We start from the raw sequence: 69,914 nt of genomic DNA, 5'->3' as shown, positions 1-69,914 counted from the left end.
GGCAGTGAAGATGTGATGAAATCTCTGACTAGCTTTTCAAAGCACTTCATCACGACTGATGTGAGGGCAACAGGGCGGTAGTCATTGAGGCCAGAGGGTCGAGGTTTCTTCGGGACACGGACGATGGTGGCTCGCTTGAAGCTGGGCGGGACGATACCGAGCGTCAGGGAGAGATTGAAGATGTCGGTGAATACCGGGGCTAGCTGGTCTGCGCAGGCTTTGAGGACCCTCCCGCAGATACCGTCTGGTGCCGCCACCTTCCTGGTATTCACCCTTTTAAACACTCTCCTCACGTCACTCTCCGTGATGATGAGAGAGCGCTGTTCTATGGTGCTCTATTTTTGGACTGTGGGAGGAAACCAGGGAATGATGAAGAATCCCACACATGCAAAGGGAGAATGTGGGAACGCTACCGAGATAGGGACTTAAACCCAAGACAACAGCACGGAGAGGCAAACATGCTAAACACCAAATACCATAAACCAGTACTTCACCAAAAGAAATTACAGGGCAACGAATACAGAACACCTTTATAATAATCTTTAAATCATATCTGCCTCTGCATTACTGTTCTCTTTACTAGCACATGGTGACCCATCATGTATTTGATAGTAAAGGCCTTGGAAGGTTGATTATAAACAATACATTTGACATTAATTCAGCAACATACAAATGATCCGTACACTACTCAGTGCAGGGCTTGGAGCACTTGAATGGCTTGTCTTCAGTTTGAAACAGGAATGTCAGAGTCATCATTGGTGCTACTTTGTTACTTTAATAACAGTGTTGCTGCTGATCACTTTCACTGAGAAGTTTCAAGTTTGGTTTATTTGTCACATACATAGTCATACACAGTAAACCAAGCTTGAAACTTCTCAGTGAAAGTGATAAGCAGCAACACTATTGTTAAAGTAACAAGAATTAGCTGTACTGAACTAAAAACCTATTTATGATGACAAACTTTGTATTGATTAAAAAAAAAATAAAGCCCTGGAAAGTTTTTTTTGTTTTGTTTTGTTTTTTTTAAATATCTCAAATTAGTGATGATGAACTGAGTCAAGTCACACAGTAACTGAGTTTCACTCTTTGTAATCAAAGTCAAATAAGTAAAAGAGGAATGCAGCACCTTCACAGCTTGGATCTCCACTAAAATTAAACATCCATTTCTGGTGGTGATAGTATTCTTTTCCATATAGAACTGTACTTTTTTTGCATTTGTACATCCACAGTAAACAAACAAACAAAATGTCGCTTTGTACCTGCCCAGAAGGTGGAGGATATCATGGTAAGGCAATATAGAGACAAAGTACAGAGACCAGTTAGACTATTACACAGTCACCATATTACAGTTCTCTCGCCTCTGGACTGGCTGCCAGTACTTCACCCTGACTTCAGCTACATCCCCTTCAGAGTCTGCAGCTACACAGCGTTTTGAAACAGGTGTGGTCCAGAGTAGGAAGATGACATTTCCTGCAACTGTACAGCCTCTGCTGAAGCACTGTGCTCTTCTCATGACTTTGCACAGTGTTACAGACATCATAGCAACATGACAACCACAACCAGATGTCGTGACCACGGTCTAGTGGCTGATACTGTACATGGCACCATGCAGAATCCAATACTGTAAGTGCACAGGTCTATAATGCATATATGCAACAGGAGTACCTACTAGGCAACAGCTGTAGGTGTAAGGTGCTTAAAAACTGGTAAGTGTAGCAGTAATCCAATGGCCTCACAATCAAAGGATTCAGTGATAGTCAGGAAAAAATGTATATGAGATGATAACAACAATGTTACTGTGTTTAATCATCTAGAAAAGGTTTCTACCTCAAATATGCTTTAATGTTTCCCATAAACCTCATTGTTTCCATCAACGTTGAGGTACGACACTTATTCCATTCGTTTTGCGACTTAAATTATATAGACACATCAATAAAAGCGTTCGCCCCTACAACAGTGCAAACATTTACCAGCAATAAGACATTATTTAGGTATTCTGAAAATTCAGTTTAGCACCTTCCTTATCCTGCCTCCCATAGAAATACCCAAATGTCACAGTGAGAACCCGCCTGATTTGGATTGCGCATGTGCAGAACATCATACTATATTACATTTGTACTGCAATACCCAATTTGAGCTTTGCACGCAAAAGCAAAATAGTTATTGCATTACTTGGTTGATTGCCAGGAAATGCATATCTAACAAACATGGACATTACATAGACGTGATCGTTCAGGACTGAAGTGGTTGTTTGAAAATTATGGCCTGATCTAATCAACAGAAAAACTTTCACTTTATGATCTGTTTATATATAAATGAAGAGTAATTGGCATACAGGCTATTAATACAATAACTACATGTAGACAAACTACATGTATTAATACAATACATGTAGTTTGTCTATGTAAGGTCTTTGAATCGGTCTACGTCATGATTGTAGGTCTATATACGTAATTAGGGCGGTGGTAGTTCAGTGGTTAAGGTACTTGACTTGTAATCGGAAGGTTGCCAGTGTTGGGCCCCTTAACCCGCAACTGCTCAAGTTGTACTCAGGCCTAATGTAAGTCGCTTTGGATAAAAGCATCAGGTAAATGTAATTATTACATCTATAGCCTGTAAGGCCACAGGCTATAGAGAGTGCATTAGAGAGTAACTAGCCACAGCAATTGAACAGACACGGTGTTGGAGTTTCTTCAGTTTAATTTATTGTGCCGAGACATAGTAAGCAACTACTGTGGGCTTTTATCGCCCTCTAGTGTCCAATTATGTAAACTGCCTCCAGGTGCAAACAACCACGCACAATACAACTGGTTTAACAGCCTTGTGTAGTCGCAAATCAGGCAGTCACACATTTCCCCCAGTAGAGGGAGTTATGGTATGACGAAAATATTTCAAAGGCCTCTTAGTGTGACCAAGAAGAGAAATGACTTTAGACCTACAGGAGTCAAAAACAAAATTCAAGATATTGTCATATATTTTTAGAGATAAGAAACAACAGAGGTCAAAAGTTCAGTAATTGGACGTCCATCATAACTCACTGGCTGGTCATATGATCCAGGATTTTATTTTATTTTTTAACACAGTTCACAGGTAGTTGGTACCATCTCTCCAAAAACAAGCAAGACTTACAGATGCTTGTGTGACTGTATGCAGAAGTGTAAATTCAAAATGAATTCTATGAAGTGCACTTGACAAACAGCTAAATATCTCAAATATAGGAAGAGGTCCAAGTTGAAACTTGAGATGATCCCCCCTTTTCTAGATTTATTTCTACTCAATCATTTGTTTTCACAGAGGAAGGCGTGATGCTCCCTTCAATGGATGTTACAAAGGCACTTTCGATATTTTTAAGAAAGTAATATTGGAAATATGTAAATACAGCTTGGATTAGTGCTAAAGGAATGGAATCAAGTACTACAGCACGTTAAGTTGGATTAATGATAAATTAAACTGATGTCTGAATGACAGTAAAGTTGACTGACTTTGACGATACAAGTAGTGCACAGCTGAACGAGATTACATTTCTCCAAACTCCAATGTGCAAATATACATAAAGGTAAATACACGAGACAAGAATATTAGTCAACATAGACAAAACAGACACCTCAAGGGGGCATCTTCAGGGTCTTCATCTACACGCACTGTCATCAAGGGGGCATCTTCAGAGTCTGTAGCTACACACTGAAAGAGGCATGTTTCAGAGCAGGAGGATCACACATTTCCTGAAACCGTAAAACAGCCTCTACTGAAGCACTGTGCTCTTCTCATGACTTTGCACAGTGTTATCAGGCAGCATAGCAACACCACGACAACCACAACAATCCCAATGAGCCAGATGTAGTTTCTGTACACCCAGCTCTCATTTACACCTGAACATTATTATAATAATTATAGTAATTATAAATAGGTCGAGTATAAAATGAAAAAAGTGATTAAAACAAGCTTTTGTCTAGTGACCTCCACTAGACTTCCATGTATTTCAGGAGGTTCTCTGCCATCCCAGGCCCTGCCTTTAAATTAATTATTGATTGTGAAATAAATAAAAAAAACTACAAAATGTTTATAAATAAATGTACAGTTTAAAAATATTCATCTTTTAATGCAATGTTCCTACACTGAGAATGTTTTAAGCAAAACTGTTGGAGTTGTATGATGACCATATAATATCCCTTCATTTCAGCCCGTTGCATAACCACAGATGTGAGATGCTAAGAAGGTCCCACAGAAGCTATCAGGTCCTGCTTTGGGTACCATCCCTACACAAGCCGCATTTTATTTCAACTTGATGCAGTATCTTTGAAATTTCCACATACCAAGTTGAGCTGGAGCTAAGTGAGCTAAAATGAAAGAACAATAAGTTAATCATTTAGAAATATTTACAATTTGTTAGATTTCTTTACATATTCATAAGATTCTGATCAGTATGAAAAATTCAACATAAAACTGCAGGTCATTATATTAAAACGATTTATTAGTATTTTTAAGAAGCAAACAGTAATTGTACATTAAACATTTGGCTTTAAAAATGAGCTCTGGTCTGATTGCTTGGTTTCCAGCGAGGCTCCGCGATGGTCCAAGAAACAAAAGATCATTACATGTCACTAAGTGAAGAATGAACCATGTGTTCAAGTCCTTGAAGTGGCATAAAACCTTAAAGCGCTGTCGTGAAGGTGGTGTCTTCAGAGTCTTCAGCTGCACACTGAAAGGCGTGTTCCTGGGCAGAAGGATCACACGTTCCCGCAACCGTACAACAGCTTCTGCTAAAGCACTGTGCTCCTCTCCTGACTTTTTTTACAGTGTTTTATCAGGCAGCATAGCAACACCACGACAACCACAACAATCCCAAACATCCCCATGAGCCAGATGTAGTCTCTGTACACCCAGCTCTCATTTACACCTGAACAGAGAAACAGATCCCTCAGCATTTTACATTTAAATACTAAACCTCAGACTACACATGCAGCAAAATATTAATGTGTTACAGCAAATTCTATTTATGTGGTTTCACCGTTACCTGGTAGGCATATAAATAAATAAATATGCATATGTGAGGAAAACTAACGATAGGAAAGGTCACATTACTGTTCAGGTAATGAGCTTTAAAAATTATTCACACCATTAGTTGTCTTAATGTATATAGTTCTATATAAAGAACATGTAAAACAGCAGATTATAATAAATACTCACCGTTTACTGGAGGCAAAGTTGTTGTGGTGTTTGTGTTGGTTCCTACAATGACACCAGACATGTTAGCAAACAAATCACATGGATAGAAACATTTCTAACAGAATGAAATAGACACAGACAGAACCACCAAATGGAGCCATAAAGGAGGACGCTTACCTTCAATCTGTAGTTGGAGATTACAGATTTCTAGACCATCACAATTGCAGGTGTAAAAGTCACCCTTGGTGAAATCAGCATCAGTGATAGTGAGCGAGAGATCTCCCTTCAGGTACTGCTCATGAGACATGTGAAATCCCTGCTCTGACTGGCAGGAAGTCTGGTCACACTGAGCCAGAATGTCATGTGGTTTATCGAATAAAGTCCATGAAACCAAAGCACAGTCAGGCTCTTTACATGGGAGAGTAGCATCATGACGCTTCACCTTCACTGTAGCTGACTCAGAAGGAAGAACTAGAAAAGAGGGAACACAGAACTCTGTTAAACAGCACATTATACTTTGTTCAGCTGCTAGAGCTGAACCAGCCTTAAATATGCATCACATTAGTAAGAGAGAAGATCACAGCACACGTTCTGGCTGCATTACATCATTGCTATAGCAAATTCCCAACCAACACACAGCAACCTAACTCACAAACACTTGCATTAGGTAATGCATGGCTTGAATGCCCTATATGTAAGTGAACCAAAACATATTTCTTGTAAAATGTGCTGCATTACATGAAGCATGATTGCTCTGCAGAGCCCACCAAACGAGAGACAGAGAGAGTGGGTGGAGAGAACAAGGAGAAACTGCGTCTCTCCAGCTTTAGATTTGATTAAGAAGGAAAAAAATTCAATTTAGTACCTGCTAGATAGAAATTTAAACCATTACAAGAGACAACTTGCAACCCTGGTTACCCATGCAGTGGTGCCAGCAGAAAATATTTAGTGGGTGGAGCAGATGGGGCCCCTGAACATCTTGTGATGGTACAATAAAAAGGCCTTACAGCACAGAGGAACTTCAGGGCACAAGCTAATGTCACCATTATAGTGTGCAATAAATTACATAATGTTTAATTCCATATCAAATTATAATGTTCACATGAAATCAGCCAAGGAATCATTAATTAATGCATGAAATTGCAATTTGAATGAATCAATCACCAATAAACCAAGAGTGTGGGTTGCTTAAAACAAATATTAAATGAGTAGCTGAAAATAAAGGTTTAACTTATTTGTAAATATCTTCCTCAGACTCCTGGACATATCTTTTTCTTTCATTCAATTCAAACTTCTGTACCTTTGCAAGCTTAACATTAAATACAAATGCGGAGCTTGGACTGTCAGTATATGGGTGAAAATATACCGAGAAAAGAGAGAAAGCCCAAATACAGACTACAGAAGCTGCATAAAGCCTCAATACAGGCTACAGAAAAAGAATACATAGAACTGTACATGTAACCCCAGTAAATACCACAATTTCAGTTTACCTGGTAGATATGATCAATATTATGAATAATATTAATGGCCTTCATCAGTTCTGTCTTTAACGCCGGTACAGGAGAGGAGTGCTAGCGCTACCGCTACTGCTACCGTTGACAAGTTTAGATGAGGAATTCAAATGTGTCAAGGCAAGTTGCAAGATGATTGTTAGGATCAAAGGATGAAGTGATGAAACCAGCAGCACCAGTGACAAAAGCAGGGTGGAAGTGGAATCCACGAACGACAGTGCAGCTCACCAAGAGTTCAGCAGAATTAAGGCAATTCATTGGACAGGTGCAATGTGGGAAGTCGGGTCTTGGATCAGGTGATTAACACATCGCCAGAATGAAAGTGAACGATAGTGAGCTTTATCCCTGAACAGGAAGATGGGCGTCGTACAGCAACAGCATTACAAAGACCAGTGGCTCCGATAGGAAAGCGTGAAGAGGAAAATACCCTGGCAAGAGCTGTGGGCCATGGTTGCAAGTCCAATCATGTTCTTACTTGGAGCAGCTTACAACGCCCTTCCAACTGCACAAAACCTTGGACAGTGGTAGTCCAGGACCAGAAGTGCAAATTATTTTCAGGGGTTGGCACAGTGAAGCATAGTTCATGAGCATGCAAGTTAGCTTGTCACAGGGTTGATATAGATGGAGACACATTCAACTGCTTGTAGTGTTAGCGTGTTTGAGAGTAAACGGCTAGAGGTTAACTCGTTGCCGAGTGGTATTGCTAATAAAGCAATTAAGTTTGTATGAGAAGGAGGGCATGTTGGAGAAGGAGCACTGGCTTTAAATACTGATAGACGGGGTGAAGCACGAGACTGGAAATTGCTTATGGATGTAGGTAGAAAACTACAGATCCCAGAGTGTAGCGTGCTAACTATGCTGAGGCCCGACATGCTGTACTCAGAAAATAAAAGGATAGTTTATTTTATAGAGCTTACAATTCCATTTGAATATGCAGTGGATGAAGCTATTTGAAAGGAAAAAAGGTGAAGTATGCAGATTTGGTGGCTGAGTTGAAAGAACGCAGGTGGCAAGCACATATCAGAGCTGTAGAGATGGGTGTTAGACCAGCAGAGGTGTGTGTAGCAAAGTCTGCCACATCATTTCTTGTGCAGTTCAGCCTAAGAGGATAAGGGTAAGAGGAGCTCAGTGTGTTTGGGGTAATGCCCCAAAAAGGTGGAGTGGCTGAGGTTTTGTGTCATGGTCTAAAGTTGCTAGTGGCATCGTGTTAAGAGGTTCAGCTGGAAGGCCAGACCGCACTGTTGAGCCTCCTGGGAGTGTCATGGTCTTAATTCAACCAATCACAGACGAAGGGAGGTGTCTACCTAATGTTGGGGATTCTGGAGAGAAGAGTGTAAGCAGGTCCCTATGTGAAGCACTAATGATGGTCTATTGGCACAGGACATTCAACGCCCTATACTGCGTGTATATACACTTGCTGTAGGTTATGAACACTAGCTAGCCAATTTACCACCAGAAGTAAATTCTCAACACCTTCAGTTGGGATGGTCAGAAATTTGAGCATGTGGCCACAGATCCCTGGCCAAACTTACCAGCTAAGATCAGTAGCCCAACCAGGAATCTCCTCAGGATGCGGCAGGTGTGCATTTCTGTGACACCTATGAAGAGAAACGCACGCCACTGAGGTTAAATTCAGGTGGTAGAACATCAGTTTAACTACAAGGCTGAATTTGGGCTCTTATTTGCCATCTATTTGAGTTTAGTGAATTAAACTATGTTAAGACATTTCTTTGGTGCATTAAACAATATAGATATGTTTAATTCAGCTGTAGCACATTTCTTTTTCAAGAAACTTTCTCCTAGGTAGTTTCACAAATGGGTTTACGTAACAAGCCTACAGTGTACAGCCAGCCTCGCACATTTACAGACAGCTGCACAGCCGAGGTTTGGCGAATTGTAGACGACATGACCGCAGTCTTATTTTCAAGAGAACAATAAAATACCTGTTAGTGACGGCGTTTTGTTTTTGGCCGCTTCTGGAGTAAAATTTGTTTTAGAGAACTTACTGCATCATGTCTAAAAATGACAATAAACGGAGACGATCTGAACTCAAAGAACCTTTCCTGCCATTTATTGTCATTTCTGTCTGTTACTGAACCTCCTCTATGTGCGTCTATGCGTGCTCCATAAAATAAACTGATTCTGTGAAACAGACTGAACAAGGAGTTAAAAATAAGGAGTTAAGATGAGCTCAAACCCGTTAACGTAGCCAGTCTAGACGATCTTATGTCAAAAGAAAATCTACTTTGTCCTCGTAGAAATCATCTTGATCTTTTCCTGTCTTTACTCTCTCTGAATACGATTAAACATCACCCCACCTTTTGTTCCTGAAGCAGAAACGTTATTTGAGAGTCTCAAAGTTGGCTTAGCACCACCCGTTTCGCAACCGGGCTGATGCAGTTACCGACTCATCGGAGCGTCTCACCAGCGTTAACGGCGTAGTTAGTGTCCTCAGGAAACTAGTTTGCTAACTCGCCATGATTATGTTTGCTTTTGTTTTTTTGCCTCAACGTTCCCCAGCAGGAAACCGGGCTAACAATCACTATGTTGTTAGTCGGGTAGTGGTAGCGCAGTAGTTAAGGTACTTCACTTGTAATTTGAAGGTTGCTGGTTGAAGCGCCCCCAGTGGCAAGATGCCACTGTTGGGTCCCTGAGTAAGACCCTTAACCCTCAATTGCTCAAGTTGTACTCGATCATAATTGTAAGTCGCTTTGGATGAAAGCGTCAGCTAAATGCCATAAATGTAAATGTAGACTAAAGGAATTTCAGCCTGAACTCAAACCAGTAACTAGCTAGCGGGTTATGAGAAGACAAATCTGGACCGAACTTGCCTTTCTCTTGTAGAAATCCGCATGACATTCTCGCGTCTTTAAGTTCTGTGATCACGCTGAAATATTAAATATTATTCTTCACACGGTAGTGCCATGTGTGAGTGGTTACTGTTAAGCAGCCAGGCACACACCCTGATTGGTGGCAGTGCCGTGTGGGTGGTAACTGTTAGAGCCGCCAGGCACACACCCTGATTGGTGACATCACCGGCCCCACTTGTAGAAAATCAGCGCTGCGTAATCCAATAGTCTCAACGTTGAGGTACGACACTTATTCCGTTCGTTTTGCGAGCTAAATTATGTAGACACATCTCAATAAAAGCGTTCGTCCCTACAATAGTGCAAACATTTACCAGCAATAAGACGTTATTTAGGTATTCTGAAAAAGAAAGCTCCACTTTCCTTATCCTGCCTCCCGTGAAAGTACCCAAACGTCACAATGTATATGCAGAACATCAAATGCTCTAAATAGTTGCTTTACTGGGACGACAGCCAGAAAATGCATATCTAACAAACTCAGTGCAGGGCTTGGAGCACTTGAATGGCTTGTGTTCAGTTTGAAACAGGAAAGTCAGTGTTAGCATTTTTCTTTACGTATTTATTTTTGTGCTACTTTGTTACTTTAACAACAGTGTTGCTGCTGATCACTTTTTCACTGAGAATTAGCTGTACTGAACTAAAAACCTATTTATGATGACAAAAGTTGTATTGATTTAAAAAATAAAGCCCTGGCAATTTTTTTTTTACATCTCGAATTAGTGATGATGAACTGAGTCAAGTCACACAGTAACTGAGTTTTTCACAGTATTTGCAACCAAATTCAAATAAGTACAAGAGGATTTCAGCACCTTCACAGCTTGGACCTCCACTAAAATTAAACATCCATTTCTGGTGGTGATAGTATTCTTTTCCATTTTTAAATTGACTTTATTAAGAAAATTCAATTCAATTCAATACAAATACTCCATCACAAAAACCTCACAAACAATATCCACCGGAGGACCCAGACTACCGTCACTCTATACATGAACAATTAACAATACAATTTACATCTGTAAATTAGGTATACATCATCCATTTATATGTCCAAATGAGTCCAGGGAAATTTATTTTTTCCTCTCATATCAATCGTCTTTAACCCTTTTAACTCACACACAATCTGTTTAAACACTGTTTCTGCAGGTATTATACATTGCTCAATAATCATCTTACATCGTGTTTTCCAACACAATTTATCACACAAACAATCATGCAACAAAAGTCCTTCACATTCTCAGTCAGATTCTCATTAAACACTCCATACATAATACTTTTCCTGTTACGACCCCATTTAAACCCAATACCTTCCATTTTCTCCCAAATTTCAATAGTCCTTGTGCACTGCAGTAATAAATGTTCTATCGTTTCATCGGCTATGCAATTATACATCGGACATTCCTTTGTTGTAACAAAACAACTCGATTTGGTAATACATCGTACAGGCAGTCTTCCAACAGATATAAGCCATGCAGTATCTCGAACATTTTCCGAGATACTTTTAGACTGTACATTTTTAACACAGGTTTCACATTCTGTCACCGTCAGACCCTTATAATTGCCTATTTCCCCAAAATCACAGTCTTGTATTGTTTTATATATCATTTTATTTGGGGACTTATTACAATCCATATTAAGTTGCCTATATTTAAACAAAAACATCTCCATATACTAATTTAAAATAAGGAGCATGTTTCCTTGACTTGCCTCTTTTTTTTCCCCACTGATTTACATCTCCTACCCAAATTGCTTTCCGAAATACAGCTTCCCGTTACATTTTTGCAAAAGGCCATTTTTAATTTCCGACCTAACTCAACTCCCTCTAATCCCCCTTTATCTTTTGACTTGTACATAATTTCCCATTTTGTCACTTCTCTGTTATTTTCCCAAATAAAACGAACACACATTTTATTCAGCCTCTTAATATATTTCTCGTCCGGAGGGAAAACCGTAGCCAAAAACAACAATTTCAACAAAACAAAGGGCTTAACCTCCTGTATTCTAGTCTTATAGTTTGACACCCTCCATTTTCCCAATTCTAGTTTAATTTCACACTCCTTTTTCTCCCAATTCCGTTCGCTACATCTACCATTTACTACCATCAAACCCAATATTTTAATTTCATTTTTTATTTCTACATCTATTGGTACAGGTTGCCCATATCCTATCCATACCCCTTCACTTTTACTTTCATTTAATTTCGCTCCAGCCACAACTTCATACATTTCAAATTGCTTCTTAACTATATTAAACTCATTTTGATTCTTGACATAAACCGTCACATCATCTGTGTACGCAGATATTTTCCATCTTTCCATACCTAACATTTGAACGCCTTTTAATTGCTGATCATCTAATGCTTCATTAAAAACATCAGCTAGAAGATCAGCAATTTCACTAACGCACACCTTATAAAATTCAAATTCAGCAGGTAAACCATCAACTCTTGGAGTCTTGCATGTGTTTAATTGCTCTGATAACTTCTTCTTTCCTAATTAATTCTTCCAACTCCTGCAGCTTCTCCCCTTGAATTCTAGGACATTCAGCCAAAAAATTCCTGATTTTTTCTTCATCCACCTGCACTCTTTGATAATCAGCTATACACTTCTGTCTAATGAAAGCCCATTTTTCTCTCTCATCCTCCACCATATGCCCATTGTCATCCTCAATTTTCCTGATACACTTATTCTCCAGTCGTTGTTTGATTTATTTTAAAACATTTTGTGCGTCCTTATCGTAGAAATCATCTTGATCTTTTCCTGTCTTTACTCTCTCTGAATACGATTAAACATCACCCCACCTTTTGTTCCTGAAGCAGAGACGTTATTTGAGAGTCTCAAAGTTGGCTTAGCACCACCCGTTTCGCAACCGGGCTGATGCAGTTACCGACTCATCGGAGCGTCTCACCAGCGTTAACGGCGTAGTTAGTGTCCTCAGGAAACTAGTTTGCTAACTCGCCATGATTATGTTTGCTTTTGTTTTTTTGCCTCAACGTTCCCCAGCAGGAAACCGGGCTAACAATCACTATGTTGTTAGTCGGGTAGTGGTAGCGCAGTAGTTAAGGTACTTCACTTGTAATTTGAAGGTTGCTGGTTGAAGCGCCCCCAGTGGCAAGATGCCACTGTTGGGTCCCTGAGTAAGACCCTTAACCCTCAATTGCTCAAGTTGTACTCGATCATAATTGTAAGTCGCTTTGGATGAAAGCGTCAGCTAAATGCCATAAATGTAAATGTAGACTAAAGGAATTTCAGCCTGAACTCAAACCAGTAACTAGCTAGCGGGTTATGAGAAGACAAATCTGAACCGAACTTGCCTTTCCCTTGTAGAAATCCGCATGCCATTCTCGCGTCTTGAAGTTCTGTGATCACGTTGAAATATTAAATATTATTCTTCAGACGGTAGTGCCGTGTGTGAGTGGTTACTGTTAAAGCACCCAGGCAGTGCCGTGTGGGTGGTAACTGTTAGAGCAGCCAGGCAGTGCCGTGTGTGATTGGTTACTGTTAAGCACCCAGGCAGTGCCGTGTGTGATTGGTTACTGTTAAGCACCCAGGCAGTGCCGTGTGTGATTGGTTACTGTTAAGCACCCAGGCAGTGCCGTGTGGGTGGTAACTGTTAAAGCCGCCAGGCACACACCCTGATTGGTGGCAGTGCCGTGTGGGAGTGGTTACTTTTAGAGCAGCCAGGCCACACCCAGCTTGGTGACATCACCGGCCCCACGTGTAGAAAATCAGCGCTGCGTAATCCAATAGTCTCAACGTTGAGGTACGACACTTATTCCGTTCGTTTTGCGAGCTAAATTATGTAGACACATCTCAATAAAATCGTTCGTCCCTACAATAGTGCAAACATTTACCAGCAGTAAGAGGACATTTAGATATTCTGAAAAAGAAAGCTCCACTTTCCTTATCCCGCCTCCCGTGAAAGTACCCAAACGTCACAATGTATATGCAGAACATCAAATGCTCTAAATAGTTATTGCTTTACTGGGACGACTGCCAAGAAATGCATATCTAACAAACATGGACATTGCATAGACGTGATCCTTCAGGACTTAAGTGGTTGTTTGAAAATTATGGTCTGATCTAGTCAACGGAAAGACTTTCATGTTTTTATATAAATGAAGTGTTCTTGGCGTAAAGCCTATTAATAGAATAACTGAGTATATGTAGTTGGTCAATGTAAGGTCTTCGAATATGTATGATTGGTTACTGTGCCTAGTAGTTCAATCAGTGCAGCAAATGTAGTTCTATTTTCTAGCTGAAAGAGTTATAAAATCAGTGGATTCCTATGGAATGATGGAGGGATGAAAATGGAAGAATAAAGAAATAATGGAATAAAAGTGGGGTATTAGATCAGATTTACTATGTAGATTAATTTTTGTGGTTATAGCATATAAAGCATAGGCATAAGGAAATGTCAGAAGGCAGTGAAAAATTAATTGACGTCAACAGGACGAAAAGCAAGGAATGAAAAAGAACGGATAAAAGAGTGATATCATGACTGAATCATGTCAACTCGGGGAGACTGTAAACCTGCAAATGTATTAAAAGTGCTGTTAAACGTTCTAGACTGCTTCAAACACCACAACTCCACAAAACAGCTACAGAGGCCGATCTACACCTCTGCTTCCACTGAAGTTTGTTTTCATAGTGCAGTGCACTAGAACTTTACCTTGTGCCAAACGTTTCCTCCTCCCACTTTCTCTCCTCCATTCAGTCCCAGATAAATTTGGTATCGATGTTTGATACCCTCGTTGGAACGTCAGCTTTTCTGTGATAGTGGAGAGAGTGTGACTCTTTTCTTCTGTCTGCCTTACTGTCTTAATTACATTTACATTCATGGGGTTTAGCTGACGCTCGTACCTGTGTGACATTCTAGTGTACTTTAGGTACGTTTCACATTTTAAATAACGGAACAAACTCCTTGACTCATCACAATCCAGTATTGCAGTAAGTGTTGCACTAGTAGGCAGCTAATATGCAGCTTACCCGAAGCAACTGTTTACAAGGACATATGCTGTATTTTATATTTAAATGTTAACATTTTAGAAGACTGTCTTACAACTAGTACTGTACCCGTTAACTCGGGAAATTTTAGAACAAGTCACGACTTCATTGACTGTTTTATCATGCTACTAGTTAGCCAGTCGAGCTGATCCACCCTTGACTGTATTAACTAGCTAGCATGCTATTATTCATTTTCCCAGTCGGATGGTTCATATTTGCGTCTGTTTCAAAACAAAATGAGACCAATACAACTTAAAATGATAACTGCATGGAAATTATGTATAAAGTTGTGTACCATATGTGAATTAAAGGTAATGAATACGTGTCTTTGGGAGGGGTGAGGGAGTGGCTACTCAGTTGGTTGCAATCTGAAGCCTCACCACTAGGTGCCGCTAAATCGTACACGCTGGCCCTTTAAAAGCACGTACACTAACAATGCCCTGGAGGTTTAGCATAGCCCAACTTATTACTTAATAATTACCACCTATGCAAGGATCAAACTTAAAATGAACTGCAGAGATTCGCTGATCTTCACATTATTGTTTCTAAGATCTTTTCTTTTATTTGTAGGACGCCTATCTTTCCGGAAGTTGTAAAATTATCCTTCCGGTGAAAGCGGGCAAACATGAATGTACTTAATCTGCGGTGTTTTGGGTTTTAATTCGCTAGTTGCGTTTTTTTCCAAGGTAAGGTTTTAACCATTAGTCGTCTGTTATTTTTAATCAACACTGGAAAGATGTCTGTTGGTGTTAACGTTAAACCAAATTCTATGCAATCTGACAGCTCCCTGGATGCTAAGGTAGCTAAGCTAACAAACTAGCCAGGCATAGGTCACCTAGCAGTTTACCCAGAAACCGATAATTCAGAACAAAACCTTTGTCACTGACATCTCTTCATTAATTAATTAGTCCTGCTTAGTCGGAGTTTGGCGGAGATGTGTTACGTGGATAAATGCGTGTAATTTAGACTATAGGCTGGCTAACTTTACTGTCCTGATCAACCTGTCCTGCTTCCAGAGGTCCCACAGAAGCGACTGTAGCCGATCGGTATTATGTGTCCTCTTTCTCATGTGGTGATTTTGTTGCACTTTATGCTGATATGGTTTGGTTGTTATTTGTGTTTCTGTGCTTGTAGAGCAGGTACTTGCATACACACTCATCGAGCAGTTTCCTCTTAATCTCTTAACCTCTTAAAGGCGTTTACGCACTTGCCAACCGTTATTTAAAGGAAACGTATTGCTCAGTCTTCTAGTTGTAATTATTGGCTTTTTTCGCCAGGTTCCTGCCAGTGCAGTGGTAGTTGAACACCATGGGTCTGTTATCTGACCCAAACCGACGGAAAGCCATAACCAGCCTGCTCACCCGCCTCAACACGCCCATATGGTAAGCGGCCCGTATAGTTTGTAATAAAACTAATCTTCTAAGTACCAAATGAAAGTCTGTTTGAAATTCTGACATCGTGTACTGTCTGGGATAAGGGTGTTTTAGCTTGATTCAGATGCTATGTATCTTGGAACATATGAGAACATTATCAGTGCTGCCTGAGCTGATTTTGAACATGATTTTGGTTCTGCATGGTGACAGTGTGGTGTGCTATCTGGCGGGCATCGCCTGGTTCATGGGCCTGGCCTTTGAACCCTTCACCCTGCGGACGTACATGTCCGAGAACGCCATGGGCTCAACCATGGTGGAGGAGCGCTTCCCCTCAGGAGAGAGGGCCCTGGCCACCGCCAGGGAGTTTGCAGCCCACAAAAAAAAGGTTGGGTAGGTAGATCTGCAGTGCCTTCCTGTTTTGTAGTTATGTATTATGGGTTGAGTTTAGGAGTGAGGGTCTCTCTCTCTCCCTCCGTCCCTCCCTTCCTACAGGGGAATGCCGGTAGACTGGCTAGTGAAGACCATGAGGGCCCAGGGGCTGGAGGTCTTTACCCAGAGCTTCTCTCGCAATCTGCCCTTCCCTGATGAGAGCAAGGAACGATTTGTGAGTGCATTCACACAGCACACACAATGTGCCTTGCCATTAGCTATTTATTTGTAGCTGACTCATTTGTGCATTTTCATTTGTTATTTATACTGTCTGAGGTCATAAATCTACAATTTCACCCAACATTTATAAATTAGTATAATTTACTATTCAGTAGTAATTGGCAGTCAAGCCATATTGTTTTTTAATCTGTGATAAATGAAGGCCCAAAGCACTTCCTGTCCCCTCTCCTGGCAGGTGGTCCGAGGCACTAACGTGTATGGGATTTTGCGTGCCCCCCGAGCCCCACGAACTGAAGCGCTGGTGCTCAGCGCCCCCTGCAGTCCTGGCAACAGCAACAACCAGGCTGTGGGCCTTTTACTAGGCCTGGCGCAGTATTTTAGGAGTAAGATGTTCTCACACACACACTTTATGGTTAGGATTCAGCATTTCCACCTGTTTCACTACATTTGGGTGTCTCTTTGAGATACGCATGTAGATTTGCAATATGATTTGTTAATAAAAATTTGTAAAAAACTTTACTAACCTGCCATTTTAAAATATAAAGATGTGATCTAAAGCCTCTTGGAAAAGCCTAGAGCAAAATTTGTTACAGAATTTATAAAATAACATTTTGGCAAGCAATTTTGTTTATGTAAGAATAGATTTCTTTCTTCTTTAATGTAATATTTTAACTTTAGGTCAGATTTACTGGGCAAAGGACATCATATTCCTGGTGAATGAACATGACCTCATTGGTGTGCAAGCCTGGCTGGAGGGCTACCATCACACCAACATCACAGGTGACTTTCCCTTCTCTTTTAGGGAGGGGCTTTTATTTTATGAACTAGATCTCCAGGTGTTGGAGGATATGTTACTGTGATTGTTTTTTTTTTTTAAACCCAGACCTTATTAATCCACCCCAGGTTATATTTGTGCCTAGTACAGCCTTACTGGAGACCTTTTACAGTAATGTCTTTGTCACTTCTAATCCTTTTTCATTCAAGCCAAATGATCAAGGGAAACTGGAGAATGTTGGCGAGGCCATTTACCAGTGCTATTTTTAAAAAGATCATTTCAAAACATGGAATCACACTGAATGCTAGAAGTTTGAGAGGTTATTATAATTTAACTTCAACCTAGCACGTTCACTCATTGACAGGAGAGAAAATTGTAGAATAACATCCTCCTTGGTTCAAAGTATCCTAGCAACATTTAAAGCTGCTTTGGCAAAAGAAATCTACAAACAAAACTAAGAGTGAAGGTGTGTGAGGGAAATGTGATACGATCAGTCTGTTCAAAGGTTTCTAGCACAGCTCTACCACTCCTCTGTGATTCCCCATGTTCACCCCGATGAATGTCCTTTTTTGGAAAATGGGGAAACGTGCCATTTTGTCACGCGCAGAGTTTAATTGAACCTGTCTTAGCGGCTTCTTTGTCCTGGTTGGTTCAGGGATGGGGTACACTCCCCTGCAGGGGCGGGCCGGCTCCATCCAGGCTGCCTTGTCACTGGAGCTCAACAGTGATGTCGTCACCAGTCTGGATCTGGTCCTGGAAGGTCTCAATGGGCAGCTTCCCAACCTGGACCTGGCCAACCTCTTCCATGCCTTCTGCCAGAAGCTGGGAATACTCTGCACCATTCAGGGAAAGGTAGGAGAAACAAGAAGTTAATGGAAAAGACTGGAAGTCTTATGCACAGAGATGAGGAAAGGGTATTCAAACACAATCACATTTAAGTGTAACATTAACAGAGAAGGCACTGTGTTCATTTCTTAAATCACATTTTGAGCTGGTCATCTCAGATTTTATACATTTTGCATTTTAATTTTGTTTTGTAAATGCAGTGGCTGAACTAAAAGTTTTATAATAATTTTGTCTAGAAATATGGAATGTCCTAGTTCCACAGTCTTTTCAGCTATCTCCAGTACCTACCACCCCCTACCCCCCACGCTCCACCTTAAGCCATTAATCCTCCCTCAGCTCCAGAGGAGCGACTGGGACACCGTGGAGGGCTACACCCACTCCGCCCAGACCATGTTGCTGATGGTGCTGAAGCAGGCGTCCGGCCGTCCCTGGGGCGAGCACGGACTCTTCCTGCGCTACCACATCGAGGCCGCGTCCATCCGTGGCGTCAACAGCTTCCGACAGTACAAGACTGACGCCACCAGCATCGGCAGGTGTGGCTCCTTCCCGCCGTTGCGGCGCCGTGTACGCGACACGACGGTCTAGTGGTGGTAACGGTCCAGTGCGGTGTTATCCTGGTGACGTTTTACTGGTCCGAGTGAGTGGTGGGAAGCCCCTGAAGAAGCAAACCGTCCAGTTGCCTTGATTTGAGTACTGGACAAAAGTAACTTTTGTAAAAGCTCAAAACTGAGACTGTTGGCGCACAACAGAACAACCTCAGACAAGCCCGGTTTTGCTTGTATTATAAAATTTTGCTTCTGTGCAACCTACTGGAATAATAACTGATTTTAACTCCTTATCAGTTTTTAATTTGGTAATTGCATGTTTAAAAATATTTTTTTCACTAATTGAGTTTAATGGCTTGTCTGTGTCTCTGTCGCGCTGTCCCAGGCTGTTTGAGGGAATGGTCCGGAAGCTGAACAATCTTCTAGAGCGTCTTCACCAGTCCTACTTCTTCTACCTCATGCCCTCGCTCACACGCTTCGTCTCCATTGGCTACTACATGCCAGCCTTTGGACTGCTCACCACCATCCTGCTGCTGCGAGTATCCTCGTGCTGACTGCACTGTGTGCCCCAACTTAATACGCCATCTATCTGTGTTCCCCGTTTTAAGTCACTTTCATTATATTATAAATGCTCCAAGTTGGTATCAACTGAGCACCAAATGTTTGTTTCTGTTGTTGAAATAGGTGTTGAAACCAACCTGCTCTAGCAAGTTACAGTTGCTGTTATTGTATTATGTCTTTTGGTTAGCAGTTGGCTGGATTTTGGAATTCTTTGATTTAAACTGAATTGGATGCTTAGTCAACTGTTCCTTCCTGATTTTGGCTAGTGGATTTTGCAGTGGCTGCATTTATAGCAACAGGTGAGAAGTGTTAACGTGTTGGTAGGTGATCGTGGTTAAATCATTAACATTTTTTCCCTCTTAGCAGTAATTGGTCATTATACAAAGACTCAAGACTGCATTTTTTTTTGCACAGCTTAGGAAGAGTTGTATACACTGACAGGGAAAAAACAACTAGGTAAATGCTGAAATCCTGGAGGTGTTATTGAAACCTGTTAGAATCCTTGACGACGCTGCAGGCGTTGGACCTGTGGGTTCATCTGGGCACTCCAACACCAGTAACTGAAGATGGAGTCGGTGAAGGCGAGTCGGTCAGTACCAAGGACACCTGTACAGAAACCACTCGCATTCCATTAGTCATACATTTGCATTTACACTCATGTTTCAACAGTTTAAAAGAAGCAATGTGTGAGAGCTAGAATAGTTTAGGATTTAAATTCTAGTCATTTATTAGATTTTACTGACCAAAATGCACATTAATTAACTGAATGCTGTGAGAATCGTAGCGATACAGCACGGCTGTGATTCTGATTGTAAAATTCCTTATTGGATTTCTGTATTCCGCTTTAACTTGCATTCACATTTATGGCATTTAGCTGATGCTTTTATCCAAAGCGAGTTGCAATTATGACTGAATACAACTTGAGAGTTAAGGGCCTTGCTCAGGGGCCCAACAGTGGCAACTTGGCAGTGGTGGGGCTTGAACCAGCAACCTTCCGATTACAAGTCAAGTACCTTAACGAGTGAGTGTGAGTGAGTCCGCCCGTCCGTCCGTCCGTCCATGTGCAGCAGGACCAGACTTTGTCTCCGTTTCTTCCTCTGTCTCTTCCTCCCCGTGTCCATCCAGCCGTCCAGTCCGGGGCTGCTGTCCGTGTTGACGCCCGTGGTCATCAGCCACTTGACAGGTGTGGCTCTGTACACGCTGCCCGTCCTGTCTCAGGAGATGGCAGTGGAGCACTTCCCCGTGTCTGAGACGGAGGCCGTGGTCCTCACCGCCATAGCCATCTACACTGCAGGCCTGGCCCTGCCCCACAACACACACAGGTACCGTACACGCTTACGCTCACTTCTTTACGTACGCTGTTCTCACTGCCCCTAGCCCGCAGTACCAGTGCCCCTAGTCTTACCATGTAGACGCTTGTTCATATACAAGCTCATGTTCCCCAAAAACTGGACACTGATCCATGTCGCTGCACTTCTTCCATCCACTGTAAATGCGTAGCGCTCATATACCGTAAGCGTTAGAATAAGCCTTGTGCTTTCTCCTTTTCCTCCTGTTCCCCGTGCTCCGCTCTGCAGGCTGATCTCCGGCGAGGGGACTGAGCAGGGATGGAGGGTTCTGAAGCTTGTGGCCCTGCTGTATCTGGCTGTGCTGCTTGGCTGCACGGCTCTCATCAACTTCTCCCTGGGCTTCATCCTCGCCGTCACGCTGGTGCCCGCCGCAGCCTGCGTCACGCCACACGTGCCCAAGTAAACGCACACACACACACGCGCGCACACACACGCTCACTCACACCCTCACACTCACGCACACACACCCTCACACTCACGCACACACACCCTCACACTCACGCACACACACCCTCACACTCACGCACACACACCCTCACACTCACGCACACTCACACCCTCACACACTCACTCACACACACACACACACACACACACACACACACTCACAATACTACGTTAAAACCATCAGCGTTTGATTAGCGGTGGTGATTTATCATCTTGGGTTGGAGTGGCTTGCATTACACCAGCTGCAGTAACAGTGTTCATGGTGACACCTGGGTTAAGGTCATTCAGAAGAAACACTTAATCTCCAGCTATGATCCTAGATCCTATGACCTTAGAGTTTCTCAGTTCCTGTTTTCCCTTCTCTTGCATACCTGACTCAGCTCTTTAGCTAATTATTAAGTGCTTGGTGAGTTGACTGAGCTGTTGGAGTAAAGGAAAACCAATAGCGTGTCCATCTTTTATTGCCATAACTTAAGCCTAACCGGTAGTTTAATTCAGTGAATGCAGTTATATTTAATAAATGATGACTGTGTTGAGCTTGCTTTGGGATGCGGCCCTCAGTGCTGGGGGCCCGCACGTGTCTGACGTGTCTTTGGTTTTCCGTGTCTCAGGGCTTTGAGCGCCGTGGCGATGGTGCTTCTCAGTCCGGGCTGCACCATCCTCTACTGCGTCTTCCTCTTCCAGGAGCTTCAGGAAGTTCCGGTCTCGCTGGCGGAGGGGTGGATGCTCTTCTTGTCCGTCATATCTCAGGGCATCCTGGACCACGCGCTCTATGGTTCGCTGGTCTACCCGCTCTTGGCTCTGCTGGTGTACCCTTGCTGGTTGCTGTTCTGGAACATTCTGTTCTGGAAGTAAAAAGGGTTTTAAGTTTGCAAATAGACTGATCCTGGATCAGCTCCAGAACAGCCCTCTTTCCCAACAAGTTCACAACCAGCCTTAAATGGTTTTGGGGTGGGGGGATGGAAGGGGCCTAATACAAGTCTAAAGAGGGACCGATCAGGAACGCAAGGCTTTGGAAGCAATAGCAGCTCCGCGAGGATGAAGTGACAGAAGAGGGACTAAAGGAGGCCGTGCTTCCACCTCTTGGGTTGTTTGTTTGTTTTTATCTTTTCGTATTCCTTTCAGCCAAAGAAGACTAATGCGTTGACTTATATTTACACTGGAAAGTAACTTGAACATGATTTTTGAATAGTTTATGTATGACACGTTTGGTGCGTCAAATCACACAAATGAGTTCCGATACTGAGATTATACTGGTCAAGGGGCAAGTGTGGAGGGTGGTATGTTGGCAGGACTCGGGGGTGGCTAGTAGCTAATATTGCAAACTTTTCTCATATTGACGTGAGTGTTCATAAGAACTTGACAAATGACAACTGAATAAGGAAGAACGTAAAGTTGGTTTTGGTATTCGTTTGGTATTCAAATTAAATGGATAAAACGTATTAAAGTAATCATTTATTATTATTATTATTATTATTATTATTATTATTATTATTATTATTATTGAGTTTTGTGAAGGAATGTTTTTAAAGATGAGTGTTGTCCAAACCTCTCTGAATCTGCTGTACTAATTTTATTGGTTTCATCTTTGTCGTGTTAGCCTCCTACCACTTCCTTTGTACACTAATAAATTATACAAAAGAATGCGCTCTTCTCCTGGAATATCTATTGGACTTCTGAAGAGAGATTTTTATCACTTTAAATTGCAAATGGGCATAACTTCTTTTTTTTATAAACCCTTTTGAAAATGATCATGGTAACATATGTAGGCGCTATAGACGTGAGCACTGCCAATCATCTGCTACCATTTCAAACTGTCCCAAAAACTGAAAGCTCCAAAAATAGTTCGCTTAATTACATCTAACATAAATGGTTTTTAAGTAAAACTAGAATTATTGCAGAATTATTGACTGAGCCAGTCCGATCAACACGGTCCACGTTACTGCTGCCTCAGTTTCAGAGGGAAGTAATATCGGATGAACCCACTTCCTGTTTTGATTTTTTTTCCCCCCCCTGTCGTGTACGTTCCTGCGCTGAGAATGTCGGCGGTGCTGTGTCTCTACTCCTAGCTCGTCTTCTCATATCACGATTTTGAGGACCTGCCGAAGTCTACTAAGCAGTCAGCGACGCCATGGCGCTGAGTTCGGGGGGCTGGGCTCAGGCTTGTCCGGCTGCGTCCGTGCCGGGGGTGGAGAAGGCGCCGCAGTCCGCCTGCAGCACCGTGCTGATGTCGGTGCGAGTCTCCGTGGCTCACTCGGGACTGCGGCCGCTCTGCTTCCCCGGAGCCGGCGACGACAGCCTTCGCCTCCAGCTCAGCATGGATCCCAACCGGGTCGGGGAGTTTCGCTTGACCCTGAGGGCCGTCACCAGCGGCCGCATTGTGGTACGATACTGCTTATTTTTAAAGAGCTCGGGTGTAGAGTGTTGATGGACCTCATCAGACTCTTATAACTCCATGTGCTGAATGATGAGCGTTTTACAGCTGACTGTCGCCACGCCTTAAAATAATGTCATTAAGCAAACAGGTGGCCTCCAAATGAGGGAGAAAAACGCTATGGAGTTAGTTTGCTAGTTGTCTGTGTCGCCTTTTCTCTCTGTCCTCCAATCCCACACTCACGTGTTTCTGTACCCTTATGTGTCTTCCATATCTGTCGACAAGGCACTGAGATTTCCGATATATCTTAGGAGCTGCGTTTTTAATGAGGTTTGTTTAATTAAGATGTCGTTAATGTGTTTGTGTCAAGAGCTCCCAGCTGCTGCTTCATCTTCTGAATCACTTATGGAAACTATTGTTCCTTATTACCATGGCAGTGATCACCAAGTAATTACAGATTATGTGTAGTACGCGTATATATGTGCGTGCATGACACCAGTGGAAACCTTGACTTATCTAAATATAACTCTTCCTGGACACCTCCATGACACCTACAAGAGAATTTGAGCTCTAGAGTTTTATATTAATACATGTGAAAGAGAAATTAATAACAAATTTAAAAAAATCTGCTAAAAGCACTAGAGTGCTCTGCCCTTAATGTAAACAAAAGCAGGGGCATTGTTAAGCCAGCTGATGAGGCTTGAGCTGCTGCTGCTTGGATAAAAGACCTTTACAAAAAGGAAGCAATCAAGCAGCTTTCTGACACTAGTTTTCATAGGCAAACGCACACCAATTGGAAGCAGCAGCCAACTTGCGCTTGCCTGCATATTAAAGACTCCTCACACTTTCCACAAATACTTGAATGCCTGAAAGAACAAATGCTACCTGCCAGCTCCTCGCTTTTCTTCAGTGGACATTAAAGGTTTGCACACAGTCATCCGTTTGAGAGCTTTTCTTAATACATGAGAAATCCTCCCACAGATTCTCTTAAGACTGTTTGAAATTAAGTGTTAACTCTGAACTGCTTCACCTCTAACTCCCAATACTACTCATAAAATAGAGGAGTTAGTATGGGTACTGAAATGGGACCTTCCTATACAAACCTCTTTGTTGGATTTGTTGAGAAGCATTTGAGCAATATACTGGACCTGTAACTTATAGTTTCTGAAATACATTGATGGCATTTTTGGTATTGCTACATGCACGTTAGAAGACCTCCAAGTGTTCATTTGTTCATTCTCCATGTTCCAGCCGGCTCTTGAATATACATGGAGTGTAGCACATGAAGATGGATGTTGCAGTGAAGTTTGTTCATTCTTGTGTGAATGCAACCATCTGTTATAAACGTACAGGCTCTCATTCCTATTTGCAGTACAATTCTTCACATCCCAAGGCCTGTAAAAACTTCATCCCTTATTCACAGCGACTTTGACTTGAGCGCATTTGCAGTGAGAATGCAGACTTCCACCAGAGAATCATGGAAATATGTGAATATATTCAACACTGTAGGTTTCCTGAGCAAGTCGTAGGTGAAGCCTTTGGTTGCGTTGTACCTGTTCAGAAAGTAGATGCACTGACCTATACAGTCTGCTGTAAGACTACAAGAATTGCCTCTGTGCTGACTTACCATCCTACAAATAAAACAGCTGATATTAAACACTTCAGAATCCTTCAGGACAATGCAGAGACCACACCCCTTTTTAAGGATCCTCCACTCGTCTCCTGCAGACGAGACAAAGACATCAAAGACTTGCTTGTCAAGAGTGAGATAAATGACCATTCAGATAATGGCTGTGGTGCTGTAGCCTGCAACTGCTGTAGATGCGCTACATGTAAATATATCAACACAGCCACTAACTTAACTGGCACAAAAGGATCAGTTGTCATCCCCCATTCCTCCTCACGCATCGCTGTGGGAGTTGACTACTGTAGTACTTGTAAGAGGTGTATTCAGCTGTACATCAAAGAAACCAAGAGAAGGCTTGTTGAACGCCTTCGGACCATCAGAATGGCAAATGGTTTCCAGTAGCAAGGCATTTTATTACTAATGGACACTGCATTCATGGCACATCTGTCTGCCAGTTGTTGCTATGGCAGCAATAGAATTAGGAAACTCAAATAAAAAGAACTGATCTACACTCTTGGAACTTAAGAACCCCATGGACTGAATGTTAGGATGTTAACATCGACTGTGTGTGTGTGTGTGTGTGTGTGTGTGTGTGTGTGTGTGTATATATATATGAGAGAGAGAGAGAGTATTAGTTATGAAGTGGCCAAAGTAATTATTTATTTAGTTAAATGAAAATGCTAATTGTAAATATGTGCACTTAGTAAAATTGCATTTAACGATGACAGTATATAAACGCTAAAGTGCTCTTCAAGTGTCTTTCTTTGTCAGTCTCTAGCGGAGTTCGACCTGCGCAACGTGAGGTACGAGATCCGCTCGTCTCGCTGCCACGAGCTGTGTGTCGTCAAGCCCCCGCACGACACATTTCGCTTCACCTTTCGCAGCGAGCAGGAGGCGCAGGAGTGGGCCACCGTCATGATGTCATCGCTCAGGGAAGCCCACAGAGGTCCGTGCCCTGTGCTCTGTTTTGTGCTTGAGCTCACCCCCTTTCAGAAGTAATCGTTGTGGAACCCTGTTACTGCTAAATTGTGTGTGTCGGAGGAGGGTAAACGCTACACTGGTCACTGTCTCTGTGCTCCGCCAGTGTACTCCAACTGGTACTTTGTATACATCACAACACTTAATAGTTTTCAGTGACTGGCAGCTCACTAACTGCATTAAGAACAGTTAGCAAATCCCTAAATGATGTGTTCTCCTGGTTCCCTGTGCATGTGCAGCCCTCACTTTCAAACTCTCTCTGTTTTTCAGTGGCTGGTATTAGCCCTCATCCTCCCACCGATGCATTACCCAGTCCGAAGCCCACAGAGCAAAACGTAGCCTTGTCTTTATCAGCCAAAGGTGAGTGACGTTTGCAGTAAATCCTGTGGGGAACCCCGAGGAAACCGCATGATCGCTGTGTACTCAGCCAGTCGGGCTCTGTGGTTGATCAGTGATTTATTATTTTTTTTAGTAATTTGCTTGCACCAGTCCAACATGTACCTTTTCCAGTAGGACCATTAAGGCCAGTTAGGGGAAGGGGAGATAGTTTGCAAAACTTGCCAGATATTTTATACTAATTTATCAAAGTAAATGTTTGTACTTTTTTCCATTAAAGTAGTGCTCATATTACATTAAGTCCGATTGTTTTGCTGTTGTTGCGTCTTCCAATGTTGTACTGGTTCTCTAGAGGAGCTGTGTGCAGAGCTGGCTAGAGCCATACAGGCTGGAGATACCCACGCTGCAGTGCAGCACGCCACAGCACTCGCTCACCACCAGATGGCGCTGACGATTCAGCCAGCTCTAAAGAACACTGAAGATGGGGAGATCAGGTGAATGAGTCTTCCATATACGTAGCTCTTCTCAGAATACCTTCTGGAGTAATTTTACAAAAGACAGACCATTTTAAATTTAAAGCCGTGTCGATAATTTGTCTCTCGTAATTGCAGCTTAGCGGTTGCAGTCGAAGATGCCACTTCATCTTGTTGTGTCACAGTAAAAGTTGTTCCCCTTATGACTGTGGCTTCACTAAAGCAGCAGGTGGGTGGAGGTGTAAAGGTCGCATACATGTCTGTGCCGTGTGTACGTGGCAAAGAGCGTATTAACACATTTTAGCTGAAGTCACGCCCTGCTGCGGTCACATGACCTGTTAAAGGTTGCTTGGCTCACGTGTTCTCCTCCCTGTTCCAGATGTTTGGGGAGTATGGCTTCCACCCACGGGTGCAGCGCTGGGTCATAGGTCAGTGCTTGTGCTCGGACCAGCGCTCACTGACATCGTACGGCGTGTGCCGGGACGGTGACACGGCCTTCCTATACCTGCTTTCAGCACGCCACGCCCACCTTAGCAGGCAGCAGTGTCAGCAGGACCAGGAGAGCGCTCTGCTCGCGCCGGCGCCCAAACCCGGGCCCACACCGGTGGCTTCCGCCGGTGGCCCGGCTGGTCACGACCGGAGGGGCTACAGCACCCTACCACCCAGACTGCACCACTGCAGCACAGGTGTGCGGTCTCGCTCTCACACCCTGCATAGCTCCAGACGAATCTGTAAGGTCACGTCCTGCTGACGTCCTGTTCGGGCTTTTGCTTCTCTGATTGAGGTTTTTGATGGTAATGTTGACTGGGTTTGTCGGTCTTTACGGTGATTTTTCTCTTATTAAATTGTCTGCCGTGTTGTCTTGCGCAGAAGGCGAATGTCGTATCGCGTGCAGGGAGGTTCGTGAATGCATCATTCGTTGTGTTTTGTGCTGAACAGGGAGCAGTGGGAGTGGAGCAGAGAAACACAACATTAGCGATATCATAAGCTTGGAGATGCTTCAGCTTGGCGGCCCCAGCATGACACCAAGTACCACGCAGGTACCGTGTAGATACACACTTACCACACCAAGTACCACGCAGGTACCGTGTAGATACACACTTACCACACCAAGTACCACGCGGGTACCGTGTAGATACACGCTTACCACACCAAGTACCACGCGGGTAACGTGTAGATACACGCTTACCACACCAAGTACCACGCGGGTACCGTGTAGATACACGCTTACCACACCAAGTACCACGCGGGTACCGTGTAGATACACGCTTACCACACCAAGTACCACGCGGGTACCGTGTAGATGCACGCTTACCACACCAAGTACCACGCGGGTACCGTGTAGATACACGCTTACCACACCAAGTACCACGCGGGTACCGTGTAGATACACGCTTACCACACCAAGTACCACGCGGGTACCGTGTAGATACACGCTTACCACACCAAGTACCACGCGGGTACCGTGTAGATACACGCTTACCACACCAAGTACCACGCGGGTACCGTGTAGATACACGCTTACCACACCAAGTACCACGCGGGTACCGTGTAGATACACGCTTACCACACCAAGTACCACGCGGGTACCGTGTAGATACACGCTTACCACACCAAGTACCACGCGGGTACCGTGTAGATACACGCTTACCACACCAAGTACCACGCGGGTACCGTGTAGATACACGCTTACCACACCAAGTACGAGTACCATGTAGATACACTACATGGTGTTTCTGTTCGAATCGTAAACATGACACACCTGAGATCGGCTGATCAAGGCCTTCGGTAGCTGGAGTATTGGAGCCAGGTGCGGTAGAACTAACCCGTGGGGTGGTAGGTCTCGCGATAGAGCTGCACACCCCCCCACAACCATGGACCGAATTCTAAGCAGTATTTCTTGTTTCCTAGCTTGGATGGTCGTGCCCTTCCTGTACTTTCATCAACAAATCCACGCGGCCAGGCTGTGAAATCTGCAGCACCGAGAGGCCCAACCCACCAGAGCTGGGTACGTCTCAGCAGGCCACTCTTCTGTCATAGGACTCCCCAGCATCACACCGTGAGCCGAGCACACCGTACGTATATCCGAACTGTTTCAAGAGAAAAGGAAGCCAGCATGAACAAAGGAAACGAGCATACGACAAAGCCCACACGAGAGTGCGTCCGTGCGCTCACACCCGCCCGGCCGAGAGGCTGGAGTCGACGTGCTGAGCAAACAGACGAGGAACGGCCGAGGGGTGCGCTCTTGAATACGGCGATCCGTGTTCTCTCATCCAAACCAGCATTCCTCGGAGACCGCTATGGCTACGTGGTAAAACCTCGAAGGAATCCACAGCAGTTAAAACAGAGGAAAGATGACGTTGATTTGCTCTTAGAACAGAAACCGTGTGCAGGTGATTAGTGACCTCGGAATGCAAAGTGTCCACGAGGGATTATTTTTAGCAACATTCACTTCAAACCAAAAACAGCAACCGAAAGGAGCATATTTCCATTTGTACACATAATTCTCAGTTTGCAAAGATTTCTCACATGTAGACCAGGGCAAAATACTTTTAGGTTATTTGTGTCTTTATATTTTGTGAACTTATTCGTTCATTAATTTTATTGAATGAGTTGCACTAATTAAGATTGCTGTAGGGTTTTTCAGTGTCTGGAAGTGCTGTTTTTAAGAAAAGCTTAAATCAAACAGGCCAGTTCTAAATATGTAAATTTATGATTTACCGTGGTGTAGAATTCTTGAAAAGCTACTTTTGAAATGGCTGCTGGTGTGCTGATGCACATCTCGGTTCCTTTCAGCTCTTACAACAAGTTCAATATTCAGTTTAGATGCGACACAAAAATCCTACTAAAATCTTGATTAGTGTAACCAAAGCAGTGTCTATAATTTTTGTGTCTCACCGTACTGGTTTTTCAAACTACCATAAGGGTTCAAAAAACAGATGCTTAAAAAGGTATCAGAATGACACGCATGTCAGATACTTCGGGTCTTAGCCTGCCCGCATGCCACAGTGGTGGTGCTGTTGCTGTAAAGAGACGACTGCACTCCAGTTAAAGAGGCAGGTTTTGTAGCAGGTTGATGAAGACGCTCTTCAGCAGTGCACGAGGACCTAGTCTCAAGTTACAGTGGTTCGTTTTTAGGGCAGACGGCACATCACATGAGCTAATGATATTAAATTACATCCAGTGTAACTTTTATGGACAAAGTTGTTCTGTACCTGGAGACATGTAACAGTCACACTGAAGAAGCCTTATAATAGCTAACTTTTTGTCAGACACGGTATGAAATTTTATTTTTATGTTTAATAGGAAGTATATATGCTATAAATATGAAGGATCTGGAAGAACGCCTTGGTTGAATTTGATGTTTTCCCACAGATGAAAATAACAGACATGAAGGTGTTGATAAATGCAACAGTACCTATACATTTTCAAGTTAAAAATAAAAGAGATGTCATCACAAAAAGTTAATGTCCATGAGTGATGGCCAGTCGTGGACAGACAGGGCTATTCTAACTGGTCCATATGCATTTAATGTGTTACTTTGTGTGTATTTTTGTTTAGTACTTACCTTTGGAGCAAGTGCACTGTTCAGGTTCCTGTTTTATTGCCATCATTTTACAATTTCTCCCAATAATCACCAGCTGCAGCGTAGCTATGAAATGAGAGCGCAGTGGTTTTCACAAGGCTGGACTCCAAGCAACCAGGGTAAACTTTAGGGTGAACTGTTCCTATCCCTCATCCTTCCGTTTGTCCTATTAGGTGGGATTCAGAGGGTGTCACTGTGCAGACTGATGGTGAAAATTCTGCCGTTGACATAGACTAGCGGGAAATGTCCAATGTCCATAATCAGTTCACGAGTGGTTCTGTGCAAATCTGAGGAGTGGAGGGTGCGGCAGAGGACGACTACAGCTAGTGACCTGTTGTGTACGTAGCGTTTTCACTGACTACAACAGCATCTTTCTGGAGAAACTGAACAGTAGGCAGCTGTAGGTTTGTAATGCAAACAGGGAAACATCCGATAGCCACAGGCAAATCTTACACTTTAAATTGAGACACAGCAATATTTGCTGAAACAGCCAATTTTCACCAGATTTTTTGTTGTACATCATTCTTAGTTATTATATAAGGGATCATTAAATGTATGATTCATAAAAATGTTTAATAATTAAATGTCAAGGTGATCAACTCCTCTTTCATGCATCTTGGCCCATGTTTTCAACATTAATAGTTTCTGCATAACATTACCAAAACATTTCAGACATGTGCAATTAGCTCATTAGGTTATTTTAAAGGTTGGTGTATGTGGGTGTTTTTCGGTTTCCTAGAACACTGCAAGGTAGCATGTTAGCTGGCTTAACATGGATAGATTAGACAAGATGGAACAGAAAATGATCAAACTGTAGTGTTTTTCACTAAATTTGCACTTTTTCATTCTATTGATGTATTTGTCCTGAAGGGTTTACGACCTATAGCTACACTGGCTATGAGGGCACAAAAAATAATTTAGTAATCAGAGAAATAAAAAATTTGTCAACTGATGGAGAACCCTTCGGAGGAACCAGGACTCGCTGTGTATAGGAAAAAAAATGCAGGCAGGAAATGAGTCATTTTCTCCTCCATCTCAGAAAAGCAGCTGCCCCATTAAGGGTATGGTGCACTGAGGACTGTGTGTGTGTTTACACATACTGCAATCCTTGCCTTTGGTCCTATCTGTAGAGTCTCTAATATTGTGTGCCTTAATGTGTTGTAGGTCAATTAATACTTCTGGCAACAGCTGCCAAGTTAATGCAAGTCTGCAGTGTCTGTTCAGGACAGAGACCGTCTGCACCAGAGTACGGCAGCATCGGGTACTGAACGAGAGGGGAAGCAGGAGGAAGAAACATTCGTCACGAGGAAAAGTTGCACAGTACCATTTGAAAAAACCTTCATTAGAAGCCAATTTTGATGGGCTGGATTCCTTCTGTGTGAGTTTCCTTGAGTTGTGGTGTTTGAGGGAGAGCCCTGACCAGCACACCAAGACTCTTCTGCTAAGGGCCCTGACTGAAGCACCTGGAGACTCCAAACCTGAATTCAGCCTAAACAAACAGAACATAAGATTACACAAACTCTGGCACACACACCCACAGGGACATGCACAAAAAAAGTGCTCAGTGTAGTTTCTTGTCCCACGATGTCTGATTTGTTGAATCTTTTGTCTGTTTGCAGGATGTCCATGAGTTTCTCTTCCACTGCGTCCCAAATGGAGGAGGCGGAGTTGAGTGCCGTCTTGGGCAGGTGGCATGGCCGGTTTATCCGTGTCTATTGGTGCGATTAGTCTTTTCACCGACTGTGAAAGTCAAAATACCAACAAGGCGGAGTTCAGTGGCCTCTCTCTGCTTCTACTACCTCAAGGCTCAGTGGAAGACTGCCCAAACCTCCTCCTTACTGTCAGCACAACTCCCTGGCTGCTTCTCTCTTCTAGATCTGTCCTTTGCTGCAATTTTAATTCGTAAGACATGCCGACTCAGTTGAGGTGTAACATAGTTGTTCTTTCCGTTCTATGTTTTTACACTCTTCCATCTCTGTCTTCATGACTGTTGGGTTACATCACGGGACAAAGCTGCAGCTCAGTACAACCCTGATGCTTTAGTATGTCTGCATCTCTTCCAGCTTCTGATCCTACATTCGGACGGGTCTGAACTGACTTTAGCTTTCAGAGTCAAGAAACAGCCCTAAACTGATGTTAGATACCAGAACAGAGGTGAGAAAACACACAGTTCTACTGAAATCATTTCTTTCATGGATGGTCTTTTTTCCACTTGTAAATTGTAGCTGCACTGAGGGTTCAGAGACCACCTCTGCAGAGACCCAGCCAGCCCTCAATAATTTAGACACATCCTCACATGGTATGCCACAGCCTTTATGCAGAAATCCTTAATATATAAAGTGAGCCCATATTAATCAAGACCAAATGTTGGGAGTTAACCAAATCCCTTTAGCTAGAGCCAGAGCCCTAAAGAGAGTCAACTGTCAGAGACTGCAGAATGTGCAGTTGCCTGCTCTGTTAACAGTCAGTGTGAAATGCCTCCAGGGCAATGAGAGAACTGAAGCTTTCCTTCATGCCTTCCATCTGTACACAGAAAAAATTAAATCTGAGGACAGATGAACAGAAAAGAACTGGTGAGGGAGAGAGAGAGAAACAGAACGGTAATCAAAGGAAAAGATGACAGAGGCTGTAGAGCACAAAAGTGAGAAAAGTATTACTGATGTAAGAGAACTGGAGAAGGGTTAAATTTGTATGTACATGTGTGACAATACGTGCTGTTTTGTGGTATTTTATGCTGGTCAACATCCAGATAAAGTCAGATCAGTGTCCTCAGCCACCAACTCTGGTAGGTTACACAATACACCCATAAACACCACCTGCTGTAGTACATAGCAGGCACACAAACTGAATACAGTGGCAAGTTCATTTGTTTACATTTAATGACATGTGGCTGATACTATTATCCAAAGCGACTTAGTTATGGCTGAATACAACTTGAGAGTTAAGGGTCTTGCTCAGAGGGCTAACAGTGGTAACTTGGCAGTGGTGGGGCTTGAACTGGCAACCTTCTGATTACAAGTCGAGTACCTTAACCACTGAGATGTTAATTTAAGATATTACTCTAATATAATAAGTTAAAAATAAATGAGCCATAATGACAAGTCCTAATTTTAAATATAAAAAAAACCCCATTAAGACTAATAAAATATTCCCCCAGTGTGTGAGTGACTGAGGAGGAAGGGTTTAACAGCAGGTCAAACCGTGTCTGCTCCTGTGAGGGAGAGCACAGTGAACAATGACTGCTCCCTCAGCACAGAAGTCATGCACTCACACATCCGCAAGCTCTGGTAACCAACGCAACACCGGTTACAGCTCTACTCTGTAACTGGACCACCCCATCCGGCCAGAGGAAGACTGGCTCCCCCTGCGAGTCGTGGTTTCTCCCAAGGTGTCTTCCGCAGTTGGCAGTGAGGGGAGTTTTTCCTTGCCACGGTCACCCTAGGCACGCTCAGATCAGGGGTCATACCAGGGCCAGCTGGAATGGCCGGTGTGAGCGACCTTAGTGGTTTAGCAAAGTGTAAGTGCTTTAGTTAATGGAACATTTTAAATAAATCTGAAATGCTTGTGTAGATTTTTATTATATTCATATTTACTAAATTACTTGTGTTCTCATCATGGTTTGAAAGTATGACTTCAATAAGAACTGTGCACTAGTTTCATTAGGCATCACCAGTATACCAGATGCCTCTTCTGACGGTTACAGCCAGTGCAGGTTTTCAGCATTCTCTCAGTGCAGTGCTAATATCTGTTGTTCCAGGTACTGTGTAATGTGGTCTACATTTTTTAACTAACAACAGCCAAAGTACAAACTGGCCCCTTTAAATCGGCGAAGGAAGGTTCTCCGCCTGCGTTTTTCCAGAGACATGCGGCGAGTCCGAGAACCTCAGCGGGGCTCCTCAATCCCTGCTCAGCACAGACACTTCCTGCAGGTGCTGACGCACCACACTGTCCAGCACTTTGCTCAGGCCCTTGCATGCCTCCATGGCCGCCTCCATCAGCGTGTCCAGGTGGTCCTGATGGAGTCTGGCATCCATCTGCACCAGGGCGATGCTCTGGCTGCGCGGCAGGAGAGCCAGGGACAGCGCCGTGCCTCCCCCGGTCTCCTCCGCGTGACACAGGTCCGCCAGGGCCGTGCCCTCTGCGAAGCCTGCCGTGCAGGCGCACACGTAGTCGCGCATGGGGATGCCGGCGTCCACCAGGGCCAGCGTAGCCGCATTGACGCAAGCGCTATAGTTTCCGCCATCCGACTGCAGAATCTGCAGGGGAGGATGGGAACAGAAAATATATATTACATTTGATTTCAAACAGTATTTTCTTTTTCATATATTGTAAATAGCCGTGGATTTTAATAATCGGTTTGAACGAGAAGAGTGTCGTATGTAAACAAAGACAAAACCAGCCTCTAAACACTGTTCGGAGGAGGTGGCAAATGTACTCTACTTTAACATATATGTCGATTTGGGAACGCGGGTAGAGTTGGGTCAGCACGGCAGCTTCGAAGGTCTGTTTCAGGTGAAGGCTCATCTCACTGGACTTGCGGTCGCCGTGGGGTCGCCGTTTCCTCTCGGCGGTGCTGAATGTTGCCATGCTGTACTGACAGTTGATGACCGCACGGTCATGCAAGGACTTACTGCGGGACCCTCGAACCTAGAGGAGAAGTTCAGAGAGATTGAAAAAGTTGTATAACATTTGTCCGGTGCCCTTAAATGAACCTAGAAAAAGCCATGATCAGGATGATCACCTTTACAAATCACCATTCAATTAGCCGTAGGGATTTTTAAAATGTTTTTTTTTATTATTATTATTATTTACAAAAACCTTCCACAAAACTTCGACTTTTTATCAAAACACGTTTTGGGAAGGTTCACACTCCCTAGCTCTGCATATAACAGCTGAACATTTTACTCAGCCACATGACCGTGGCGACAACACACAAGCGCATTTTTGGACGGTCGCAGGCACAGCAGGGACGTGTGCGCGACAGCCTCGACCGTTAACGATTAAAACGGTATTATAGCGCGTTTAACCGGAGCTGCGTCGAGCTCTCCGCGCCGCTGGTGACCACAACCACTCACGGCTAGCTGTCCTTTAGCCTGGGTATCTACGCTAGCTGGACGTAACCGCGAGCTCGCCAAACGAGGCGTTTCTGCTACGTTTGGGTTTTTAAAAAAGAAGCGCGTAGCTAAGCGTGAACCTCAGCTGGCCGTTACCGGTTCATTTAACGGAACCGCACGCGGCTTCGTGCTCACCTCGTGAGGGCCGTACACGACCGCGAGCGCCTTCGTGTTGCCTTGCTCCATGTACGCGGATCCGTCGGCCTGGCCAAACACACCCATGCGGGCCTGAACCTTGCGAAGCTCGGAGGCTTTCCGTCCGTCGAGCCGGTAGCCCTGGTCTGACAGTAACTCGAGCCCCGCCATCCACTACCGGCGAGGTTTTCACGTACTTAATGAACCCGCCACGAAAACGTGTGCGCGTTTAGCACGCGACACGAGTTAGCGCTTCCGCTAGAGGCGGTGAGCACAAACGTCTGAGCCCCTCCACACCACACCGCTCTAATTATATACCCCCGCAATATTATACACCCTCTAATATCATATACCCCACCCTGAGTGACCCCAGGAAAGCTGACCTATCGTAATGTCACCGGCACGGGCAAGTTTGATGAGTGAGGCCACGGTGTGAGGACTTCTGGTGGAATATTTAGGTGAAGTTGGGTTTTGTCATCCTACAAATGCAGAGGCGCTTTGCACAGCTAATGAAGGACCTCTGTCCAAAACGACGTTTTTCTGGAAATCGTAGGTAGTATTTGGTCCGCTACAATTTTGAATCACCATCCCAAAATATGTTTAGCGAGAATGGTGCAGAACTTTAAAAAAAAAAAAAAAAAAAAAAAAAAACAAGGACTAAGCAAGCAATTTTAAAAATAAAATTTATTAGCATCTCTAGTGTGTGTATAAATAAAAACATAAAAACAATGCATATATGCCTTATGATCAGAACAATAACTGAATCGTGATACAAAGAAGTCAAGGTTAATAAACCCTGGTCTGTTTAAAGGTGTCTGTGAGAATGTACCTTGAAACTCAAACACTGCAAACAATTTGCATACCTAGTTGCAACTCTGCATTTCTATCATGGGGAAAAAGAAATTCAACAGCAAAAGTGTGGGCAAAGGGATTTCAAGTTCCACAATTTTGCTTGAACTTTGTGAAATTTGACAGTTTAAAAAGGAAGAAAATACTGTTATTTTGTATGTTTTTTAACAGGATCGTTAGTGTTTGGTTTCTGGAATAGAACTGGAACAGTTCAAAGACTAAACACTAAGAACCTTCAGTTCATTCAAGCACCAAAATGCTTTTTAGGAAACCAGGCCACTCTCAGATTCACATTCACAATTTGTGCACAGGTTTTTAATGAAAATATGTAGTAATTTGAATATGAGATATTTTGAGCCAAATCTTAAGAGTTTAATCAGGGTATTATAAGAGAAAAGTGTTTAGATTAAAGACAAGTTAAAAGCAAAATTGACCTTTTTTTTTTTTTAAACCTAGTTAGTTCATGTTCCTGGTCATATTGTGCATGAATCATCATTGTATCATTTAAAAGACAAAAGTCTCTTCTGTAATCTAGGAAAATACAATGACTTTTGCCTGCCTCAAAGACATCATCTTATTTCTGGCTACATAAAGGCTGGGGGCGGGTGGGGAAGAGATTAACCAACAATATGTCGAGCCAATCTAATCCCAGTGGATAAAACCAAGTCTCACTATGCATCACTTCCCGCCTGCATTTCCCATTTCACTCAGAAATAAGTCACGTCACAGAAAATATATGCGGCATGATTTCCGCTTTACATCGAATTCAAACGACTGAAATACACAAAAAGTAAAACAATACCTTATGCACTGGTAAAATAAGGCAGAAGGCCAGACTGTGTCAGTATGCGTGAGGCGTCTCAGTGTGGTCAAGCTGGCCGTCCACTCCAACACAGTTGCATAAGGATCAGCGTAACGTTCTCCTGGCTCAGCAGTGTTGGGCGGCCTAAGGCAAATCTGGAGGATCGAGATCTCCACATCTGCCACCCACAGCTCAACAGTTTTGGTCATGCTTTCTACACTCACACTGCTTGAAGTAAAGACCCTTTCAAAAACAAGACAGACGGACGAGGAACAAGTGGAGCCTCTGAAAGCTGAAAGTGGTCAGAGGTCTAGTCTGAGGTAAGAAAACGTGTGTCGTTACTCAGAATAAGAACAACAACAACAAAAAAAAAGCAAAACAAACATGTAACAGACAAATCTGCTGAATGCTACAGGCAACATCTAGCTCTCAAATCGCAACCATGAGATACTGGCAGTGCCCCAAGAGGCATCATGCCGTACGACATTGACACACTGTTACATTGGCCTTTGAATTTCTTCCCCTCCCACCAAGTCTTAGTCTTGAACACTGGATAATACCTTCTTCCTTTCACCTTTTAAAAATAGGGAAGGAAAGGCGCACGCACACACGCACAGACACGCAAGGGGGAGGGAGGTGGGGTTCTTATATGGATGAGTGAAGTGTCTGATATGATGTGTAACGCTATGCACTGTTTAAGCACAGGGGTCTCGTTGACCTGTCGTTGTACCAGATGGAATGAAGGAGCGATGCTGTAACTGTGATGGGTGATATGGTCTCTTCTCCATCCCCATGTCTCTGGAGTGCAAAGATCCCCTTATTTAGTTTGTATGACACACACGCACACGCACACAGTCTCTCACACGCACGCACACACATATATATATACATATATATATATACATATATAGATAAATACATATACGTATATATGCATACGTATAGCTCTGTGTCCCAACTAAAACTCTGCAAATTCTTTCCCGCATTTTTCTGTAATTGATACACGGATGTCCTCCTCCTCATAGTCGTCAAAGTTGCTTGTATCGCCGGGGCCTCTGCACTTTGGGATGAACGGCGCCTCTACCTGGGGAAGGGGTGAAATACAGGCTGCGTTTCTGGCCAACACAGAATATCAGCTTGCTCTGTTCCAATTTAGGTGTTTATATGGAGGCTAATTTTGATTCAAACATTAGTCGGTATACTAGATTGTGTGCACACGGAGCCGTCGTGAGTTTGTCACAACAGCTGTGTGTGGCGTCCCCTCGTCGTCGCAGAGACTTCAGTCTGAACGTGCTATCGTTACTAACCAGGCCTTCAAGGTCCACCTTGAAATGATATTGGAGGAGTAAAGAGATTTCCACTTCAAAAATTCTTACATTCTATTTCTGTCATACAGGAAATGGCATGAGAGAGAGAGTGGGGTGGCCAGAATGCTTTCGGCTGTGTTTAGGCAACAGGCTGAGATGTAACAGCGGGTCTTAAGGAAATCACCAGAATCAGGTAGCGTGAGATCATTTGTGGTCTAGGTTGATCACCATATCTTCAGAAAACAAATCACCTAAACACCATTTCAGGTGTTTACCACCACCTTATAAGACACGCCTCAAAACTGAGAAATGATTAATTTGGTTTATAAGAAGATGGCAAATGCATGTCTGGAAGTCTGGATTTTTTCCCCCCTGGCAGGTATAACAGAAGGCACTGGTATAAAGAACTACAAGTCATACTATCTTTCAGTTACACATGAAGAGGTCAACCAACCTTCCTCTCGTAGATGGCGATCCAATCTGTCGTGGCGAACCATTTGTGGTTCTTGATGTCATTGACACCGTTCTTGAGGTTGCCATACCGTTTCGTCAGGTCGACCTGCAGCAGATTCCTTAGCAAGTCTTTCAAATCTGAACTGAAGTGAGATGGGAATCGCACCTGCGGGACACAATCACTGTGCTGTAGCAGTTTTTCCTTTCCATCAGAGTTCAGTCTTTTCCCAGAGTTCTCTCTTCTTCGGTGTGTGTGTGGGGACAATCATTAGAACGCTCTGATACATCGTCAACTTTCTGCTCACAGGGGGTCAAACTCTTCAGGAACAAGCACGTGTGGTCCTGTATAACCCAATTTAACAGTTACATGCTAAACACACGTGCTAACCTGCCTTTATTCTGACTATACTATATGGCTCTCAAATGCCACAACATTCCATATAGCTAGAATATCCTGATGGGTCTTCTTCCCATGGACACTCATTCAGAAGGACATGGAATACAAGACTGACGGTTTCGTTTAGAGAGAGGATTGGCCATTAATACCAGACTGATCAACTTAAATGATAGCAGTTCTGCTTAAAAAGGACATCAGTGAATGTCCATGATTTAGATTTACAGCAATTAGATGACGCTTTTATCCAAAGCGACTTACAATTATGAGTGAGTACAACTTGAGCAAGTGAGGGTTAAGGGCCTTGCTCAGGGGCCCAACAGTGGCAACTTGGGAGTGGTGGGGCTTGAACCAGCAACCTTCTGACTACAAGTCAAGTACCTTGATCAGCCAATAGTGTTCTCTGGCTCAAAGAGAATTGACTTTTGACCCCGATAGGGAATCATTGATGGAAGTCAGCTGACAGTAACATGCTCAGGGAAAGATGGCGGTTGCTGTTTGAGCCGCATACACGGCAAACCAACAAGAACGACCCTGTGCTACCCACAAAGACCCTGTGCAACCAGCACAAGAGGGAACTGTCCATACCTTCCCAGACACTATCTTCTCGTAGATCTGAATCGGCTGGTCTGCGAAGAACGGTGGGTAGCCAGCAGCCATTTCATAGATGAGCACTCCCAGCGCCCACCAGTCCACGGCCTTGTTGTAGCCCTACACAGATGGACAGAAACGTCCCCACAACCACCACCACCCTCGTCAGACTGTTTCCGACACTCTTTAGCAACGTGATGCTAGCGGCAGGTGTGCTGCTGAGGCCCAGCTACTGGTCTGACCTTGCTGAGGATGATCTCAGGCGCCAGGTACTCTGGGGTGCCGCACAACGTCCAGGTTCGGCCCTTCACTCTCTTCGCAAAGCCAAAATCAGTGACCTGTGATGTAGAAGACATTTCTGATGATAATGTCATGAATAAATGAACAGAGAGGCAAATGGACTAGAAAATAAAGGATGCCCAGACTCCTTATATCCTTACATGTGAGGAGTGTTTGTAAAAGGCTGATATCTGTCTCTATAGAGTCCTTGAGTCTGAGAAAGGTGCTATATAAATGTAAATAATAATAATAATAATAATAACAATAATAATAATAATATGTAAACCGTGTCCACATCTATATAAAGTGTTCAGCTTTTACGCGCAGCAGGATACCTGAATGTATCCGTGCTGATCGATGAGCAGGTTTTCGGGTTTCAGGTCTCTGTAGATGAGGTCTAGGGAGTGGAGGTACTCAAAAGTCAGCACTATCTGTGCTGCGTAAAAGCGTGCATGGGGTTCACTGTGGAGAGGAACAGGACAGTCTCAGGCACAGAGCCAGCATGGCAAGAACACCCACAATGGCATGAAGTGTGCTAAAGATTCACACGCCCAATGTGGATATACAGGTCAATGTGCTACAATGCACTTCATCGTGCAGTGAATAATCGTAACGTATTTTAATCATATCATGTGGGTTTAACACGTAGCAAGGAAAAAAAAAAAGAATCCCACATATCTATATTTAGACTCACGATGGGTCGTTTGAGGACAAACTGCAGCTCCCCAACCCTAAGTGAACTCGCTATCAGGACATGAGCCGGCAGGTAGGCTGGATGTGTGCAGCTGGCACAGCGGCCCCGTGCACCAGACTCGGACATGCTCACCTGAACCTCCCGATTCTTCTAAGATGTGAGAACATCTCACCGCCTGGTACATACTCCATTACCATATACAAATTGGAATTATCCTGAAAAGAAGAAGAATGACTCAGCTATGGTCAGCAGTGCAAATGAACACAGGAGAAAACAGGACAAAAAAAAATTACCCTGAAGGCATATTCCAGCTTGACGAGGAAAGGGAAAGACACAGCTTGTAATATTCTCTTCTCATTTAGCGTGTGTTCTATTTGCTTCAATTTCACCACCTGCAAAACAAACAAACAAACAAACAAACAAACAAACAAACCACAACAACAACAGGAGGTAAATGGTCATATATCCGAGACCTATACCAACCTGTATCCGTGTGTCACTTAGTTTTGTTTTTTTTTAAAGCACTCCCTCCTGCACCGTTACACCTGACAGTTCAGAGGCTGTGTAACAAAGATGTACTAAAGTGGTGAACAGACCTTGTGTTTGTCTAGGATCTTCATGGCGTAGAACTGCTCTGTCCCTTTGTGTTTCACCAGCATGACCCTGCCGAAGGACCCTGTGCCGAGGGTCTTCAGCCTTTCGAAGTCTTCCAGACCGCTTGTGCACTGGAGCAGAAACGACACCCTTCAACTGCCTTTACTAGAAAGCTATCACAACCGTGCATGCAGGCAAAGTTTCAAGCAGAAACAGAACCACACCAATCAGCAGTCTGACGGCAAGGATGTCAAACCCAGCTCTGGGTTTACCACGGCTATAACGGAACCGTTTGGCAACCTTGTTGCAGTCATTTACTCTTAAAATGCCTGCTGCGGGCAAAAAGGTTAACAGCACTGGAGAGTATTTACTCAGTTAAACAACAAAACGTGGGAAGACGGAGAAAGGGACTCGGAAGGGGACTCAAAAGGCTTAGCTGGGGCAGGTACACTTCAAGGTTTGTTTTGTGTGTGTAAAAGAACAAAGCCATTCCCAGAAAAGTGGCCTACATTTCCAACCAACTCGATCCAGCTCATAACAGCATGTTTTCTTTATACTCCTGTTTGTGGTGTCGAAGCTGAGATGTGCATTCATGTTGGTTAACTCTAATGGCCTTTACATCAGGTACAGTGTGAAGCAAAACCAAATGTGAAAATCACATTATTAAGCATTTTCCCCCACCCCAATACTCCCTAAATACACACAAGATAAACTGTGAAGTGCCAAGTTTTTGAGAAGAGCATGTTTTGCCATCATGCGAAACTTCTACTGTGTTCGTAAGGCGGCTTTGCCACTTACCTGTGGTGGACATTCCCATTTTCGTAGGAAATCTTCTTTGGCTTTAGCTAAAAACTCTTTCACTGCAAAGGGAGAGAGAGGACTGAAATTAACACATGAAAACTCCAATTCTTACTAACACTGCAAACAATGACTAAAAGGTGGCAAGCAGGGGGGTCAGTTAGCGTGATGCTACTGAGACACTGAACACTCTAAAGATAACCTTTCATTTTCAAGGCAGTGTTCCAGTGTAAAAAATGACTCAATTTGGACTTGAGTTACTTATATATAAACATACACACATAAGTAACTGTACATTGGAACATTATCTACTATTCTAGGGACAGGATTAAAAAAGGGAGCAATTTCAATGTCAATTTGTATATTGTATCCGCACAGCAAACTCAAGCAGTCTCTTTCAGTGTGGAGAAACCACAGGGAAATGGTGATCCCAGTATGCATGCAAACTTTTTTTCACTAATTAATTATCAAGAAGATCTATCAAAATCACGTTATTATATGGGTACAAGCAATTCCAAAGCCACACCACACAGACTAAGACATCAGACTTTAGATGACCCAATGATGGAATGAGATTATAATTCTAGGCAGTCTTTTAGCTAGGTCAGAAGCAAGCAACATGCTTTGCACAGCGAGCACAGAAACAGACTGAACCAATTGGGACATTTTTTCAGTCATTCGGTCATCTAATGAAATAACGGTCATACCAAAAGTCTCTATAAATCACCAAGGATTTGCAGGAGCATTCATCCACATGGATGGGATGATCAAGATACAGACAAGAAGAGAGAGAGAGAAAGACACAGAAACAGGGAGGGAGAAGAAACAGGACAAAGTTTCATATGAAACAACTTTAAATATACATGAATCAGATACAACAAAAAAAATGCAGGTTACAGTTTTTCAAAGACAAAACACACACACACACACACACACACACACACACACACACACACACACACAGAGAAAGAGAGAGAGAGATACAGACAGCAAAAGGATAACAACTGATTTTAAAAGTAAAGTTATGCATCAGCCAATAAAAGTAAAGACGGTCTCAGTTGCGTACCGCTTGCGTCCCTCCTGAACTGCCACTGTTTATTCCCTATCACACTAGAAGCAGAGGGAGCCTGCGTCTTCACACGAGCAGTGAGGACAGGACAAGCAGGCATGAAGACTGAGGCCTGAGCCCCGGATACTGCACACATCCTGAACAACTGAGGGGAACACGGGCATGCTCGTTGAGTCAGGTCCACATAGCACTCCTAACCATTTCACTGTGAGTTATACTATGTATGAGCCAAATAAACCAAACTTGAACTAATGGCACAGGCTAGCTGCACACTGTTTATGATCCATCAACAGAGAAATGAAATTTCTGATAAAATGCGACTCCTTTTAAAGATTGGCTGAACATTTGGGGAATGCTCGCAGTCCGAGTCTTTTATGGTGTGCTCCCTTGAAGCATGAGTGGACATGATGGGAATTTCATGCTAGGTCCAACAACACCCCCTCCTTAGAAATCACGGCATATTATCTCTGGACTTCAGATCTTGAAGACGAACAGAGATACAAAAATAGAGGTTTCTGAACTTTCTTTGTAATGATTATATTCAGCTTCCCTGTGTGAAATTCTACTAACCCATTAAAACTGGGTCTTGTTTTCAAAACAAATGCAAAAAAACCAACAACAACCAGCTTTACATGAAAATATATATAAATTGTGAGCACAAGAAAATTAATAAACAAACTGCAATATTTCTTAAAAATAGTAATAGACAATGTGGTTATGACGCGAGGCTTTAACCTCACATAATCTGACCACGACGCCAGGCTTTAACGTTGCATAATCCAACTATGAGACCAGGCTTCAGCTTTCTGAGCTTGACAAGATTCTCTCCACAAATACTAGAACTCAACACTGGTAAACGTGTAGGTCAGGTCTGGGTTAATTTACTTCCCCATCACTCAGAAGACTGCTAGCCTCATGGGAGTCACTCTGATGACTGTACAAATAATATAAAGAAACATTATTGAACTTGTAAATAATGTCAGTCAATCAATGAGGACCATGCATGCGCGCGCGCGCACACACACACACACACACACAGAGAAACACTCCCTAGTGGTAGATGCTACATTGCAGGCTGGCTAAAACACCTTAAGAGGCCTTGCATTCTTCAGATATGAGAGAGGAAATGCACCCATCACTCAAAGCAAAGGACCCTCCCATCCACCACAGGCCATTTTCTCAATGCCATATCAGACACAGGTCATGAAATTAAGCAAGGCTACTATTCCTGGTCAATATTTGGACTACCACATTAGCACTGACTGGGGAAAAAAATGATTAAAAGGAAAAAGATGTGATGACTCATGTAATTTACTTTTTTTTTTAAATCCATTTTCTTTTTTTCCTATCTATAGCCTAAGCTCAAAGTAAATACTTCCCCCTTAACTTCACATGATATAATAATTGAGACACAGGGCAAATAACTGCACTGTAGTACATCCAAGCTGAACACAGAACAATGTTTACAGAGATTTGACCCAACGCTATCACACGCTATCTGTAGACACCAAAGCGTCACACACTGAGGCCTGAAGCTGTTTGCGTCAAGCTTTTCCAAGCTCGTAATTACACTTATCCTCTGATGAAGGTCTGATGACAAGCTGTTCAAGTCAATGACAAACACTGTGTGTATGCACGCGGTTGGGGGCTTCATGACACTAAGATTAGGATAGAGGAGACTACACGTAAAGACAACAAAATAAAAAGTTATCATAGGGTTTAGAGTCAGTTTTATCAATGGGACGTTAAGACACTTCTTCACGATATTCGGGCAATGCTGTGTGCCCCAGCTCACCCCAGTTGTTTACAGAACAAGATAAGAAGCTGGAGGGGGTGCTGGCGCTGCTGTACATTGATTACTCTAAAGAAAGTTCAATCATTACACAGCGAACACAATTCAACACGTATATGAGAGTCACCGTTCACATTATTGATTGCATTTTCCAGTATAGGCACAGCATGTATAATAATGGTACAAGTATCGGCCAAGTCAACGCTGAAACAATCTGTAAATTCAACTTTGCCTGCTCACGCTTTACTGCATATTGTACGGGATTTTTAACGAGTTGGCACTTATAATGCATGAGCTGGTTCAACTGACCCAAACATTTAAATGCTCCATTACTGGGTATTGTTGGGTGTTCAAATACATCATTGACTTCAGTTGAAGCAATGCTTTTAGCCATGTATCTACCTAGCTAACTATACGAGTTAATATGGAAAATGATCGAGTTTGGTTCGTCCCCGTGTTTCAAATGTAGATGATGCACACTGATAAAACACTGTTAGCTACTAGCTAAGGTTTTGCCAGAGTAACGTGTCGGGCCTATACATCAGTCTCGCTGCATGACGAGCTAGCCTACGATAGCATGCCAGCTTGTGTTAGCCAGCTAGCTCGTTTGAACCTCCTAATGACACACAAGGCTCCAAAGGTCTCTGGTAAACCTTACATTGACCCGCATTTAAACGAAACAAGCGGACAACTAATTTCGCTTGTTTTCAAACTTTCAGATAACGTGGCAACTTAATCCACAAGTACGAACACAAATCCAGTGAACTAACTAGATAAATAACGCCCTCTCACTAACCATAGTATCCATCTGTCTAGGCTTTTATATTAGTGCTGCTGAAAACAGGTGACAAAGCTATAGACAGGAAATCTGTGCCGTGAGCGTGTTTTATGTCTGTTGCTCGTAGTAAATTCGTAATCTAGTTTTGCAAACTGGTTGCTAAAACAGCTGCCCCGTGTTAGCCATCACACTCGATGGGCCTAAACCGCAGCGCACCCCCCCCCCCCCCCCCCATCACCATCATAGTGGACCAAACACAAATATAACTGCTTTACTGCAAAGAACTGAACAACAACCGCGATGCACTTACAATAATACTTCACTTCACTGTTGTTTGGGATCGACAACAGATCAATAATATATGTTAGTCAGCTAGCGAGCAAACTTTGTAATCGACAAAGCTAATCTTAGCTAGCTGGCTACATTAGCGCGCCTCTGCTGAAGTTGATAGGGTTCACATAGCTAGCCATGTTAGCACGCTAGCTAAGCGCTAGCCGCACGTCTGGCTAAGCCAAGCTAGCTAGCTAGCTATTTTTAGCTTCATAATGGTTAACGGCAGCTCGCGAGCTACCTCAGAACGGTTAACGGCAGCCAGTGAGCTCAGAAGCAACGAACATGTTCAAAACGATAAAACGTGGCGAGCAAAGCGAAACGTCCACGTTCAAGAGTAAACGGCAGTGTGTTCTCCGGCGGAGGACGCCGGTGGCGTCCGCCAGCCTCGCCTCACGTACCGCTCTCCACCTCGCTGCCTTTCTTGGTGGCCGCTGCGTTCCCCATCGCGAGGAGGACGCGGCGTCGGCTCGTGCGGAGTGCGGGGACAGCGAGTGCTCGTTCAGGCAGTTCCGCGCGCGCGCCCAGCCCTTCGCCCGGGATGTGGCAGAGCGCGGACTGGCTGGCTGACTCTCGTCCTTGCGGTGGCACGCTACAGCAAGGAGGGTCGACACTGCGCTACGGCTCGCTTCACAGAGCCCCCCTCCTCTGCCGGCGGTCGCGGAGTAGTGAGCGAAGCTTGCACCGTAAGACTGGAATCGCCTCGATCATAAACCCAGCAGATGATTTTGAAGAAAGAGAATCCACACGACGTGTTTCCGGGGTGTAAGCAAGAGCTGTAGACTGACTGAGCCATAGACATACTCTAACGAGATGGACTGACTGAATCTAGACTGAGCCGTCTACATACTCTAACGTGATGGACTGACTGAATCTAGACTGAGCCATAGACATACTCTAATGTGATGGACTGACTGAATCTAGACTGAGCCATAGACATACTCTAACGAGATGGACTGACTGAATCTAGACTGAGCCATAGACATACTCTAAAGAGATGTACTGACTGAATCTAGACTGAGCCGTGGACATACTCTAACGAGATGGACTGACTGAATCGAGACTGAGCCGAGGACATACTCTAACGTGATGGACTGACTGAATCTAGACTGAGCCATAGACATACTCTAACGAGATGGACTGACTGAATCTAGACTGAGCCATAGACATACTCTAACGAAATGGACTGACTGAATCTAGACTGAGCCGTGGACATACTCTAACGAGATGGACTGACTGAATCTAGACTGAGCCATAGACATACTCTAACGAGATGGACTGACTGAATCTAGACTGAGCCGTAGACATACTCTAACGTGATGGACTGACTGAATCTAGACTGAGCCGTAGACATACTCTAACGAGATGGACTGACTGAATCTAGACTGAGCCGTGGACATACTCTAACGTGATGGACTGACTGAATCGAGACTGAGCCATAGACATGCTCTAACGTGATGGACTGACTGAATCTAGACTGAGCCATAGACATACTCTAACGAGATGGACTGACTGAATCTAGACTGAGCCATAGACATACTCTAACGAGATGGACTGACTGAATCTAGACTGAGCCATAGACATACTCTAACGAGATGGACTGACTGAATCTAGACTGAGCCGTAGACATACTCTAACGTGATGGACTGACTGAATCTAGACTGAGACGTAGACATACTCTAACGAGATGGACTGACTGAATCTAGACTGAGCCGTGGACATACTCTAACGTGATGGACTGACTGAATCGAGACTGAGCCATAGACATGCTCTAACGTGATGGACTGACTGAATCGAGACTGAGCCATAGACATGCTCTAACGTGATGGACTGACTGAATCTAGACTGAGCCATAGACATACTCTAAGGAGATGGACTGACTGAATCTAGACTGGGCCGTGGACATACTCTAACGAGATGGACTGACTGAATCGAGACTGAGCCGTCTACATACTCTAACGTGACGGACTGATTGGGTCTGTAAAATACTAGATTCCTCGTATGTTCATCTGCGCCGTATATAGATATATCTAGTTTATGGTGTTTTTGCTAATTAAAGATTGACCTGCACATTCCTAAAAGTCAAAAATGTCCACTACATTGCTGCAAACTTCATCGTTGCAAAAGTTTGACCCAGATTTGTTTTATTTCTATAAACCGTTTCTCATTGGGCGTTATTAGACATCAGCTCTTTATTATCCACCCAATTACACAAGCGCTGTCATTCTGCTTCATTCTGTCATTTATTTACCATTATTATTGCCCAAAACCGTGAGAAGTGTCATGAAGCAGAGGTACCGGACAGATTAAATCCTATTTCCAGTAGGTCTAACTAGGGTCGAGGAATTCAAGTTTAGAACAAATACGTTAGCATGATGTATTTGTAATTCTTTGTCATTTGTAATTGAAATGTTTCAATAAAAGACGATCTAATTTCATTACAAAATAAATATGGCAAATTTCAAAAGATTTCATAATCTTTGCTTGTAATAGCCTGCTTAGCCAGATGAGGGCAGTGTAAGCCTTCCTGATGAACAACGAAAATTGTAATGCAGTATTTTACACCCAAAAAAGGTAGGTTTTTAACCCATGCCATCGGTCATGTGTGTAGATAATATAGAAACCAACAAAGCGTTTCAGATGAACACACTCTGTTCATTTAAATGAAAGAATTTGGTCTCTTCATTCTAAAGTTTTAGTTGCTTTTTCATTTTGCCGTGTAAAATGAACAGGAACAGAGGACCATTATCCGAGAGCCTGCAGTTCTGCAGGGTTACTTGTAGAACAAGCCCAGGGCGCTGCTTCCCCAGACTACCTACTGCATGGCTTTCGGCAAACAGAATGAAGACAGTAATGTCCTATGAGCAGAAGTTGTGAGATATGAAAGAACAAAATAGATCCCTGGGGCTCGCTGATGGGCTTTGGCTTCTACCCCATCATCGTCACTGCCTCACTGATGTTGTTCGGGCTGCAGAAACAGTCAGCACTCACTACCCAGTATTACACACACACACACGAGTGCTCAGTGGGCAGAGGACTCCTACACAACGTGACTCACAGCATACAAATACCACAAGGGACGCAGCAGACGACATGAAGAAGAAGAGCTGCATACACTCCAAGCGTCTCCGTAATGCAGGAAGGTCGCCATTAAAATATGATGACCTCATATAAGACACACTTTTTAAGGACTGTTAATGAAACACAGACTGACATAAGAGTTCTTAGCCTTCTGGTTGAGATCATTCCAAATACAGCAGCAGTTTGGCCTCTTGTGGACATTCAGTATAACTATGCGGTATCATGTAGTTAAGACTTTATACAGCAAAACCCCTATTGCTGAATGAACACATCCAGCAGCGAATGAACTCTAGCATTGTTGGGAACAGGACAAACACAAACCACAAACTTCACCAGTCTGAGCAAAGCCTTTATTAGACATCACACAGCCTCTAGGGCTGATGGGTAATGGAGCATGGTCAATAAGACAGTCGGAAGTGGATGCAAATTAAGGTACATTTTCATACTGCAAAATTGATTTCAGTGTTCCATCATTCATCAGCTTTGAAACTCAAACACCAAAGCAGCATGGACAATACCCACAATCCTCCATTATGCAAGAAAGTGCACCACTTTTATATCTGTTAGAGTTTTGATACAAACCATTGAATCATAGGGCTGTTTTCCAAGACCTAGATTAAGTCTAGTCTTGGACTAAACCACACTGCCACAGGGGAATCCCCATTGAATGTTATTTTTATTCTTAGATTAGGCTTGATCTGGTCCAGGAAAACTACTTAGGCTTAATCTGGGTCCACGAAAACAATATGTATGGCATATTTCCTGGCTCACATAAAGTCAAACACAGCTATGTTTTGCCCCATAATAGACAATTTATACACCTGCTATATAACAGTTAATCTTGAATACACTGCATATCAGATCAGTAAAACTGAATACACAATAAAACATCCTATATCTTGATTTACCACACAGTACAGAAATATTTTTTTCATTTTTTGACAACTTTATAAGAAACATGTCCTACACAAGACAAACCAAAAGTAATTAAAAAAAAATATATTTTAATGTTAGTGTTAATAAACAACTTTTTTGAAACGACCAAACAATCAAATAATTTCTCAGCTGCAGCACTATTTTGTGGAGGCTCTTCTCTGATGTCTTTTAATTTAAAGATACATTTTCATCTCATTTTTTATGACTTTTTTAAAGGAAGTGCATGTTTAAATTTCATCTATCCCAAATATTCATAGTCTATTTATTTGTTTCATTTCTATGTAAGCAGATAGTCCTGTTGTCAAATCTGTGCTTTTTTGGGAAAAGAAACCCAAATTGATAGAGCAATAAAACAATAAGTGAATCTCTTATTATTCTGAACATAATCGTTCAAATAGAAGTCAACCACACCCACAATGCACCACTTCACCACCCAGAATATTGCTACAGCAGTAAATAAATGTTAATCACAGCAGTTGGAAGCAACCGATCACCCTATACCTGGTAAATACAAGTTATCTAGTTATACGCTTACCGCAAAACAATCATTTTCTGTTAGAAATCTCTTAAAGGAGTAAAATTATTTGCATTTACAGAGTGACACTGGTGTGTCCAAGATGACAGATGTACCAGTATACTAGTTAGTGCACATGTAGAAACAGAGGACTGAATGAGACGCTGGTAAAGACAGTACGGATGTGTGATGGATTTGCCGTTGGTTGGAAGTCACAGCTAGAGAATACAATGTGACTAAAGACCACGAGGGAATGTACACAACAGGGATTTCCACACATGGGTATCGCCTGCAAAAGACAGGTGAAGGACAGAGGTGAACGCAGGGTTTTGTCTCCGTGTTTAAATGAAAACCATGTTTCCTGCGTGAAGGGGAAACCAGCGTTTGTATTGTTTACGGTCTTACTGCACTAAGCTGAAATGTGCGCAGGAGTGATACTGTCAGCACACTCAGCACAGATAAAAGTCATCCATACTTCACAAAAAAAACAAACAAGCAAAAAAAAAAACAACCCAAAAAACCCCAAAACCAAAAAACCTTTTTAATATTCCAGACTGATCTGTGATCTGCCAGTTGATGTCACTAGAGTGTAGTTGCTGAAACTTTCTTTCATTTCAACTATTTTTAAAGTATATAACATCTGGAGTATAGAGTTTAATATTAAAAACAGGAACTTTTTTGTGTGTGTATGTGTGGGGAATTATGTTGTGGAATTGTTTTAATACAGAAAGCAATACAGAAAAATTCAGTGTTCTCTCTAAGCCAGTTGTTGGCTTCGGAATTAAAAAGAGACCAAGTTTACTTGCTGGTTTCTGATACACGCATGTAACATATCTGTTACATGAAATGGTAACCAATATGTAAAAATGACCTTATCTAAGTATATGAATCAGGCTCGTAAAAAGTACCTGCTCCATGCTGTACTTAAAACAACATGGTATGCTTGTCAGAACACAACCTTCAGAATGCATGAAAGTAAGGGTGTGTGTGTGTGTGTGTGTGTGTATTAGGAGGTGGAGGTGGACTGAAAGCTTTGCTTGACGACTGAAACTCTCTCTGCCTGGGCATGCTGGTGAGAGCTGCCCTGTGGCACAGTCAGACCCACTGCATTCTGCTGCGATGCTACATCAGCATTTGGGGATGTGGATGCGTCCCATAGCCCTGCGGAGACCCCGCCCACATGCCCGCCCACACGTATGATCTTTCCCACGCTTGTGCTGGATTGTGAGGCACTCTGCCTCACCAGCAGAGGCTCGACAGTCTGCACACGCTCACTCTCCACCACCCGGACGCTTCCGGAGCCGGAGGCGATCCCCAGGCCCGGGAACCCCAACATGCCGCCGGTATCCGTGGCCGACCGGCCCGCTGCCCTCGCCTGGGTTTGCGTGCGCTTTAACTCCAGCGTGGCGGAGGCATGTGGGGTGGGGAAGGCCACACCTGCAGCTCTGTGGTCTACCAGCACCACATTCTCCTGCACGCCCACGACCGGCCTGGCGGCCAGCAGCAAGGTGGGGCGCGCCTGCTGCTCCATCACGTAGACGGGTGCCGAGGTGTAGTACGCGGCCGGCTGCTCGAGGAGGAGGGTGTGGCCAGGTACCCGGGCGGCATGGGTGAGCACGGCCGGCGATGATGCGCCGCCGCTTTCATGATAATCGCTGGCTGCGATTCGAGTGGTGGAGGCGGAGGTGGAGGCGGAGGCGGAGGTGGAGGCGGAGACAGAGGCGTGGCTGCTTGCCGCCGCGCGTGCCCCACCCATGGCACCTTGCACGCCGACGTCAATGCGGGCGCCAGACGGGACTGGTCTGAATGGTTTTGGTGGCGGGGGTTCGACGGCAGCGCCGATCTGGGTCTCGATGGCCGTGCCACAGCAGAGCTCTGCGAGGGGTTTGAACTTTGGCCCGAGGTCATCGAGGAATGCCAGGTTGTCTTCCTCCTGCAGATGCTCACAGATGTTCTCCAAAGAGCCCGAGGTAGAGAACCGGTCTTCATAATCGTAAACTCTCAGGGGCTCACTGTCAAAGTGCTGCTCCATTTGCTTCTTGGCTTTCTGCAGTATAAAACACATGACATCAATCCACACACTCCTGACCCTGCAATAACTTACACCCTATACTAGCAAGATAGGGAAATAAACAAAACAGAATGTTTATTTTCAAACTAGGTAAGTATATATATATATATATATATATATATATATATATATATATATATATATATATATATATATATATATATATATATATATATAGACAAGCTAATGGACTTTTAAGAGGCAAAATACAAAGGACAACATTTTCTAGGCTATATATATAAAAATTACACACCTTCGAGTAGTAGTTGCCCAAAAAACCTTCAGACAGTGCCATGCCTGAGAAAGCACCCATCCCCCTGATCGTTGCCATGGTAACCCTCTGGTCAAAAGCGTCACTGATTTGGTGTCCTGAGTCCCATTCATCTCTCGTGGTGAGAAGACCTTCCTCCACCCCACCCCCCCACCCCCACCCCTTCTCTCCGGACCCGACCTGGCCCTGAGTCGTCTTGTGGGCTTCCAGAGGGATCTGCAACAGAGGCACTTCCTGTAGGGACACACAGAGGTGACAGACTCACCGGGTTGCCGTCTGAGCAGAGCCTTAAAGACTGTGCTGTGTGGTAAAGCACATAAATACATAAATAGACAAGCTAGTGGTTCATAACAGGAATGTTCTCGTGTATGTAAAAGTTCCGCTTTCAAATGACCGTTAGATGTAGTCAGACACAGCTTTGACTGTTCTGTGTAGTCAGACGTCTAACAGTCAAGTTAGATGAAACTCATGACTCCTCCAAAAGCTCTAATAGTCACATATCTGCCCCACAGTCACATATCTGCCCCATGGTCACATATCTGCCCCACGGTCACATATCTGCCCCATTGTTTCAATGATTCCTTTGCATTGAACCATAAAACACATTGTGACAAATCACAACCCATCCCAGCTAAGAGTTGAAAAGGGGCAGCGCAGGCCAGCACATCTGCGTGTGTCTGTCTGCGTGTGCCTATGAGTGTCTGAGTGTGCCTGCTTGAGTTTGCGTGTGCCTGCGTGTGTCGGCAAGCACCTGCGTGTGCCTGTGAGTGTCTGAGTGTGCCTGCTTGAGTTTGCGTTTGCCTGCTTGTGTCGGCGAGCACCTGCGTGCGCCTGCGTGTGCCTGCGAGTGTCTGAGTGTGCCTGCTTGAGTTTGCGTGTGCCTGCTTGTGTCGGCGAGCACCTGCGTGCGCCTGCGTGTGTCTGAGTGTGCCTGCTTGAGTTTGCGTGTGCCTGCGTGCGCCTGCGTGCGCCTGTGAGTGTCTGAGTGTGCCTGCATGCGTCTGCGTGTGCCTGTGAGTGTCTGAGTGTGCCTGCGTGCGCCTGCGTGCGTCTGTCTGCGTGTGCCTGTGAGTGTCTGAGTGTGCCTGCTTGAGTTTGCGTGTGCCTGCGTGCGCCTGTGTGCGTCTGCAAGCGTCGGCCAGACCTACCTTGTCCTCTCCCACTCCCTCGGTGTGGTAGGTGATGAGGTGCTGTGTCTGGTCTGTGGGGAAGGCCCGGAAGCCTGCTGCAGTGGCTGCCCCGCCACACACACAGAACAGCAGGAGCAGTGAAACCACTGCAAACAGATCAGACACCTGTCACTGCGCATGCGCTCAGCCCTGACCCCGCCCTACCCCCATCACATGCTTTTATTTATCTTTTAAATGATTGGATTGTACCAAAATTCATAGTGATGATGCTGAATGTGAACTGTTCGCACAGTGGGTGAGAAATAAAAGCCGAATCATATGTATAGTGTGAGTCCAAATCTATATGAACACTAAATTCAGCACTTTAGAACACACACTGTTCGTTTGTTTTTTTAAAAGGCTTTTCTTTTTCTGAGATTTGCAAATGGATTTGCTTTGCAAAATAACCCTTTAGCAAACGATAAACAAATGTCCAGAGATCTTAGAATTACTTAGAACGCTCAGACTGACGGAAGTGCAGCTCTCAGGCAACCAAACTCGAGGGTTCCACTTTCAGTTCAGACAGCTCTGGAAATCTACAGCTAACTGCCTGCGTGGCAAGGCATGCAGAGGACAGACCTCTTTGTACGTCGCAATGTTCAGGCTGTGGGTGTGCGTGCGGGTGCGCGTGGGTGTGTGTGTGGGTGTCTATGTGCGCGTGTGGGTGTGCGCGTGTGGGTGTGCGTGCACGTGTGTGTGCGGGTGCACGTGAGTGTGTGTGTGCGTGCAGGTGCGTGTGGGTGTGTGTGTGGGTGTGCTTGTGCGTGTGCGCGTGCGGGGGTGTGCATGTGCGCACGCGTGTGTGCATGCGTGTGCGTGTGTGCGTGCGTGGGTGTCTGCGTGTGTGTGGACTCACAGAGCAGGAGCAACAGTCCTAGCAGCATGGTGAGCACTCCGCCTGCTCCCAGAATGACGTCGGACGCCTTGCGTCCCTGTTCCTTGCACACTCTGGCCTCGTTACACGTGCAGATGGTCACTTGGAGCTGCTGGACGTCGCAGAGCTTCCCCTGCTGGTCACGCACCTCCAGACTCACTATGTGGTGCCCAGGCCACACGTGATCCCGAGCCCGCAAAATGGTTGCTGTGTCTGGAACAAAGGGGTAAAAAAAAGGAATTTCAGCAGGCATGAGCTGCAGGGATCTACTTATCAAAAACAAAAACAAAGGGTTTCGGATTGTAACATTCCAGTGAATAAATTAAAACACAGAGTACTTCACCTTAACATTGAAATCTATCACATTAACATTAACATTTATATATCCTCAAACTCAAGGTACACAATAGAGTATCAAATCAGAACAAGGAGGAAACTTTATTCTACGACATGCAGCTGGCTCCGTGGTGACATGCCATCTTAAAAGTAGTCTTTGTTAAAGTTTTTTGTTTAACCTAACCGTTGAGACGCTCGATGATCCACTCCCCCTCTTTGTCTGTCGTGACCAGCTTGAAATCGAAAGGTTCGGCATTTGGGAAGTTGTCTCTGTCTATGGCAGTGACATACAGCACACTCTCTCCATAACAGAGCGTCTGGGTCATGCTGGTCAGAACTGGGCAGTGGTCGTTGAAATCCTCCACCTGTATTGCGATGGTCCCTGTTGCAGTTTTGGATGGGTGCTCTGTGGAAAATAGCTCCGTTATGTGTGTCGTCTTCCAAGACAGAAGACATGGGATGTTATATTATTACAGGTGGCTAAATGTTAGCCAATTTCAAAACATAATTTCCAAAATAAAATAGTGCAAATGCAGAAATGTGCAAATGCACGTGCAGCTAATTATCCTCTGCAGTGTAATGCCAACAATGAACACATGTACAGATGCATTAATACACACTGCACATTACACTTATTTTCCATAAACTGTTTGGAGTAATACACATTGTGGTCTCCAAACACACTGCTACACTTTGCCTTACTTACCGTCAGTGATGCATATGATTTGGGCATAGTATGTTCCATTGATCAGGTGCACAGACTCGCGATCGGGTACTTTGTTAAGTCTGATCTCTGCAGTTTTGGCATCGATGTTCAACCAGTTGGCCACATCTAGTCCTTTATAATACCTGCAAAACAGAAGAACAATTTTGTAAAAATCACCAGTCACAGTCTGCACTGGCCAGCTTTAACCAGTCAAACGGCCCCTATCCTCACCTCCAGAACTAATGTAGGACCCACTCCATTTCTCCGCACACTTCCCTACTCACACTCCCCCGTTCTAAAAGTATAGGACCCCCGCTACAAACTGGGGTTATGAGATTTCAAGGAAAACATGAAGAGAATTAAACCGTAGAAAACGATTCTTCTAACTTGTTTAATATATGCAGTGTGTTTTCCAGAATAAATTGATACTTCTGGTCAAATATTCAAAGATTGCCTATGAGAGAAAGTACAAACATACCCTACATACTATACCCTACACACCATAGTTACACCCTACATACTATACCCTACACACCATAGTTACACCCTACATACTATACCCTACACACCATAGTTACACCCTACATACTATACCCTACACATCATAGTCACACCCTACATACTATACCCTACACACCATAGTCACACCCTACACACTATACCCTACACATCATAGTCACACCCTACATACTATACCCTACACACCATAGTTACACCCTACATACTATACCCTACACACCATAGTTACACCCTACATACTATACCCTACACATCATAGTCACACCCTACATACTATACCCTACACACCATAGTCACACCCTACATACTATACCCTACACACCATAGTCACACCCTACACACTATACCCTACACATCATAGTCACACCCTACATACTATACCCTACACACCATAGTCACACCCTACATACTATACCCTACACACCATAGTTACACCCTACATACTATACCCTACACACCATAGTTACACCCTACATACTATACCCTACACACCATAGTTACACCCTACATACTATACCCTACACATCATAGTCACACCCTACATACTATACCCTACACATCATAGTCACACCCTACATACTATACCCTACACACCATAGTCACACCCTACATACTATACCCTACACACCATAGTCACACCCTACATACTATACCCTACACATCATAGTTACACCCTACACAGCAGTTACACGCTACACCCTACACATCATAATTATACCCTACACAATACACCCTACACCCTACACAGCATAGTTATACACTACGCATCATAGTTACACATTACTCCATAAACACTACACCCTACACACTACACACCCCTACACTCCCAACCCTACTGTCACCACACTAACTGGAATGAGAGAAAGCTGGTCACGGGCTGTGACGTCCTCACTTTACACTGGTGGCGGTTTGGAGCGTGTCGCTGTCTATGGCCTGGTAGGTGGTGATGACCCTCTTCAGGTCGATGGTCTTGTGGTCCTCTGAAATGGAGATGACTTTGACAGTAGGCTGGAAGCGAGGACCCTCAGGCATGTTCAGCACACTGATCTTAATCGTGTACACCGTGGGCTCTCGGACCACCACCGAGGAGTGATACTTGGCTTTGTTAGAGACCACCACCCTCAGGTTAACTGCTTTCAGCTCCTCATAGTCCAGTGGCTTTGATATATGGAACAATCAAGAAGGAAATATAAATGTGAAATATAAAAGATTTTAATGAGCAAAGTAAATATATATCCTATAGATAAAGGCTGAAAACGCTATCAAATTCTTAACACTGGTCATGAGTGTTTCGACTTTTTGGTTTTATATTGAAGCTTCTCAGCTTGTGAAATAAAGCGTGTTAAACAGGCCAGGATGATGGGTGGGTGGAGTGTTTGGCTGTCTGACTGGTCATTCTCTAACCTATGTACAATACGCATGAAATGTTCATGATCACACCTGAACATTATTCATTTAACTCAGGTGTGCAGCCTAGCTCACTGTATGCTAATGAGCAGTATGAACTGTCTTACCTTAGTGGCCATAATGATGCCTTCGTTGGTGCTGTGGTCAGTGGTGATGTTGAAGTAACCCGCCTCATTACCTGAGATAATCGTGTACACAGCCCGCCAGTTGTCTGTGTTGACCTGATCAATGTCAATGGCTTTGATACGCACCACTTCTACACTTATTGCGTTCTCCTCCACACTGCCCTCGTACTAGGCGCGCACACACACACACACACACACACACACACACACACACACACACACACACACACATGCACGCACACACACACACAAACAACATAAGATATATGCAGGTAAAGCTCTATAAAGCCATCAAATTAAAATAAAGCATATAAAAAAATTAAATAAAGAAAAATACGATAAGAATGAAATATGAATGTAGTGCGGTACATGACAAACGTAACGTATGCGATAAATATTTAAACCCCCGTCTGTGTGCGCCTCTTCGTTGGTCATTGTTGATGTCGTTTGCTTATGTTGCTGTTCGTGTAGTTCGATGTAATCTGTTTATGCGTGTTTCTTGTTGATGGTCCATTGAAGTGTGTTCGTGTTTAACGTTGTTACTATGCGTGAATGCCACCATTGTCTTTTATGTTATTCATTAATAAATGTTTCACCACGTCAAGGGAGTCCCTGTGGCACTTGGGCCAGCGATACAGACGGGCAGAGTGCAGGGCCATGGGTTTACCCACACCACCGAGGAGTCTGGCCAAACACTGCTCCTCCACAGTGTATAATACAGTGCACGAGTGTAATATGTACAGTGTTAATAAAACACGAATACAGCGGCATATGAATTAAATACATTTTTCATTAATATGAGTGGTAGTAAAATGCATAAAAGGCCTTAGGAGTCCAAAACCTTTAATATAATTAGCTTCATTAATATTAATAATAATGCTAAATTATTCTTATTGTATTATAATATTCTTAGAAGGAACAAAGTAATATAAAACCCATGACTAATCAAAAAGCGGGTGAAATGTGCATGTCTCTCACATTGCTCTTCTCTAAGAAGGGGACGTTGTCGTTGACGTCCAGAACGGTGATGGACACTGTCCCTGTGCCAGTGTTTCTCGATCCAGGGCCGTTGTCTCTGCCGTAGATGATTAGCATGTAATTCTCTTGAACCTGTGAAAATAAAGAAACAGCCTTTTCACCCTTCACACGCCCACTGTGATGCAAACCGATCTTAACTATACACTACCTGTACTTAGAGTACAGTATCGCTCTGTTGCAAGCCTTTAATAACAGTATCTTACCCATAATTCTAACAATATTCAGTGTTTTACTGGGACTAACTGATTTAAGTTCTGTTTCAGGTTTACATATGAAAACTACTTATACTTGTGTCAAATAACTTACTAACCAGATTTCTTTAACCTCATGAGCAGGTGGCAGGAACTGGGGGCAGGAACAGGGGGCAGGAACAGGTGGCAGGAACTGGGGGCAGGAACAGGGGGCAGGAACAGGGGGCAGGAACTGGGGGCAGGAACAGGGGGCAGGAACAGGGGGCAGGAACTGGGGGCAGGAACAGGGGGCAGGAACAGGGGGCAGGAACTGGGGGCAGGAACAGGGGGCAGGAACAGGGGGCAGGAACAGGGGGCAGGAACTGGGGGCAGGAACAGGGGGCAGGAACTGGGGGCAGGAACAGGGGGCAGGAACAGGTGGCAGGAACAGGGGGCAGGAACAGGGGGCAGGAACAGGGGGCAGGAACTGGGGGCAGGAACAGGTGGCAGGAACAGGTGGCAGGAACTGGGGGCAGGAACAGGTGGCAGGAACAGGGGGCAGGAACAGGGGGCAGGAACTGGGGGTAGGAACTGGGGGCAGGAACTGGGGGCAGGAACAGGTGGCAGGAACAGGGGGCAGGAACTGGGGGCAGGAACAGGGGGCAGGAACTGGGGGTAGGAACTGGTGGCAGGAACAGGTGGCAGGAACAGGGGGCAGGAACTGGGGGCAGGAACAGGGGGCAGGAACAGGGGGCAGGAACTGGGGGCAGGAACAGGTGGCAGGAACAGGGGGCAGGAACTGGGGGCAGGAACAGGGGGCAGGAACTGGGGGCAGGAACTGGGGAAATGAGCAGGGGGCAACAGGACGGACATGCTCACCTCTCGGTCCAGAGTGTTCTGCTGGATGCTGATCAGACCAGACTGTGGGTCAATTTGGAACATCCTGGGTCCTGCTGGAATCTGCTGGGCAATGCTGTAGGTGACCAACGAGTTTGGTGTGTCTGGCTCGTCTGCATCGGTGGCCGTGATTTTAATTACCGAGGTTCCTTAGGACATGAGAGACGACTAAAATGACTAAAATAATAACCCTAAATAAAAGCATTCTAAACGTGAATGACTGCAGTATTTCATAGCCTATGATCACGAAATACTGCAATAATTAAAACGTTTTTTTTTGTCTCAATTAATTAATTAATTCTAATGCTGAATTCGAATGTTCCTGAAAAAAAGACTCAAAATTAAAGTCACTTATCATCCTGGCATATCAGACATACCCTTTAAAAATGTAACCTACAGTAACGCAAAGGAGCCCTGTACCTGTGGGACTGAGCTCTGGTACAGCACCAGCTGGCTGAATGCTAAACACAGGTGGGCAGTCGTTCTGGTCCAGAACCACAATGTGCAGTGGGATGTTCTTTTCAGCTTTGCTGCCATTCAAAAACCGGGCGACCCCTTCGACCTGAAAGGCAAGACACACAGAATTTCACAGCGTGCACTGAAGAGAGGACACTGCACACTGCCCGCCGGGAAGTTTTGGGACCTGCTGAGAAGTGATAGATTTCTAGCCTCCCCAGAACAGGACTACAAATTGTTATTTTGTAAGGGCTTTAATTGAATCGCTCTGCCGCGATTTTTAAAATGCTGCGTTTCACTTTTATCTCGGTAGGCCGGTCGCCCAGCAGGAACCCAGCGCACCTGTTCCTTATTTTCCTCTTTATTCAAGCCCACAGGTACCGGAAGTCAGCGGACTGTAGAGCGGCTGAAACGCGGACTTCTTCTTACGTCCACTTTTCCCTTTGCTGTTTCTTTCTTTCTCTTTTTTGTCACGAACAGTAAAGACTGAAACCTCGCCTCTCACTCCTTCTGTGCCGTCAGCATCATAACTTTTATGCATTTTGTTTTACTTGATGCAGTTGTACTTTTATTTCGTTGAAGGGCAGGTTTTAAATTGTCATTTAAATTTAAAATTATTTAAATTACTATTTTCTTTAATCTATTTTTCATTTTATTCTTTAGATTAACTTTAGTCTTCTCTTTAAATCAGACATCTTTAACTTCATTAATAAATTGTTTGTGTAACGTTTTCTTTTTGTTACACCGTCCAGAGGTGATCTCAGGATGTAATACTCTTCTATGTAATCTCTATTTTCTGCAAAGCACTTAAACTGTGTTTAAGATTCAAATGAAGTTCTACACAAATAAAGTTTATTATTATTACTATTATTATTATTATTTTTATTATTAATATTATTATTATTATTAATAATAATAATAATAATAATAAAATGGGCCTTCAGCCTGCCTCTGGGTCCCTTCACCCAGGCTTTTGTGCTACGCCACTGTGTTTGTACCATATCAGATGGCACTTCCATCTCAAACATGACCCAGAAGACCAAGCAAAGGAATGGAGCCAATAGAAACAATCTGGAGGATTCTACCAAGCATCTCCAGCTGGAGGGGTGTGGCAGCTGAATGAGACAGACCATACCATTCAAACCACAGGCCATGTGTTGGCACCTGCTGCACAGGCAGACGATACCACAGCTGACAGACCTTTAATTAAACAATTAAAGACATACACAGTCATCAGTATTCCTCAAGTGGGCTGCCGAGTTCTAGTTTAAAAAATACATTTCCATGTATATCTAAGCTTTATAATCGAGTTATCAGCTCTTGCTACTGTACTGAAATTTGGAGTTGCTGATAACAGAGCCACAGACAGTCACCAATTGTTTTTTTCTTTTTCATGGAGCAATTATTTCAGTGCCAACGATCACGATGTAAAGACAACAGAAAGTTTAGCCTATATTCTCTTAAAATAAATCCCACATAACTGCTTTAATGAAAGTTACTTTTCCCATGGAGGGACGGGAAGGCTAGTGACTACGTGGTTTCCGAGGAATCTCCCACACACTCGATGATGACACTCTCACTGTGATGACGTTAGAAGGTTATAAGAGCAGCCACGCTCTGCCTCCTCTACTCCCACTGGAAGGAGGGCAACTGAAAGTTCTCGCACCAAAACTTTTTCATCGTTTTATTGTCCACGGTATGAACAGGCTGCATACCAATGTGACTGTTACTGGCAACATGAAGCAGGCAGATTGACACAACAGCCAAACAGAAAAAATAATTATATAACCACACTTTTCTTGACAGGGGCTCTTAACCTTGCGTATATTTGCTTTGTTACTGGAATGAAAGCTCTTCCTTACCTTCAGCTGTTTTTTTTTTTTTTTTTAATCTGATCTTTAAAAAAAAAAGCTAACATTACAAAATTTACCACAGTTGTTGCATCACATGTGGATTACATCAAAGGTAAAATCAGATAAACAGTGTAACTAAACCAAATACCATCTTCCACCAGTTACGATCACCATTACTGTAACGGTACTATGAGCTGTACCGACGGAAACATCATTACTGTCAGTCATCATAATTCAAAGCCATTAACAATGCCGTGATGTTATACGGATTCACTCACGAAGAAAGAAGGATTTTTCTCTCTGTCTAAGATTCCGTGGATTTTCACTGTGCCCTGCTTCTCGTCTACGGTGAACAATCCCTTCGGATCTTGAGATGCTCCAGGGCCTTCCAAGGAGTACCGTATTGTTGTCCTTGTCTCCTCATCTGATCGTATCTAAAGCAAAGAAGGAAAATATCTCATTGATATTATTTTCTTGCCAATATCGTAACTGAGTGTTTACGTTACGCTGAAAATGTGTGGTCATGGTCCACAAAGTATAAACAACTACCAAACACAATCATAAGCTCATCAGATGAAAAGGCGCATTATTATAGCGCTATTACAACTACTGTCTTCATGAAACGACAAAAGAACGTGCTCCAACAATCTTGTTAAGGTTTGAAATTGTTTATAAAGTTAGGGGTAATACTAACATTCCAGCTTTCGCATTTGTACAATTGTATTCTTTCTAAATTGAATTTTAATGTGAAATTGCTCAAATTGTTAAGCCCGGTCATACATTATTCCTTTTTGGGGTACACACAAACTAAGGAGGTTTTCCTCTAAGTTTGCCTTTACATGTTCTGATGTTTTAAAGCATTGGATTTAAAATAGATACTCATAAAACAGAGGTCTTTTCCACATGGAGCGTTATGGCGCATTACAGGAAGGTTTCCATATTTGTGGCTTATGCCAGGTTGTCGCGACTGCCCACACTCCTAGTGTCCAAGGGCCACGGTTTCCCTGTCTTGTCTGTTTCACTTTACCTCCTTGTTGTGGTGCCGTTACTTTAGTTTTCTCCGCCCCTCATGAGTTGCACCTGTGTCTTGTTTAGTGCTCATTAGATCATGTATTGAAGCCCTGTGTTAAGTCTAGCCGCTGTTCATGTTTCCTAGCCTTGTGGGGTTAATTTTAGCCGTATGTAAGTCTACTCTCCGAGTGTTTCGCTGTTTTTGTGATTCCTAGCCCTTCGTTATAGCCTGCATCCCATGTTTGTCTTCGTGTGCTCATGAATTCTCGGACTCTACGTGTTGGTCAACTGACCCTGGACTGTGACTACGTCTCTTACTCCGGATTTGCCCCTAATAAATCTCGCTCTTCTCCGCACATGCGTCCGCCTCCTTATCGCTCACCGTTAGACGGACGCAGCTCAGAGATGTGATGAAGCTCTCGTCTTTTCCCCTCCATTATCCAAATACACGTACAGGGGTCATCATTTAATTGTTGTCCTCCAATTGCCTCAACCAACGCTGTATTTAGCGTTATTGAGACAACGCTAGAAATGCTGCAATGCCTCCATCCTCTTGGAATCATTTTATCTCTTCCTCGACAATCCCGCTTGAGCGTTTATCAAAATATAGGCTCTACGTTTGTAACTATTTTTACCTTTAAAAAAACCAACAAAAAAACATGTCCATATCAAATAAACAACCACTGTTAAGTTTCCTCTGTGGAAAACCCTCGAAGCAATTTGCGTGTTGCTAGCTGCGTCGCTCAGCTCTGTTAACACCGCTAGGCGTGTTGTGAGCAGGAGGCTTTCGCGGTGCACATATGTGGGCAGAGCCGCTCAGCGTGGCTACATCCACATGCCTGTCGCTCCTCTGTCGGGTCCCCCACACTTTGCGCTGCTCTGCTGAGCTGGGTGACTTCTACACCCATCTCAGCTCAGATGTGTTAAGGAGCCACACCAAAACAAAATATGCTAAGGACAAATCGGCTTTCAAAGCTAGTCTGGTAAGTCTGGTAATTTACTTTCTAAATCTCCGAAAGTTTCCATCTTGGCAAAACTGTTACATAAGTAATACGAACTGAATGATTACGTAATTAGCTACAGATGTACGTAACAAGCTGCCATATATTTTACAGTCAGTTTAAGTAATACAATACGGTACTTTGACGTTGTCTGAATGTACTGGAGTCCTGTAGTAACCGTTAATGGCCTCCTTCACGAGTGACTTAGTTTTGATACCTTTGTAACACCTTTAGGAAGGTGATAACTTGATACGATTAACTTACATTTATACATAAAATGTGCTTGAGATCCAAGCACTTACACCACAAACAGGAAAATATGCATTTACATACAGATACAAAAGCATCCAGGCACGACCCTCCTCTAAAAACACATCACTCATGAACAGCGCCACTGAAGAATAAGACAATTGATCAGTCATCTAACACTCAAATGACTGAAAAGAGATTTGTATATTCAGCACCGGCTACAGTGCAACCCCACCTAATAAACGGGCGAGTAATTATAAGATTAACTATGCTGCTCATTTTAAACAGAGGAACAGCACTGAAGTGGTAAGCAAAGGAAAGATTCTCAAGTCCGTGTTCAAACGCAGTAGCTTTGCAGTAAGGTACACGCCGAACAATGATGCATGATTTGCCATCAGTTGTTTGGCCAGAAATACGGGTAAGGCTGAGAGTAAACATCCGTTTACGAGCGAATTTGTTTTCCAGTCTGACCTCTGCTAGTTAGAGCTCCGGATGTTTTCCTGGGAGTAAAATTTCATTGTTCTCATTGGCTGCCTCAACGGGAAACAGAATGCATATTGTGCAGTGATGGGGCTCTCTTTGAGAACTGATCTGGTGACTACAGAGTGGGAGAGTAAACCTGGGATGCACGGATACATAGTCATACAGCTTCTGGAATCACATGTCCTAATAATAAAACAAACATTCCACAAAAACAAAAGCACAACGCTAGACACCATGACAGATCATGGATATGTGGACTGTCAGTGAACCAGTTTTTTTTTTTTTTTACTCTGTCTCCAGTAAACATCACATAAGATCAACATTAAACCTACACAAGGCCCTTACTTCTGTATTTACCAGTGAAACAGGCTTTTGGGGTGGTGGCAAGATTTGTTTTTGGATTTGAATAATGAAAGCAGGACGTCCTTTTAGGAAATACAGTTTTTATCTCCACCCTCTCTGCCTTGGTGATGCAGCTAAGCAAACAGAAGCCACTGTATTCAGATACAAGGTCATAGACAAGAAAGACATCTGTCTTTTAAACAGGAATAAGTGTACAATATAACCATGGATATGACCTAATGAGGGAAAAAAGGTTCAACTTTGATTTATGGTTTCCTTTAAAATAAATCTTTGCCACGTTACGCTTTGCTTGACTCTTTCCCGTCGTGACTTGTGTGCGATACGCAGAAACCACAGGCCACTCCTCAGCTGCAAAGGTTCCAGAAAATGACCTTTGACAAAATGACTTTTGATAGAGAGATGCAACACAGGTGATTCATGCGTCTTACTTTGGCAATGAATGCATCACTGGTGTAATCCATATTCTCCCAGAGTTTTTTAGGGGGTATGATCCATTCTCTCTTCTGCCTCCTCAGTGTGTGATCTTCACCATCAGCTACCTATTCAGATACACACACACACACACACACACACACACACACACACACACACACACACACACACACACACACACACACACACATAAACTAAAACCTCAGTTATGCAGTTATGGTGAGTAAGAAATTATTTCACATATACATGTATGAAACATATATGCCCACTACACACTTGGAAACACTTGTCTTTTATCTGCCGTTTACAGGTGTACGCTCCTCACATAAATCAACCAAACGTGTCTTGAAAAATGGACAAAAATAAACATTTTGTGGAATCTTTTTTAAATCAAGATCAGTATGGTTTTGAGGGACATCCAGTTTTCCTTTCTGTAGTTAGGGGGAACAAGCACTATTCAACACAGACGTCGTAATTCACAGATATAAACCAGACTAAGCCTTGGCTAGATTTGCTTTATGACAGTTTGTGATAATGGAAAGCCTGTTTTCTGTTATTATCATACTATGAAACTGAGGTCTTGCATGATAAACGTTACACTGCACTGAAATTACATTCAAAACAACTTGTGTTAACATGTCGGCATGGCAGGAACTGACATGATCTGGGAACATTACTTAGACACAAGCGCCATACACATTTTATGGTCAGGTTATCAAGATATAACCACTCACAGCTTTGTTAATGTATACAGAAAATGCCCTCAACCTTCAGACACTCTGAATGCATACAGCCCTTTCACCCGCCCTTCAGCAACATCGTATAAGCGTACGCTTCAGGGAGGATCTTAGTGCTTAGGGTGAGAATGGAGACAAGACCAAATTTGTCTTTCTCAAGTGCGTGTATGACAGGTCAGCGTCTGGCCACAGGACCACAGCTTGCTGGTTACTGTTAGGCCTTTTGCAACACCACAGTCCCACTGATTTGAGTGTGCCAGACAAAGCAGCCTTCCTGGGGTTTTTTTTTTTGCACATGTCAGTGTCATTTCAGGGTCAAGAGTGGAACGCCCCCCTGTCGTATCAAGTCAACTGCAATCCTGTGGTAAGAAACTCATGGGCTGCAAGCTTCATAATCATCACTGTACACTTACAAAGGAATGTCGCTAATAAAGTGGACGGCGATAGCATGTACATCCATAGGGGCGGATTCAAAGTGCAGTAAAACAAGTCAAATAAAATCAATGTGACCAAGGTATGTGGAATAACGGATGTATATCCTCCGGTTTCATTACAGCATTCAGTAATCCTACATTTAAAATAGATTTTTCTCCTTCCCATTTGACACAGCACAGGTTGCTGCAAATATATTGAACAAACGAAACAAAGCGAAACTATACTTTCACGAAACATAGGAAAACCCCTAAAAAGTGAACTGGCCTTTCTTAAGCTCTCTGCAATCTCGCAGAGCAAAATTGAGAGCGGCTTCCGCAAGCGCACGATACCGACAAATCCACTATGAAACGGCAACAGGTTAAAAAGCCAAGAGACGTGCACTCATTGCGAATACCGTTACAACCCGAGGACACGAAGTTTGCCTTTCAGCATAAGCTTTTCAAATATACTGACGCGCAGAATAAAATGTACATACCTTAGCTGCGATAAGAAAAACGCTGATCGCGAACAAGTTCGCCATTTCGATATTAGCAAACACCTCCTAAAAGTCGCAGATCGTCTTGGGTTCCTGTATGTAGAGTCGCTCCTGAAAAGACACCACCCTGAAGATTAGCAGCAGAGCGACCATGGGTGGCGCTTCTCGCACGTTACGGCTGCGGTACGCTGCCATTGGTCACAGTCGAGCACGTTGCTCTGATGTTTGGATGGGTGGTGCACAGAGGAGTGGGGAAATGTTTGATTTGCTCTGACCCTCTGAACACAAACCACAAGCTAACACAAATAACAAGTCCGTCCGTTCCCCATGTACAGGTACTTGTGCTGCGCAAGCCAGTAATATCTGGAACCTTCACATGTTTACTAATAGAGAGCATAACAAACATGCATATTGTGGATCTCAGTGGATGTGGTAGTAATACTGACCGAATAACAGCAGTACCAAAAGTAGTGCCAGGAAGACGCATGACTGCATTTTCCATCGTTCCTGACTCTAGATCCCGGTGCGTATAGCAGACAAGGGGAATATGAGAAACGCCCATTTATTGCTAAATGAATTTTTGGGAATCAAGTCATTGTGGTATTCTCAGATAAGACCTGTGGTATTCTCTGTGTTATTCTCAGATAGGACACACATCACCAGGAAGAGACACGTCCTTGAGGACTGGGTAGAGAAATGAGAATGCAGGGCAAATACAGATCACCTAACGTGGTCTCTATCATGGTCTCTAGCATGGTCTCTATCACCTGATGTGGTCTCTATCATGGTCTCTATCACCTGACATGGTCTCTGTCACCTGACATGGTCTCTATCATGGTCTCTGTCACCTAATGTGGTCTCTATCATGGTCTCTATCACCTAACGTGGTCTCTATCATGGTCTTTATCACCTAACGTGGTCTCTATAATGGTCTCCATCACCTAACGTGATCTCTATCATGGTCTGTATCACCTAACGTGGTCTCTATCATGGTCTGTATCACCTAACATGGTCTCTATCATGGTCTCCATCACCTAACGTGGTCTCTATCATGGTCTCCATCACCTAACGTGGTCTCTATCATGGTCTCCATCACCTAACGTGGTCTCTATCATGGCCTGTATCACCTAACGTGGTCTCTATCATGGTCTCCATCACCTAACGTGGTCTCTATCATGGTCTGTATCACCTAATGTGGTCTCTATCATGGTCTCCATCACCTAACATGGTCTCTATCATGGTCTGTATCACCTAACGTGGTCTCTATCATGGTCTCCATCACCTAACGTGGTCTCTATCATGGTCTCCATCACCTAACGTGGTCTCTATCATGGTCTGTATCACCTAACGTGGTCTCTATCATGGTCTGTATCACCTAACGTGGTCTCTATCATGGTCTCCATCACCTAACGTGGTCTCTATCATGGTCTGTATCACCTAACGTGGTCTCTATCATGGTCTCCATCACCTAACGTGGTCTCTATCATGGTCTCCATCACCTAACGTGGTCTCTATCATGGTCTCCATCACCTAACGTGGTCTCTATCATGGTCTGTATCACCTAACGTGGTCTCTATCATGGTCTGTTTCACCTAACGTGGTCTCTATCATGGTCTGTATCACCTAACGTGGTCTCTATCATGGTCTCCATCACCTAATGTGGTCTCTATCATGGTCTGTATCACCTAACGTGGTCTCTATCATGGTCTCCATCACCTAACGTGGTCTATGTCTGTCTAAATCTGCTTTTCTCTTTCTCACACATATTCACACAGGCTCATCCACCTGCTCATAACCCCCTCACTTGTGTCTCCTCTCTCCTCTCTCCAACACTCTGCACTGACACGCTGTACAGTGCTCACAGTGTATAAGGCCATGTGGTGTTAGCTGATGATATGCT

General features: G+C 43.7%; 6 protein-coding genes across 19 annotated transcripts; 2 read left to right on the top strand and 4 right to left on the bottom strand.

The window, feature by feature from the left end:
• Window positions 1–3,696: 3,696 nt before the first annotated feature.
• LOC118240150 (uncharacterized) lies at window positions 3,697–12,987 on the bottom strand. 9 transcript variants are annotated; one of them, XM_081695212.1, is made up of 6 exons: window positions 8,996–9,399; window positions 8,621–8,693; window positions 8,210–8,275; window positions 5,344–5,637; window positions 5,188–5,229; window positions 3,697–3,869 (listed from the first exon to the last, which is right to left on the bottom strand). In XM_081695212.1, the coding sequence occupies exons 3-6, from the start codon at window positions 8,262–8,264 to the stop codon at window positions 3,712–3,714; spliced, it is 549 nt and encodes a 182-aa protein (XP_081551338.1). In that variant the 5' UTR covers window positions 8,265–8,275; window positions 8,621–8,693; window positions 8,996–9,399; the 3' UTR covers window positions 3,697–3,711. The 9 variants fall into 9 exon arrangements, with proteins under 9 accessions (XP_081551338.1, XP_081551333.1, XP_081551334.1 ...); XM_081695207.1 differs by lacking the exons at window positions 8,621–8,693; window positions 8,996–9,399 and adding an exon at window positions 12,855–12,987; XM_081695208.1 differs by lacking the exons at window positions 8,621–8,693; window positions 8,996–9,399 and adding an exon at window positions 9,509–10,319.
• A 1,978-nt stretch (window positions 12,988–14,965) lies between these two features.
• gpaa1 (glycosylphosphatidylinositol anchor attachment 1) lies at window positions 14,966–22,696 on the top strand. The gene is made up of 13 exons (XM_035536592.2): window positions 14,966–15,233; window positions 15,825–15,929; window positions 16,131–16,310; window positions 16,413–16,524; window positions 16,765–16,912; window positions 17,208–17,309; window positions 17,960–18,156; window positions 18,487–18,683; window positions 19,081–19,234; window positions 19,774–19,845; window positions 20,382–20,578; window positions 20,834–21,004; window positions 21,664–22,696. Exons 2-13 carry the CDS (start codon window positions 15,856–15,858, stop codon window positions 21,905–21,907), a joined length of 1,848 nt encoding a protein of 615 aa, XP_035392485.1. The 5' UTR covers window positions 14,966–15,233; window positions 15,825–15,855; the 3' UTR covers window positions 21,908–22,696.
• A 335-nt stretch (window positions 22,697–23,031) lies between these two features.
• On the top strand, window positions 23,032–31,031 carry sharpin (SHANK-associated RH domain interacting protein). 2 transcript variants are annotated; one of them, XM_027031738.3, is made up of 8 exons: window positions 23,033–23,435; window positions 25,825–25,999; window positions 26,302–26,391; window positions 26,720–26,861; window positions 26,979–27,069; window positions 27,220–27,526; window positions 27,780–27,880; window positions 28,752–31,031. In XM_027031738.3, the coding sequence occupies exons 1-8, from the start codon at window positions 23,184–23,186 to the stop codon at window positions 28,878–28,880; spliced, it is 1,287 nt and encodes a 428-aa protein (XP_026887539.3). In that variant the 5' UTR covers window positions 23,033–23,183; the 3' UTR covers window positions 28,881–31,031. The 2 variants fall into 2 exon arrangements, with proteins under 2 accessions (XP_081581482.1, XP_026887539.3); XM_081725356.1 differs by lacking the exon at window positions 27,780–27,880 and having other exon boundaries at window positions 23,032–23,435.
• A 2,954-nt stretch (window positions 31,032–33,985) lies between these two features.
• exosc4 (exosome component 4) lies at window positions 33,986–35,973 on the bottom strand. The gene is made up of 3 exons (XM_027031737.3): window positions 35,676–35,973; window positions 34,867–35,073; window positions 33,986–34,682 (listed from the first exon to the last, which is right to left on the bottom strand). Exons 1-3 carry the CDS (start codon window positions 35,844–35,846, stop codon window positions 34,323–34,325), a joined length of 738 nt encoding a protein of 245 aa, XP_026887538.1. The 5' UTR covers window positions 35,847–35,973; the 3' UTR covers window positions 33,986–34,322.
• A 368-nt stretch (window positions 35,974–36,341) lies between these two features.
• On the bottom strand, window positions 36,342–47,170 carry prkacbb (protein kinase, cAMP-dependent, catalytic, beta b). Of its 5 annotated transcripts, none has more exons than XM_081725358.1 (11): window positions 46,807–47,170; window positions 43,503–43,650; window positions 42,437–42,492; window positions 41,641–41,769; window positions 41,338–41,436; window positions 41,177–41,259; window positions 40,686–40,812; window positions 40,314–40,409; window positions 40,069–40,191; window positions 39,088–39,252; window positions 36,342–38,410 (listed from the first exon to the last, which is right to left on the bottom strand). In XM_081725358.1, exons 2-11 carry the CDS (start codon window positions 43,639–43,641, stop codon window positions 38,285–38,287), a joined length of 1,143 nt encoding a protein of 380 aa, XP_081581484.1. In that variant the 5' UTR covers window positions 43,642–43,650; window positions 46,807–47,170; the 3' UTR covers window positions 36,342–38,284. The 5 variants fall into 5 exon arrangements, with proteins under 5 accessions (XP_081581484.1, XP_081581483.1, XP_081581485.1 ...); XM_081725357.1 differs by having other exon boundaries at window positions 42,437–42,498; window positions 46,807–47,169; XM_081725359.1 differs by lacking the exon at window positions 43,503–43,650 and having other exon boundaries at window positions 46,807–47,162.
• A 2,644-nt stretch (window positions 47,171–49,814) lies between these two features.
• On the bottom strand, window positions 49,815–68,163 carry dsg2l (desmoglein 2 like). Its single transcript, XM_027031731.3, has 14 exons — window positions 68,015–68,163; window positions 66,364–66,474; window positions 63,107–63,262; window positions 60,940–61,081; window positions 60,502–60,668; window positions 59,393–59,524; window positions 58,397–58,582; window positions 57,775–58,040; window positions 56,364–56,506; window positions 55,842–56,063; window positions 55,304–55,534; window positions 54,427–54,554; window positions 53,261–53,512; window positions 49,815–52,983 (listed from the first exon to the last, which is right to left on the bottom strand). The coding sequence occupies exons 1-14, from the start codon at window positions 68,057–68,059 to the stop codon at window positions 51,943–51,945; spliced, it is 3,222 nt and encodes a 1,073-aa protein (XP_026887532.2). The 5' UTR covers window positions 68,060–68,163; the 3' UTR covers window positions 49,815–51,942.
• Between the last annotated feature and the right edge of the window lie 1,751 nt (window positions 68,164–69,914).

This window comes from Electrophorus electricus, chromosome 13 (assembly GCF_041902795.1).
Source record: "Electrophorus electricus isolate QZ-2024a chromosome 13, ASM4190279v1, whole genome shotgun sequence".
In the NCBI taxonomy this organism is placed as follows: domain Eukaryota; kingdom Metazoa; phylum Chordata; class Actinopteri; order Gymnotiformes; family Gymnotidae; genus Electrophorus; species Electrophorus electricus.
Note: the sequence above shows the minus strand (reverse complement) of the source record. Positions and strands in the feature narration are given on the sequence as shown.

Coding starts and splice junctions, on each gene's coding strand:
- LOC118240150 (XM_081695207.1), bottom strand. CDS start 12,882: ATGGCATGCGGATTTCTACAAGGGAAAG. Junction 8,276..12,854: donor CGGATTTCTACAAGGGAAAG/GCAAGTTCGGTT, acceptor TTCTCTTCATAG/GTGTCACAGAAATGCACACC. Junction 5,638..8,209: donor TGGGCTACTGATCTTAGCTG/GTAAGTTTGGCC, acceptor CCTCTTTTCTAG/TTCTTCCTTCTGAGTCAGCT.
- gpaa1 (XM_035536592.2), top strand. CDS start 15,856: ATGGGTCTGTTATCTGACCCAAACCGACGGAAAGCCATAACCAGCCTG. Junction 16,525..16,764: donor ATGAGAGCAAGGAACGATTT/GTGAGTGCATTC, acceptor CTCTCCTGGCAG/GTGGTCCGAGGCACTAACGT. Junction 18,157..18,486: donor TCTGCACCATTCAGGGAAAG/GTAGGAGAAACA, acceptor ATCCTCCCTCAG/CTCCAGAGGAGCGACTGGGA.
- sharpin (XM_027031738.3), top strand. CDS start 23,184: ATGGCGCTGAGTTCGGGGGGCTGGGCTCAGGCTTGTCCGGCTGCGTCC. Junction 27,527..27,779: donor ACTGCACCACTGCAGCACAG/GTGTGCGGTCTC, acceptor TGTGCTGAACAG/GGAGCAGTGGGAGTGGAGCA. Junction 27,881..28,751: donor TGACACCAAGTACCACGCAG/GTACCGTGTAGA, acceptor CTTGTTTCCTAG/CTTGGATGGTCGTGCCCTTC.
- exosc4 (XM_027031737.3), bottom strand. CDS start 35,846: ATGGCGGGGCTCGAGTTACTGTCAGACCAGGGCTACCGGCTCGACGGA. Junction 35,074..35,675: donor TCGTGTACGGCCCTCACGAG/GTGAGCACGAAG, acceptor CTTCTCCTCTAG/GTTCGAGGGTCCCGCAGTAA. Junction 34,683..34,866: donor AAATCGACATATATGTTAAA/GTAGAGTACATT, acceptor CCTCCCCTGCAG/ATTCTGCAGTCGGATGGCGG.
- prkacbb (XM_081725357.1), bottom strand. CDS start 43,641: ATGTGTGCAGTATCCGGGGCTCAGGCCTCAGTCTTCATGCCTGCTTGT. Junction 42,499..43,502: donor GTTCAGGAGGGACGCAAGCG/GTACGCAACTGA, acceptor CTCCCTTTGCAG/TGAAAGAGTTTTTAGCTAAA. Junction 41,260..41,337: donor AGCTGGAATATGCCTTCAGG/GTAATTTTTTTT, acceptor TCTTCTTTTCAG/GATAATTCCAATTTGTATAT.
- dsg2l (XM_027031731.3), bottom strand. CDS start 68,059: ATGGCGAACTTGTTCGCGATCAGCGTTTTTCTTATCGCAGCTAAG. Junction 59,525..60,501: donor AGAACACTCTGGACCGAGAG/GTGAGCATGTCC, acceptor TTATTTTCACAG/GTTCAAGAGAATTACATGCT. Junction 56,064..56,363: donor AATCATATGCATCACTGACG/GTAAGTAAGGCA, acceptor TATTTTCCACAG/AGCACCCATCCAAAACTGCA.